The sequence below is a fragment of the Lithobates pipiens genome, unplaced genomic scaffold (genome assembly GCF_037356315.1).
Source record: "Lithobates pipiens isolate NorthernLeopardFrog02 unplaced genomic scaffold, aLitPip1_a1.2 Scaffold_19, whole genome shotgun sequence".
Lineage (NCBI taxonomy): Eukaryota > Metazoa > Chordata > Amphibia > Anura > Ranidae > Lithobates > Lithobates pipiens.
Genome location: NW_027507764.1, coordinates 427938632 through 428010720, shown reverse-complemented (window position 1 = coordinate 428010720; position 72089 = coordinate 427938632).

Here is a 72089-nt window from a genome sequence, read left to right as displayed (position 1 = left end):
TTCTAGCAAACACACAGATGCAGAAGCTGACCTTGCAGCCAAGATAGAACAGGCAAAGGCGACACAAAAAAAAGTAGATTCTGGTCCCTTAAAGCAGATTACACAGCACAGCGCTTGTGCCATGTAATCTGCCTTCCTCTGAACTGTAAAAAAAACACCCCTAAACCTACCACTTCCTGTATGCCCTTTCTAAACAGACGATGATAACCAGGGCTGTGATATCCCTCTGTGATAGGCTTCCTGCTCTCCCCCCCCCCCTCCTGCCTGTCATCGGCCCAGCCCTGCCCCCCCCCCCCCCCCGCTATTATTGTAAAATAAATTTCCAAATATTTCACTGCCAGCCTCTCTATTAGAGGGTAGCATAGCACACTATGTCCTTTTTAAAAAAAAAAATTGCGCTGTAAATACCTAATTTAAGTTGTCTTCAGGCCGGTCACATGGCTCGAGGCCGCTACGATACACGACTTCTGCAGAGGAGACAAGTGACCATGTGATCTACCTGGCTGATGTCAGAGGAAGATCATGGTCCCTCCCTTAGAAGCAATGTATCGGAGCTGGAAATTGGTTGAACCAGCCTGAAGATAGCTCAAATTAGGTATTTACATCACTTGTTTTTTTTTTTTTTTTTAAACAAATGACATAGCGTGCTATGCCAGCCTCTAATAGAGGGGCTGGAATAGACTTGTATAGATGGGTTAAAGTGGTTGTAAACCCTTACAAACGCTTAGCAGCTAATGTAGGAAGAAGTGTATGCCTTAGGCTCCGCTGGACATCCGTGCTTACATCCTTCCAGGCTTGTCCACAGAGCTGCTTTTGGAGCCATTACATCCTGGACCACCGCGGTGTGCACAGAGAATCTCGCCGATATGTCTAGATGCAATACCGGAGGGAAGGGACAGACGGACCCCCCAGGCCAAGATGGCGCTGGCACGAGGCGTGCAGCCAGAGATCAATATAAGGAGGCCGCACAGAAGCTCCTGTATGGTGGAAAAACATATAAGGATGCCTTGGCTGCCCAGCCCTCACCCTGGGTTACCCATGGAAGTTCCCCAGAGGCAGATGATACGGTCCCCTTGGAGGATGAAGATGGATTGTCAGCAGCATGGCACGCAGTGAGTACCCCTAGAGATAATAATATGCCTGAGACACAGATCATCATCTCTAATGCATCTGAAGGAGAGCCTACACTGAGGGACATATTTACTGCTGTTACATCTTGTAATCAGTCCATTGCTGCTCTCTCAGAGGATATCAAGGGGGTTAAAGCTGAAATCACTTTTGTTCGCCATGATATGCAAAAACTCAGAGAGAGGATATCTGCTCTGGAAGGCAGGCTGAGTACAATAGAGGATGATATGGCACCCATGCAAAGGGACCTAAAATATAATTGCCATCTTACTGAACAACACGCTATGCGACTTGATGAGATGGAAAATCGCATGAGACGAAACAATGTACGCGCATTGGGAATTCCAGAACGTGCGGAGGGTAAAAACCCTATTGATTGGTAAAAACTTTATTGAAAACTGGTTAATCACCACATTTTGGTAGAGACTCCCTCTCACCACTTTTTGCCGTGGAACGTGCCCACAGGGTGCCCTCTCATCCCTTACCTCCGGGCAAACGCCCCAGACCCTTTTTGTTTAAACTGCTAAATTACAGAGGCAGAGACACCATCCTTTCTAAAGCAAGGGGGCTGTCCGACAATATGGAAATTGCGAATTCTAAAATCTTGCTGTTTCCGGACTTTTCGGCGGAGCTTCAGAAAAAGCGAGCAACATTTATTGATGTCAAGCAGAGACTCCGCGACCTTAACGTTCAATATGGTATGCTATACCCAGCCCGACTCCGTGTTACTGCTCTGGGCTCGACGCACTTTTTTTACCTCCCCGCGGCGGCAGCACAATGGCTAGACCAAGAAAATAACGCACTCAAGGCTGCGAAACAGCAAAGGTCTCCTTCATCGTAATGGAACGTAAAGGCGAGTCAACTGGACTTACCTGTACACAGGCCTGGCGGAGGGCAAAGGACTTTATTTCCGTGACCGAACCACCAGTGCTACATGTTGCCTGCGCATGCGAAACCCTATCTGTCATCTAGAAACTTTTTCTATGGGTGTTTCCATGGCCCCCCCCCCCCAGAGTTCCTGTTGGGGGCTATTTCTATTTTGTTTCTCATGGTTGAGAGCCCTGTTGGCTCTGTGGTGGAAACTACTACAGTTTTATATTGGTTGACTGTTTTTTTTTTCTTTTTTCCTATTTTTTTCTCCCTCAGATCCACACAGGACACTGACTTTCTACCCGAACATCTGCAACTGCATATACAACTTCTTTATGGCATTACTGTTCTTATTTTTTTGGGGGAACCTCAGGTACTGCGACTTGTAAGTCGCTAATAGATACTGTATACAAGTTAAGTGTGTTTTCCTGCCCTAATTTACTCAGGTCGGTAGTCAAACTGCCTCTGTTTACATTTGTACTCTCTACCAATGTTGGCGAAGGTTAGATTCCGTTCCTGGAATGTTAGGGGGCTAGGCAGCCCGGTAAAGAGATTGGCAGTGTTGGGTCACCTCAGGGATATGAAGGCTGGAATTGTATGCTTGCAGGAGACTAATTTTGCTCCTGATGGTATGCCTAGTTTTGGGCCTAGAGTATATACCACTCAATTCCACTCTACATACTCAGCATATGCCAGGGGAGTGAGCATCCTGATCAGGCAGAATACCAAATTTTTGTGCTCCCAACAAGTTATTGACCCCGGAGGAAGGTACATTTTCTTGCTGTGTAAGGTTGCTAATGTGACTTGTATTATCGCCAACATATATATACCACCACCGTACTCAGCTGAGGTTCTTAGGCGCCTGTCTGGGTTTATGGCACAGTTCCCTAGTGTACCTCTGCTGGCAATGGGAGACTTAAGAGAATAATTATGCAAATGGTATTTGGGATAAGGTTCCCGTGCCCCCCTTGGTGCCCCCCCGGCCAGGTGGTGATACTCCCTTTGCTGCACTACTCACTGAGCTCGGTCTGACGGATGTGTGGCGGAGAGCTCACCCCCGCACCAGACTATACTCCTGTTGCTCCACTGCATTTGGGAGCTTGTCTAGGATTGACCTGGGGTTGGGGAACTCCACCATACTCCGCTAATAGGAGATTCTGGATATGGGGATAGGCACATATCTGATCATTCTTCTCTGTGGATTGAGATGACCCTACCCACTGACGTTAAACCCAGGAGCTGGAAGCTTAATCCTTTCTGGCTCACACTCTTCCCGCAGCCTGACCCCATAACAAATGACCTTACATTTTTTCTACAAGATAATATAGACTCGGCCCCAATAGGCACAGTATGGGATGCGACTAGGGCATTCCATAGGGGACAATTTATCACTGCCATTAACGGTATTAAAATGAACACTAAGGCCTGGGAAGTCGAGGTCTGCAGAGCACTTAGAGAATCGGAGTTGGCCTATATCACCAACCCCTCGGAGGATACTAAAAGGGCATTGTTGGGGGTGCAGTCTATGTCTAGACAAGTAGCATTACAACTAGCAGAGAATAAGAGTTTTTTTTTTACAACAAACGCAATTTGAGGAGGGAGAATCGACAGGCCATAGGCTGGCTCTGCTGGCAAAGGCTCAGGGATCTGCCCCTATGGTCTCTTCCTTATGCGATTCGCAGGGGATGGCCCATACGGACAAGTCCAAGATTCTACAGATTTTTTGGTCCTTTTATGCAGACTTATACTCATCTAAGGTACAACCAAGTGATGGGGATATTGTAAACTTCCTGGACGGGTGTGAACTTCCATGCCTGTCTGCCTCGGATAGGGAGATGCTGAATGCCCCCATAACAGAGGACGAATTGGCCTCAGCACTGGAACACACTCATAACAACAAAGCCCCAGGGCCTGATGGTTTTCCATCCGAGGTATACAGGCGATATACTGCCGTGTTATTGCCCACTCTTTTAAAAGTATTTAATAATGCCTTGGAGACAGGTGCCCTTCCTGACTCCATGAATGAAGCAGTTATAATAGTACTTCTAAAACCAGGCAAAGTAGCGACATCCCCTGACTCCTATAGGCCCATTTCTCTACTTATGACGGATGTTAAGCTGCTTGCATGAGTATTGGCAACAAGACTGTCCCAGGTAATACAAAAATTGATTCACAGAGATCAATCTAGGTTTATTCCCACACGCTCTACTGCTCAAAACATTTGGCGTCTATTTCTAAATATCCAGGTTCCTGTGGATAACCCAGGTAATCAGGCAATCCTTTCACTGGATGCAGCTAAGGCCTTCGACAGTGTTGAATGGCCTTACCTGTGGAAGGTCATGGAGAGAATGGGGCTAGGCTCTACATTTCTCCGTTGGGTTAAACTGCTATACGCTAAACCAACAGCCCGAATCCGGGCCAATGCCGAACTGTCCGAGTCATTCCTGCTGTTTAGGGGCACGAGGCAGGGGTGCCCTTTGTCGCCCCTGCTTTTTGCCTTGGCCCTAGAACCATTCTCAGCCCCCCAGAACTATTTGACAAACAAAAGCTAGGTACTCTGTTCAGAGGTATAAGGCAGGTAAATTATTGGCACACTACATAAAAAAGAGACAGCAACACTCCAAACTGAACTGCATTAAGGACACCCACAGTGGAGTTTTAGAACACCACCCTGCCTCCTTAGCAAATGCCTTCATGAAATACTATAGCGATCTATACAATCTTAAACTAGACAAAGAGACACCTCAACCATCCCCCCAAACTATTAAATCTTTTCTTGACTCAGTGACTTTACCCACCTTGACTGTAGATAACCTGGAAACACTTATTGCCCCAATTTCAGACAAAGAAATTGCGGATACTATTCAGGCCCTACCAGCAAACAAAGCTCCAGGTAATGACGGCTTCACATCAGAATACTATAAAGCCTTTTCTCAAACGTTAGTCCCCGACATGGCAGCTTTGTGTCAGCAGCCAATTTACCTGAGGAAATCTTAAAGGCCACTATTATTACTCTGCCAAAGCCAGGGAAGAAGCCAGACACCCCAGAAAATGTTACCCCTATCTCATGGTTGACCACAGACCTCAAAATTTATGATAACATTTTGGCCAATAGGCTAGCTAAAATAACTCCATCACTAGTGAAAACTGACCAGGTGGGCTTTGTCAAGAGAAGACAAGCCCCTGATGGCACCAGGAGATTATTTAATCTCCTCAAAATAGTAGAAACAAGGCATATAACCCACTGTAATTTTGGCATTGGACACTAAAAAAGCTTTTGATAGAGTGCACTGTGTCTACCTTACCATGACTCTTCAGAAGTTTGGCCTTCATGGACCCATACGCTCAGCAATCTCAGCTTTGTATACTAAACCCTCAACCACAATTTTCACATCCAATGCCAACTCTGAAATTTTTTATATTACAAATGGAACTCGCCAGGGCTGTCCCTTATCACTGATCATATTCACTCTGATGATGGAACCCCTGGTGGAGCCCATCAGAAATTACAGTACAATTTTGGGAGTTACTGTTGCAGGTCACACCCATAAGACAGGCCTTTTTGCAGATGATGTGATTCTCACACTCACCATTCCGGCTTCTTCCCTGACTAAAGTATACTCTTTACGGCAAGAATACTGTGCAGTGTTGTACTACAAACTCACTTTTACTAAATCTTGTATTCTCCCTGCAAATGTCTCTAAGCGTCACATAACCCAGCTAAAACAGAAATTCCCATCTCAATCCATCCCTTATTTGGAAATTTGGAAATTAAAGTAACAACTCCTACATTCTCCACATATGAAAAAAAAATCCCAGCCTTGTTGGAAACCATAAAAAAGGGCCTGAACCGTATTTCTAAAGGTAGTATTATCCATATACTTTGGGATTGCAAAAACATACGGAGCATTTGGTATGCAATCTTTAAACTAATAACCAAGGTAACGGGATTAATTATTAAACCTTCTCCTCAATTAGCTCTTGTTAATCTTTCTATAGACACTTTACCATCCAAACTTAGAAGTATTGTAACACATATACTAATAGCGGCCTGATTAACTGATACGGCCAAATGGAAAACCACCCTATCCCCTAATACTGAAGAAGTGATACGCAGGGTAAAAATTCAACACTCCTATGAAAAATACTTTGCCATCCAAACAAATAGCCTAAGTTCCTTCAATAACCAATGGCCGCCATGGACATCATGATTTCTTGATATTGATTGACCCCATTAGTAAAACCCTCACCAATAGGTATTAAAAGAACTACTCATAGTTTCCGGTACAGTGTTTATATTTTCTTTTTTTTAAATGTTTGTTGTACTTTTATACTTGTGTTTTCTGTTAACTTTTACAATTATCACAGATAATGCAATGGTAGTCTGCTAACCTGGGACTAGTGCATTCATGGGGATGTGACATCCACATTGTGTAGTAGGATGTAAGTATCCTCGTACTAGAAGATAATACTCAGACAATATGAATGTATACTTACTACTACTATCTCTAAGCATATGCAATGCTACTGTTGTGCTTTATGTGACAATGATATATTCTAATAAAAAACTATTGAAAATAAAATTTGGACTTTTGGCACATTGAAGTATATGTAAATGCCCCTACAATGCATAGTTATCACGAGCAATGGTTTAATCTGTCACATTGCTGCTGTCAGGACATGTATCACCTGCCTGGGTTGATGTATTAAAAAATGGAGCAAGAAATACAGAGAAAATTGGACTACAAGCCCAGAGCAGCAAGTCAGGTTGCTTCTTTCATTTCTTGTTATGAAAAAGATGAAACTTAACTAATCTTGATGAGTAAGTGTTCCACTTTACTGCAGATTTCCCTGCTATAGTTTTTATACATCAGACCCTAGGGACCCTAGGGGATTGGCATGCTGATCTAGGTGAGAAATACTTGTTGTACAATATTAGTCATTTACTCCTACTTCTCCCAAGATAATCTGACTTTGAAGGTGTCATGCTTTGATTTTTATTCTCCCTTTATAGGCACAAAAACATGTTTGGGTGATACCAATGTACATGTTTGGATTGTGTAAAAATATCCTTAGGCAGTCAAATATACAGACATGCCTCTAGAGTCTATGGCCATCATTCAGCTATAATTCACTGTAGGTCTATAGACCCCAAACTGCACATTAAGAGAGCTATAACTGCAGGATGTGCATATTGTTCAATGTTTCTTAGCCTCGTGAGCTTCCCTTTATTTATAGCTCTGAGCTTACTTTTCATTTTGTACATTATAGAATAAAATGTTTTTTCCCTGTGCACCACCATTTGTTATTTTATGGTTAAGCTCTTATAGGATTTATACATCTATACTAAAATGTACCCAGTGCATCATGTGAGGTGATGTTTAGTTTTGCCCCAGCATGTTCACTGTTAATGAAACATATTGGGGTTGATTTACAAAAAGGCAAATAGTCTGTTCACTTTGGAGAGGAATTTTCACTTTGAATGGGAATTTTCCTTTAGCCCAGTGAATGAGGTGAAAGTCTACTAACTTCCATTATCCAATCAGGTGCAATCAAAATACTTTTGCACATGATAGGGTGTGCTTTGCAAATTGAATTTCCTCCATATTCAGTTTAGAGGAAAAGTGAACAACTTAAATTTGCCCAACTTATTGAGAAAGTGGTGTTCTGCATAACATTTGATTGCATCTCTATAATAATGTATATATTGAAGACTCATTTGGGGCAAAACATCTGAATAACCTAAAGAACAACTGCTTTACATTGTAATTTTTGAAGAGCTAATTGGGTAGTAGTGGACAGAGATTAGTTCCTATTTGGTGGATTTTCCTTGCTTGGATTGTTCACAGCTCAGCTTTATTTAGATCAGCTTTCATTTATTTGGATGAACTTTTTGAGACATTTATTTTATTGTTTCATATTTATTTGCTTTGAGTGTTACATTTTTTACCCATATCATGTACATTGTATCCAGCAATACTGTGTGAGCAGCTTTTTATATTTTATTTTTATTAAGCCCAACAAATTGTTTGTTCATTTCAGTATACTTTGATGAACCTGCAATTCAGAACAAACAGAGATCAGGCCTAACATAAGTTTTGAAACAATTAGACTTCCAACCACCCAGGCCCTTTATTGCAGTGGCAAGCAAACGAAGCCTAAACGCTTCAGTAGCCGAACCAATCCTGAATGAATGTGTTGTAATCTTCAAATAGCCAAGTTGTAACTTGACTAAACACTTTTTTTAATACTGCAGAAAACTGATACTGGGTAAGCAGAAGTCTATTATTATGTATAAACAAATGAGACTTTGACTGTGGATACATAAGCAAATATTCATAAATAAAATGGCAAGCACAAATCGAACTGATATTTAGAAATAAAAATCCATCAACCTTTACCCAGTTGATCAGTTTTACTCTGCTTCAAAAAAAAATCAGAAATTCGGAAAGCACCAAACACACACACACTAAAGGAAACCTTAAAGAGAAGCGCCTCAAAAGCCAAAGAACAGACAGCATCTGTCACATCAATCAAAGCTCGTAGCATATTAATAGTGACAGGAACCCTCAAATCAACAGAATGAGTACCTCTCTGATATCCTTTGAGGGCTTGTTGTACTGAAAAAAAAACTAGGGCAAGAAGGTAATTTACTCCATTTAACAAACAATGAAACTCCAGCCATAACCTTAACAATGTGAGAATAAGAATATTCAGAATACATCAAATAATCAATGAAGGAAAGAATCAAGTATTCATTATACTCAGATAGTTGATGACCCACTGAACTCAAGAACGAGCTCCAACATGCCCACACGGCTTTATAGTTTGCCCACGTGGCAGGAGCCAAAGAATTCTGGATTGCAGAGCGAACATTCACTAGAGGAGAGATAAAAGTCGGACCGGGCACTGATGACTTTGAAGATCTGCATCTGGCACCAATGTTCTGAAACGGTCCAGCTGCAATCGAGACAACGAGTCAGCAATATCATTAAAATGACCTGGAACATATTTTCTCCAAATATTTAAACAAAGACATTTGAAAACCAGTTGTCGAAGAACAGCAATGACAGGAGGCGACCTAGAAGACATAGAATTAATGGCGAACACAACCCCTTTATTATCAGAATGAAAAAGTAATCTGGAGTTTTATTATTATTATTATTATTATTGTTAATAATAATAATAATTATAATCTGTAGTTAATAAATTCATCATCCCATAATTCAAGGGCAACCAAAATAGAATACATTTCCAGAAAATACAAAGTTCAAATGTAAACCTCTTTCTTTTCTTTTACTTTATATCTTTATTTGCTTTTCCATAATTACAGAACAAACCTAATTCTCATTCATTTTACATTAATAAGGGAAAATTATGAAGGGGGACACCTAACCTCCCCCTACCCGGGCGACTGTATTAATTGATGTTGTTCTTCCCCTTTGTCATTACTAATCTTCTAATCTCTCATACAACACTTCCATACATCCTCTACCACCATCACTCAACACTTCTTTCATCCCTCTGCAAAATTCTTTGTTCCTCCACTTTACTATTTCTCATTCCACATCTTCCAAATCTTAAATCTTGTTTGATATATGACGTCCTTTCCTTAAGAATCCTCACTTCCATACTCTGTTCCCATTCCATACTAGCTGGGGGGAGGTGGGCTGCCACCTCTGGGCAGTAAGTTTCCTGGCCTAGAAAAGGCATCTCAAAATTGCCACCTGAGTATCTTTAGGTCTACCCTCTCCCTCTATCCATCCCAGGATGCAAAGAATGGGATCCATGCCAATACAAGTTTTAAACACCTGGAAAATAGTGTCCACCACCTCCCTCCAATATCAAAATTGTTTAGAACATCTCCAAAACATATGAATATGGTCCCCCCCCCTGTTCTACCACATCTTGGACAAGTATCGTCCGATCTCCGACCAAACCAAAACAGTTTTTGTGGGGTATAGTAAACTCTATATAACAAAAAAAGATGAGACATCTTCTGGGATGGGGAAAATGATACCCATGGGTCAAGTTCAATAATCCTTTCCCATTGTGATTCCGATATATTTCCCACATCTTCTTCCCATTTCTTCCTGTAGGGCCTTATTTGCAGCCCTTCCTGGCTCCCCTTGTGTATACTTAAATATATTTTAGATATTAGACCCTTACGTGATTTGGCCTTAATGATGTTCTGTAGTACCGGCATGGAACTCAATTCTATTATCCTCCCTTTGAACTGTTCTGTGAGAATGTGTCTCACCTGTAAATACCTAAAAAAAGGATTTCTTAGGGAGTGCAAATTGGTCTCTTAAATCCTGAAAAGATCTCAACTTTCCATCATGGTAGATCTGAAAAATAAACTTTAAACCTCGTCTTTCCCATTCTCTAATTAGACCCAGTTTCTGCACCTCACCCAACTTGCTGTTTCCCCACAAAACGTAGTATTCTGAGAATCCTCTATAGCCCAAGATTTTTTTTGCAACTTCCCAAACTCTTACCATCAAATCAAGAGTAGGAAACCCCTTCAAGAAGGTCCCCGCCTCCAAAATTTCAGTCAGAGACTTGTGGATCACGTTACCAAGAACAGTCTTTCCTACTCTCCCTTCACTCTCAGTTTCACAACCTCCCATATGTTGCAGTTGAGCCACCAAAAAGTAACTAAAAAAATGTGGGAGGGCTACCCCTCCCTCATTGTTTGGGAGTTGCAATGTACTAAGGCTAATATGCGGTGAGCCCCCTTTCCAGATTAGTTCCCTCAATATAATGTCTATCTTGTGGAACCACTTTTTATAAATCCATACTGGAGAGTTGTGAATAACATACAACAATTGTGGCAGGAAAATAATTGTTATTAGGTTGCAACGACCTGCCGCTGATAATGGAAGCTTTTTCCAAACTTTTTATTTATTTATTTAACAATGGGACTAAGTTGTTTATAATAATTTTTTGGGGTCTCTAGAAATGTTTATGCCAAGATACTTTATTTGGTTCGCTATTTGTAATGGTTCTGCTTCTTGGGGAATGGAGTGGTCTAATGTATCTATGGGCAACAGAATGGACTTTTCCCAATTTATCCTCAGTCCTGAGATATGTCCAAAATAGTTAATCTTACACATGGTCTCCCTTAGTGAGTTCTGAGTGTCGCTAAGCAATAGGAGGAGATCATCCACAAATAATATTACTTTCTCTTCTTCCTCTCCTCGTTTGAATCCTTTTATCCCTGAAGTAGATCTCAGAGTCAAAGCCAAAGGCTCGATGGCGAGGGGGCGAAGAGGAGGGGGGACAATGGGCACCCCTGTCAAGTCCCCCTCAGCAATCAAAACCTGGCAGAATGTTCATTATTTACTTTTACCCTTGCCCCAGGAGACCCATACAATGGCTTCACCCAATTAATAAACTTCGGTCCTATCTGGAATTCTGCCAGAGTTCTCCAAAGAAACATCCACTCAAGGGTATCAAAGGCCTTGGTGGCTTCCAAGGAGAGAAAGGCCCTATGACCATCCTCATCCGTGGGAATTTGAAGATTTAAAAATAATCCTCTTATGTTAATACTAGTAGACCTGCCGGGTATAAATCCCAATTGGTCAGAATGTACCAATTTCTGTATAACTCTATTTAATCTAGCCGCCAAGACTTTTGATAAAACCTTGATGTCTGAGTTAAGTAAGGAAATAGGTCTATATGAGGCAGGGCTAAGCAGATCTTTATTTTCCTTAGGGATCACAATTATAGTGGATTCCATCATGGACAGAGGGAGCTCTCCCTTTTCTGTCGAGGAGTTGAATACCTTCAGCAGTTCAGGGAGAAGGACCTCACCATAATGTCGGTAAATTTCAATGGGAAGGCCATCTGGCCCCAGGGAACTTATGTCCCACCATTTCCTGAACCATCTGCCGTAGCTCCTCCAGAGTGACCGGGCTATCAAGAGCAGCGCTGTCCTCCTCGGAAAAGCAGGGGACCGACAAGTTTTGAAAAAATATGTCCATTTCTTCCTTATTATTCTCCTGGTTGGACCTGTATAGATCCTCGTAATAGTCTCTGAATCTGTCCACTATCTCTGGCATGTATGTGGATGTCCTACTCTCGTTAATAGTAATCATCGGTATAAATGATGATGGTGAATTAATTCTAACTAAGTGAGCCAACATCCTACCAACACTTTCCCATTGGCTTGTAACTGGGGTTATTAATCATGGTAATCGCCTCGTCATTGCCAAGCATCATATCGATCCTCGATAATGTGGAGTGCGTGCTGGAAAAGCAAGGATAGCTCCGGGATCTTGGGTTTATTATGCGCTAAATGTCTTTCAGGCCCATCTCGCTCATGAACCGAGATAGTCTACCATCCGTCAGCCCTCCCCGCTGAGTCCCACGGGGAAGCTTATCTAATGTTTGATCAATGACCGTATTGAAGTCTCCTACTACCAGAACAGGAAGTCCCGGCCTGTCCAGCACAAACTCCACTAAATCAAGGAGGATCTCTATGTCAAAAGGAGGGGGTACATTAGCCAATAAAAATATTCTATTCTCTATCAATGTAAGAAAATATACCACCCCTGATCATCAATCCTACTTTGCATACAATTAAACGTAATCCCTGATCTAATGAGGATACTCACTCCTCTAGAAAAAGATGTGTGAGTCGAATGAAACTGTGAAGCAAACTCTCCCCGCCCCAACCGAGGAATAGAAACTTTGGTAAGATGTGTCTCTTGTAGACATAAGATTGTGGCCCCATACATTTTTGCTATTGACAATACTGCAGATTTTTTCCCTGGGTCTCCCAACCCCCTAATATTCCAAGAACATAAAGTAATGCTCTTTTTATTAACCAGTGTTTCTCTATTCATTAATGGGAATGAATTTTTATAGAATCTGTGATTTTATACTCTATTCCTATATACATTAATATGTGCCCTTTTTTAATTCAAAATTTTAACTAGTTTGTGAAGGTCATTTTTATCGTAAGTGAAAAACTACCATTCCTTCCTGCACCTTACATATGTATTATACCCTACATTTCATACAAACCATACACTACCAACACTTACTCCACTTCTCATACAACCATATCTCAATACCTCACGCGGTTTCACTATGACCTACCCATACACATCTTATTTGAGACATTGTCATTGTGTTTTTGTTTACTGTTGTACCCTTCCCCTCCCTAATCCTCCCCCCTCAAAAACATTACCTCCCCTCCTAAAGAAACCCCCCCCAAAAAAAGAAAAAGGACAAACAAGACACATAATCGAAGAGAACACTTTGCTGCACCCCCTTTGGGTAAAGGGGATACCTTGCCTAGGTTCTCCTCCTACCATACACCTCCCTCCGCCCCGCTCCCCCCTCCACCTCCTTCTTGAGAGAGAGAGGGGAGGAGAAGAATGCAGAAAGGAAAAAATAAAAAGAAAAAAGAGAAAAAAAAGAAAAAAAAAAACATTTTACTTCCCCAAATTTGGCTCTCTTCTGTAGGTCTGGCGAATAATCAGGTTAGATAGATACCCTACTACCATTGTAAGATATGTTACTCATTTCCCTTGCTTTCCGAATTATAGTCACTTTGTCCTTGTAGTATAATATTTTGCCAAAAGAGGTCTTGGGGGAGCTCCGGAATGGGAAGGCCTGAAGAGAACTCTATGGGCTCTTTCTATTGCAAGGAATGGAGAAAAAGAATCCTGACCAAATGTCTCACAGAGCCATTTTTCTAGGAAAGCAGTAGGATCTGCACCTTCACACTGTTCTGGGAGGCCTACTATGCGGACATTTTTCCTTCTCATCCTATTCTCCATTTCGTCCATTTTGTTTACTTGTTTAGCCAGCTGTTCTTTTATAACGCTCATATCATGTTTATCAAGTCCTCCTCCACCAAGCTCACTCTGCCCTCCAGAGCCGTAGTCCTCTCTTGAATTTTTTGTAAGTCATGCTGAACAAAAGACAGATCTTCTTGGATTGTTTTCAGTTGAGTGTTCATATCAAACAAGGATATTCTGCAGGAGTTAACCACCTCAAACACCTCCTTTAAAGTAGGCTCTGGGTCCACTTCTACACCAGGACCTGTCGCTAATCCCAGGCCCCCATCCAGGGCCTGGCAGTGGAGCCTCCCCGCTAGGTCATTCCCTTCCAACTGCACTGGTGCTTGACTCTGCCCTTGGCTTTTTCTACTCCCTGCAGCCCCCACCTGTCGGTTAGGCTGGACCTGTTGATACTGTGGTATAGTTTTAGGGGGAGTCTGGCCTAGCACCTGACCTGAAGTGTGGGCGTATTTCTCCAACTTTTCTGCTGCTTGGCTTGCTTGACTTGTTGCTTGGCTTGCCTTGCTATTGTGTTGTGATGGCATACTGCTAAATTTTTAATTTTAGTGTAGCAACAAAAAAGGAGAAAAGACACAGCATGCAGTGGTTCCTTCCAATATGTGACCTGGCCCTGGGAAGAGGGTTGTTGATATGTAGATATATAGGACTTGTGTGGAGTTAGTAACTTAGTAACATAGAAGCTCTTTTAATGGGGTTAAAAGGACAATTGAGATAGCAGCACAATCCATTAAGCCCTCTTTTTTTCCCTTTTATATATCCCCAAGCAAGGAAAAAATAAGGAAAAAACACAGTTCTCCTTTAACGTTTAAAGCGGTTCTTCACCCTAAAGGGGAAGTTCCGCTAATCTGATCCCTCCCCCCCCCCCGTCTGCCACAATCGGCACCTTTCAGGGGGGAGGGGGGTGCAGTTACCTGGATAATCCAGGTATCGGCACCCACTTCCGGGCAGACCGCCGCAGACCCCTGCAGACGCCCCCCCCCCCGTTGTGTTCTGGGAAACACACAGTTCCCAGGACACAGCGGGGGACCAGAAGAGATGCCCAGCGCGACTCGTGCATGCGCAGTAGGGAACCGGGCAGTGAAGCCGCAATGCTTAATTTCCCAATTCCCTGACAGAGGATGGCGGCGGGGGCAGCAGCGAGACGAGTGATCGTTCGGCGGGGGCAGCAGCGAGACGAGCGGTCGCTCGTCATCTGCCGCCGACATGGCTGGACCCTGGGACAGGTAAGTGTGATTTTATTAAAAGTCAGCAGCTGCAATATTAGTAGCTGCTGGCTTTTAATATTTTTTTTGAGGTGCCGAACCACTTTAAATATAGAAAGATTTGGATGTTTCTCACCAATCCTGTGTGGTGGATGAATTCTCAGTGAAAAAAGTGGTCAATTCCTGATCCTCTGTGCTGTGTTGGAACCGAGTACCATCTGGATGAGGTATGGAAGCTCGTATACCTCTGGCAGTGGCAAGGGGGGACCTCTCACACTTCCCCCTAGATGTTAGTTTCCATCAGCGAGGCACCTGGCACCTGTACCTTCTTTCCGCTGGCTGCTGTCAGCTGTGCCTTGATCAGGAGAAGAAAAGGAGGAGCAGTCTCTTACTCTCTCCCTGCAACCTCCAAGCAGCCTCACAGCCCCACAGCCCGGTCAGCATCCGACTGCGTGTGTTCTTCACGCCACACACGTCCCGCCGATCCCACCTGTCAGGCTGCTCTGGGTCGCCAGGAGCCCGATACACTCGCAGTGGCTCTACCAAGCGTGTCCCGAGCCCTGGATCTCACGGGCACCAACAGAGGGATGCAGGAAGGAAGCAGGGAGCGAGCAGACACCTGACTCAGCATCCAGTCACGCCCCCATAAACCTCTTTCAATCCAAGATGAAGGGCAGGGAGAAGCAGACCAATGCCCATTCCAATAAATGCCATAACCACAGGATCCTGAAGCATCAGTAAAAAGAGAAATGGCAGATGAGTCAAAAAAAGGAGACCGCCAATCGGAACGACCATTAAAAGAAGCCAAAAAACAGTCCCAAACTCTCAAGTCTTCCCTTAAATCTGAAGAAATCTGAACAAAATGTCTAGGATTCTTCAATCCTGACAATGCTTTATACAACCCTTTTGAAAAAACCCTACCAACAGCAATAACCCGGGTCGCAAAAGCCAACAATCCTAAGGATTGCAAAGTGCGCAGTGTAACTTTCTTCTTATTAATAACAAAAGAGACTAAAAAACATAAACAATTCACCTTATCAGGAGGAATTCCATATTCAAAGTATCAATGGTGATACCAAGGAATTCAATCGATGTAGTAGGCCAAACAGACTTCTACTCAGCTAAAGGCATTCCAAACTTTCTACAAAGTCCTAAATATAGTAAACAAATACAAACACTCATGAGATGATGCTGGACCAATAAATAGAAAATCATCTAGATAGTGTATTAAATTATCAGAACCAGTGACATGAGAAACCGACCATTCCAAAAAGGAGGAAAAAACTTCAAAATAACAGCAAGAAACAGAACATCCCATTGAGAGACAATGATTGAAATAAAAACAATCATTAAAATAAAAACAAGCAAATTAAAAGCGGATGGGTGAATAGGTAACAAATGAAAAGCAGATTTTATGTCAGCCTTAGCCAACAAAGCTGACTGACCAACTTCACCTACTTTAGATATCGCATCATCGAAAGAACTGTAAGTAACCGAACAAAACACAGGATCGATATCATCATTCAAAGAACCCCAGCCGGAAAGGATAAATGATGAATTCTTTGAAAACTCTGAGGTTCCTTCTTAGGAATAATAACCAAAGGGGATATACTGAAATTCTTAAAAGGTGGAAACGAGAATGGACCCGCAAGCCTCCCCACAATTACTTGTTTTTCAATTTTTTGTGCAACAACACCCTCATTTCTACCAACAGAAGGCAAATTCTCAACAACCAACAACCCTCTCCTGAATATGAGGGTAACAAGAAACCAGACTGAAAACCATTCATTAAAAATTCCGCTGCCGGATGCTGAGGCTGAATGTGGAGAAATGGCAGCATTAATTTCACTGGTGTTACTGCTTTTACAAAAATTATCTTTTTGTGGAGGAATGCACGTTTAAAGCCATCTTTTTAAAACATTTTGTAGCCGGGTGAGCCCCAGCACCAGAAGCACATTCATGCTTAAATCGAAAAGTTTGTGGCTATTTACATTGGCCTTCATTAAAACTAAAACAAACACCCTTATGTGAAGACCCAGACTGAACAGAAAGCAGCTTAGGAAAAGGTTTTTGCAGCAACAATAAATTGAGCCATAACCCAACATCTTTAGTGCCCCATTTCAAAGAAATATGAACTGCCAATTTTTGGCAAAAAGATTTGTCATAGTAGAACCAAGATACACCTGAGAAATTCTTATATGCTTCAAGAATGATTTCTACATGGTGAAACATTCTGCTACACAGTTCTGGGCGACGTTCACCCATCACTCTAATATATATACAAAATGCTTGTAGCCAATTATTAAAAGTGCGAGGCATAAATTTACACCTATCATCACTAATATTCTCTGTGTCCTTTTTAAACGATTTATCATCCACAAAAGGTAAAAGAGACAAGATATCAATATAATCACTCTTCCAAATCCTATATTTAACAGCAGCGGGCAAATGAAAACCTAAAGGGGACAGCTCACATGCCCTAGCTTCTTTAAAACGACAGTCAGGTAGTACAGCAAGCTCAGACCAGACCAAGCATTAGACACATCTGCATGTGGTAAAGTAACGCTAGATAAAATTAATTTAAACTGATCGGCAATCACAGAGAAGTTGTTAATTAAACTAACCAAAGCATTATGATCCTGAGACTCACCTCCAGGATTTTTTGAGAAGCTGCTTCCAATTGCACTACTGGTACTGGATCCTGCACTGCTGGTACAGATACATTCAAAGGCAATTCAGCACGATCTGGATAACAAAAAACATCAGAGGCTGCAAAGAAATCACAGATGTCAGAATTAATCATAGGCATGCAATCAGTTTCAGAGTTATGTACATTTTGAAAGCATAATTTCTTCTTTTCTTTATTAACCAGGGAAGGAGCCTTTTTAACACCCTAACCCTTTTTATTTTTAGCAGGCAACGATGGGGATTCAAATCTGCGACACTTCACCAGTCTTTTAGACACAAGCCGTCCTGGTCTTTCTTTGCCTGAGCCAGTAGCGATTACATCATCAGTCAGAGTGTCATCAAGAAGGGGAACCGAAGACACAGAAGGGCAGGCCGATGAACGAGCAGGAGGCAGAGTGAGCAGGAGGCAGAGGAATCAGCCCAGAATCCATCGTCAGAGAGGGAAGAGAATCTCCATGAACCGGAGGCGGAGCAGCTGCAAGAAGGGACAGTAAAGCTAAGGGCACAGTTAAATCAACATCCTGCCCGGCCACAGAAAATGGAGGTGAAAGGGATAGGCAGTGTTGAATCCACTTGTCCCCGCCGGGTGCTGCCGCTCTTTACATCATCTGATGCAGGTAAAATTAAATTTTGAGCGCAGAGAGTGTCTTCTTACTTGTTACCACCGCTCTGATGAATAACTGACTTCTCCACTCATATTTATAGATAATCTGGGATCCAACTGACAGCGTGCTTGTGCATATAGGTAAGTAACCAATCATTTTAAACAGCTTAAATTTTTTTTAAATTATTATTTAAATATTTAATCCTCATACCTCACTCCTATTCTGTCTCATTCCCATTTCATGGGCAACTTATTGTTCCCCCACTTTTATTCTTTCTCTATAGTGTGGAAGGGTCCAATTTGTAATGCCTACATTGCTTTTAGTGGCCCATTGCCTGTCAAAGGGGCCCATTACCAGGTCCAAACTGGGTCCTGCAACATTAAGCAATAATGTCATGCAAGGGGTTGGTAGAAGATCAGTCAGCAGGAAAGATTCTGACCTGCAGTCACTGCTGAAAGAATCTCTCTAGAGATCACGTGAAACTGGATTTAGGTAAATTTTTATAGGTGTTTAAAAACAAAGATTATGTAGGTATGGGGGGCATAGGTTAAGGAACTGATTTTTATTTGAAAAAAGAGTCGTATCATTATAGAACCTGGCAGATTGGCACATACACCCAGTGGCCACAATGCTGCAGGCAGATGAACATGTGGACATGACAGAACAGCCTTTATGAATTTGGCGAGTCTCTGGCAGATTAAATTATTGATATATTGCTCATCTCTATATCTGAGTTTTCTTACCTTCCCCTGTGAAAGATCTGTGCACATGAGACTTTAGAACAAATTGTCTGGTACAAGTTTTTATCAAGCAGAGTTCTCAGAGTGTTTAATGTTATCATCAGTACATAACAATTCTCTAATAGTACCTTTTTAATGATGTTTGCATTTTTTTTTATAATTCATTCACTAGCTGTATAAATCTTTGAAGATGAAGGAAATTAATGCATGTCTCTTCAAAATTGAATAACATGAAATAAACTTTCTTGAAAGCAAATAAAGGGAAAATAGTGTAGAAGAGAACCTAGTTTAAAACAGTCCCCCTAGCCATGTCCATAAATGTAGAAATTAATGTTGCCACTGCTTTGCTTACAACTCCCAAGATGGCTGCCTCAATTTCTCTGTCTGCTATAATGATCTTTCAGCCCCTCAGAAAAAGACTTTATATTAAATTACTTTTTTATTAAGGTTTTCAAGTTTGATAGAACTGAATGTGTCTTTTTCTCTGTTAACTACACATGTCTTATCTATTTCCAAAGCTATTTTCTCCAACACTATTTTCAAAGATGTTTATACATTCTTGGAGGAAAATGTATACTGTTATTGTATTGCTTACTGAAATTCAAGATATAGTAAACATGTCACATACCTCACCAATTCAAACCAAGTACAAGATTAAAAAAAAATGTATAAGTCAAAATTATCTTCAGTGAAAACTGCTATTTAAATGGATCTGTAGATACAGAGATGTAGGCAGCTGATTTTATGTGCGAATCTTGACTTTTTCTCTAAAATGCAAACACAGTCCCACCCACATGTAGCGAGAGGTAGTTGAAGCCATGCTACACTATTTGTGTATTTTCTAGTGGACACTAATGCCGCGTACACACGATCAAACAATCCGGTGAAAACAATCCCCCCGTATGTAGCCTCCGGCGGACTTTTTTTACCCAAAAGTACGGCAGACTTAGAAAGTAGTTTTGCACTCCAATCTTTCCGTCGGATTCGCATTTCGGCAGACAATCCGGCCGTTGGTATGCCAGTCCACCGTACTTTTGAAATGAACGGACTTTTCCTGCGCTTTCTTCTTCGCTGCCGCCCTCTTCTTCCGACTTCGGGGGTCTTGTCCCCCTCTTCGGTTCTCCCAGAGGATGCTGGGACTGTGACATCATACTGGGCGGGGACATCATCCGGCGATGTCCCTAAATAAGTCGCCGCGCGCCGTGTCCCAGTCATTGTGAGCAGAGAGAGCGACGAGGCAACATCTGAAGAGAAGAACAGAAGAACAGAAGACGGTGACAGCGGCGACAACGGCAACAGAAGACCGGACCACCGCCTGTAAAAGAGCTAGAAGAAGGCGCGGTGGCCCGGCAAGAAGAACCGAAGAGGGGGTCAAGACCCCCGAAGTCGGAAGAAGAGGTCGGCGGCGAAGAAGAAAGCCGGGCTCCTCCGCTAGCAAAAGAGCTAGCAGAAGATAGCGGAGGAGTCCGGCGAGAAGACCTCCGAAGGCGGAAGACGATTTTTTCGGCGTTGGGGGTTCCCCTTTAAGTCCATACCAGGTGACGGGCCAGCGACACCTCCTTCGCTGGCCCCGTCTACCTGGAGACGCGCGCAAAATGAGCGGACTTTTCTCCACGTGTGTAGGCGAGTCAGTTCATTTCAAAAGTACGGCGGATAGTCCGGCGGACTTAGTACGCCGTATTAGTCCACTGAAAAAGTGCCGTGTGTGGGCAAGTAGCCCGTTCGGAAAGTCTGGCGGACAGTCCGGCGAGAAGTCCGCTGGACTAAGTCCGCCGGATAGTCGGTTACGTGTGTACGCGGCATAAGATGTGGCATTAGTATTTCATTCATGCAGCCCTCCTCAGAAGTATCTCCTACTTTAGTACATGAGATGATCATTGTCTAGTTAAAATGTCTGGTAGGGATGAGCTTCAAGTTCGAGTCAAACTCATGTTCGACTCGAACATTGCCTGTTCGCCTGTTCAGCGAACAGTGAACAATTTGGGCTGTTCGCGGCAGATTCGAAAAGCCTGAACACCGTGTACAAGTCTATGGGAGAAATCTAAAATGCTAATTTTAAAGGCTAATATGCAAGTTACTGTCCTAAAAAGTGTTTGGGGACCTGGGTCCTGCCCCAGGGGACATGGATCAATGCAAAAAGAAGTTTTAAAAACTGACGTTTTTTCAGGAGCAGTGATTTTAATATTGATTAAAGTGAAACAATAAAAGTGTAATATTCCTTTAAATTTCGTACCTGGGGGGTGTCTATAGTATGCCCGTGAAGGGGCGCATGTTTCCCGTGCTTAGAACTGTCCCTGCACAAAGTGTCATTTCGCAAGGAAAAAAAGTCTTTTAAAATCGCTTTGAATTGTCGGCTCCCGTAATACAGAGAACACTCAATGAGTGTTCTCTGTATTACGGAGCCAACAATGCATTCATTGATACAAAAAAATACAAAAAAGCATGGGGTTCCCCTAAATTCAATTACCAGACCCTTCAGGTCTGGTATTGATATTAAGGGGAACCCCGCGTCAAATGTGAAAATTTTTTTTTTACGTGGGGGTCCCCCTAAAAATCCATACCAGACCCTTTATCCGAGCATGCAACCTGGCAGGCCGCAGGAAAAGAGGGGGGGCGAGAGAGCACTCCCCCTCCTGAACCATACCAGGCCACATGCCCTCAACAGTAGGAGGATGCTTTGGAGGTCTGTGACTTCTCAAAGCACCATGTCCCCATGTTGATGGGGACAAGGGCCTCATCCCCACAACCCTGGCCGGTGGTTGTGGGGGTCTGCGGGCGGGGGGGCTTATCAGAATCTGGAAGCCCCCTTTAACAAGGGGACCCCCAGATCCTGGCCCTCCCTGTTTGAAATGGTAAGGGGGTACAAAAGCACCCCTACCATTTCACAAAGAATGTGTAAAAAATGGTTAAATAAGACAAACACACTTTAAAAAAAAAAAAATAATATTCCGGCATTGCTAATCCACTCTTGCTATCCAGCGACAGATGATCATCACTCCGGGGTCCAGCAATGGCTGATCTGATCCAGCGATGGGTGATTTTCAGTCCAGCGCAGTCCATGCATCCATCTTCTGTTTTCACTGAGGAGACTGCGGGGATCCCAGTGCTGACGTTTTTTATATTAGGAGGGTGGGGCCACCCGTCACCTGACCCGCCCTCTCTGACGCTGGTGAGGAAAGCCAGGGGTTCCCCCGTGACGTATGGGTAACCCCGCCCCCCTCTGATGTAAAGCAGGTTTCCATTAAAAAATAATTTTTTTCCTTGCGAAATGACATTTTGTGCAGGGACAGTTCTAAGCACGGGAAACATGTGCCCCTTCACAGGCATACTATAGACAACCCCCAGGTACGAAATTTAAAGGAATATTACACTTTTATTGTTTCACTTTAATCATTATTAAAATCACTGCTCCTGAAAAAACGGCTGTTTTTAAGACTTTTTTTTGCATTGATCCATGTTCCCTGGGGCAGGGCCCAGGTCCCCAAACACTTTTTAGGACAGTAACTTGCATATTAGCCTTTAAAATTAGCACTTTAGATTTTGAACGTTCAAGTCCCATAGACTTTAATAGGGCTCTAAAGTTCACACGAAGTTTAGGTCTGTTCGCAGGTTCTGGTATGAACCGAACAGGGGGGTGTTCGGCTCATCCTTAATGGCTGGTATAAACCATATACATTGGGTAGCAATTAGAAAGTGACAAAAAGGTAAAGGTGGTACATGCAGTACTGTGCAAAAGTTTTAGGCAGGTATGAAGAAATGCTGTAAACAAAGAATGCTTTCAAAAATATATATTAGAATTGTTTATTTTGATCAATTTACAAGATGCAAAGTGAGCAAACAGAAAAAAAATTGTCAAAGTTAAATCAGAATTTGGTGTGACTTCCCTTTGACTTCAAACCAGCATTTAATTTTACACTTATACAAAATCTGTGATTCTGTAAGATTTGAGTCAAGAGTTAGATTATCCAATTATACATATAGGCGCTAACGATCATCAATTTCATATATAAGTTGAATCACAGTCATCGACTGAAACAGAAACAGCTGTGTAGAAGGCTTAAAACTGAGAGAGGTAAAACCAAACTATGCTGAGGTTGTGGAAGACAGTTTCATGTCTCAGGTCATACACTATGGCAAGACTGAGCACAGCAATAAGACACAAGGTATTTATACTGTATCAGAAAGTTATCTCCCAGGCAAAGATTTCAAAGCAGACTAGGGTTTCAAGATGTGCTGTTCAAGCTCCTTTGAAAGCCATGTTAAGGACATGTGGCCTGATATGGTTTAGAAGGGGTTGGGGGGCCATGAAAACTATTCTGTGACTGGAGGAAGGGATCTTGTCATGTATCTGCCTCTCCTTCATTTACGAAATGCTTTTAACACATGCAGAACCAGAAGTTCCTAACTATGAGGGGGATATCTAGCATCAATAAACCAAGAAGTTAAACTTTAATGATGCTTTAAAGATAAAATCGAACTATAGGCAAAACTTTTTTCTTCATTCTGGATAGGGTAAGAACCCCTGTATGGTTTATTTTTTTCAATCTCTGTCCCATGGGGGATATGCCTCTAACTTTCCAAAAGTGGAAGTGAGAGAAAATCCCTCTAAAGTGAAGGAATCCCTGGTTGTCACCAGGGTCACCAGAGCTAGGGTTCCAATTGGAAGATATCCCCATTTGGGTTTTCTTTTACTTTCACTTTCAGTGATAATGGTAAACAGGATAAATAGAGAGGGTGAATCTCCCTTACAAGTGCACAGGCGAAAATGAAAACCTGACAGATGTTCTAATCCAGTGATGGCGAACCTTGGTACTCCAGATGTTTTGGAAATTTCCCATGATTCTCATACACTCTGTAGTGTAGTTGAGCATCATGGGAAATGTAGTTCCAAAACATTTGGAGTGCCAAGGTTCATAAACATCCTGTATTTTTTTCAATTTCTCCTCTCTTGTTGTCCTTTATTAGTGCCACTGGGATAGACAGTCAAGGCAAATCCAAAAATGTAAAAATTCCTCTAACAGGAGGAAATTTCTTTAGAAAGTATTAATATTTTACTGAAAGGGTAGTTGATGTTTGGAATAGACTTCCAGCAGAGGTAGTGAGTCAGTCAACAGTAAATGATTTCAAACATTATTAGGAGAAAACTTAGATCCATACAAAAAAAAATCTTCCTATAGGTACACAAATTCTGGTGACCTGGGGGTCCCCAAGGGATTCCCTTAATTTGCAGAGATTTCCTCTCACTTCCTATTTTGGCTATTGGACAGGAAGTGAAGGAAAATCCCTCCAACGAGATACAAATTGCAAAAAATACACTGGCAGTGGTTATGACCCTCCCTTACTCTACTCTACTTACTCTACTAAAATGAAAAAAAAAAAGTTTTGCCATTAGTTCTGCCATTAGTTCTACTTTAAGTTGGGAACTGTAGAAACCACACTCATCCTTGGTGTGAATTCCACATATCTTTGTGGGCCCTCCAAAATCCATACCAGAACCTTATCCGAGTATGAAGCCTGGAGGTCAGGATGAGCGCCCCCCCCCCCCTCCTGAACAATATCAGCCACATGCCCTCAACATGGGGAGGGTACTTTGGGGTCAACCCAAAGCAGCTTATCCCCATGTTGATGGGGGCAAGAGCCTCTTTAGGATGACCCTGGCCATTGGTCTGCGGGTGGGGTCTGAGGAAACATTGCTGGAAGAAGCAGCAGAGGAGACGTTGGCATCCCATTTCCAGAGTTCCAGTGATGGTCTGTTGGAATTACACCTTCCATGTCGGATCATCTGAGCCTGATGATGTTTCCGTTGATTCCCCACTTCTATGTGTGTTTGACTGTCTGCCACTGGCATTAGAGTCCACACATTCTGGTAAGAGTACCTACCTTCCTTCTTTGGTGGTGGATGCACAACTTTGGTGACCCTTACAACCAGCAATGATCCTTCATTGTCATCTTATAGACTTTTTATTGTAGACATCATTTCACCCTAGTTTGGGGAAGTCTACATTTGGATTTGGATGAACTTTCATTATTCACTTGTTTTAAATAGTTTTTTCTATACCGTGTATCATTAGTGATTTTTCATGTATGAAAATTGCACAATTTTCACATTCACACCAGCATGCTGGCACTTTATTGTGATCCAGAATTATTCATTTTATTTGCATTTTTATGTTAGCACATTGTCACTTTATTCATTGGCATTAAGGGAGTCATCTTCATTGTATGACTGTTATTATTATTATTTTTTATTTTTTTTTCCAAAAAAAGATTTTATTTAAGAAACGTAAGTCAATCACAGTAACAGAGTTGTCATACATATGTCCAATTATCACACAATAGCCATATAGTTAAACCAAAGCCAGTACATACTGTAGTGGAGGGACATCAATCTATTAATTTATCGCGACATGGAGTTTCTCAAGCGTACAATGGAAGATTGTAGCAAAGAGTAGGTGTTAGATAAACTGTACAAGCTATACTGAGGTAGTCCTAAGGTAAGTATTTCCAAAGAGTAATGCGTCTGTGTCCGTGTAATGGTGTAGATTAGTGATGGACGAACTTCCGATGGGACGTTTCGCGAACGCGGACCGCGAACGCAGCCGATAGTTTGCGAACGGTAACGTTCGCGGCGGGCCCCATTGACTTCAACGGGAGGCGAACTTTGCAAACCTACAGGTCAAATTTGCAGCCACAAAATAATTACTATCTGTGCAAACATAGCCCCACCACATGGCCAATGACATAACACATGTATGAGGTGAATCTGGGATCGACAACTACAAGCATTCTTTTTTTATATGTGAAATTGTTGTGACAATTCAGGACTGTGGAGCGCATGAAGGCAATGGAGGAGAGGGAAGGTCAGGGTAGGCAAAGAAGAGGGTGCAGGAGATGATCACCAGCAGCGTGACATACAGCAATGACACCTGCACAGTGATAGAGTGATCTGACACCAGCACCGTGATAGAGAGCACTGACATAAGCAGCGTGACATAAAGCAATGACACCTGCACCCTGATAGAGTGATCTGACACCAGCACCGTGATAGAGAGCACTGACATCAGCAGCGTGACATAAAGCACTGACACCAGCAGCGTGAAATACAGCACTGACACCAGCACCGTGATAGAGAGCACTGACATCAGCAGCGTGACATACAGCAATGACACCTGTACTGTGATAGAGTGATCTGACACCAGCACCGTGATAGAGAGCACTGACATCAGCAGCGTGACATAAAGCACTGACACCAGCACCATGATATACAGCACTGACACCAGCACTGTGATAGAGAGCACTGACATCAGCAGCGTGACATACAGCAATGACACCTGCACCGTGATAGAGTGATCTGACACCAGCACCGTGATAGAGAGCACTGACATCAGCAGAGTGACATAAAACACTGACACCAGCACCGTGATATACGGCACTGACACCAGCACCGTGATATACAGCACTGGCACCTGCACCGAAAGCAGCCCCAGGAGGAAGTCAGCATAGCACAGGGATGGTGGGAGCCCCTCATAATAAGCAGCCCCAGGAGGATGTCAGCATAGCACAGGGATGGTGGGAGCCCCTCATAATAAGCAGCCCCAGGAGGAAGTCAGCACAGCACAGGGATGTTGGGAGCCCCTCATAATATGCACAGCAGAGGTACAGCCCCAGGAGGAAGTCAGCACAGCACAGGGATGGTGGGAGCCCCTCATAATAAGCAGTCCCAGGAGGAAGTCAGCACATCACAGGGATGGTGGGAGCCCCTCATAATGAGCATATCACAGGGATGGTGGGAGCCCCTCATAATGAGCATAGCACAGGGATGGTGGGAGCCCCTCATAATATGCACAGCAGAGGTACAGCCCTAGGAGGAAGTCAGCACAGCACAGGGATGGTGGGAGCCCCTCATAATAAGCAGCCCCAGGAGGAAGTCAAGTATGTGCAAGTATTTTATACGTGTATTACACAACTATATACTGCACACCAAATAGTACACCTATACCAGTCCTTAAGGACCTTTGTGGAACTAGTAGCTAGGGATTAGCAGACTGTACCTCAGTCCCTATACTGATAAAGGACTGCTGCAGCAGAAGGGCAGCAGTCAGCAGTAGTGCACCTCAACCCTATATATTGTGGACCTATACCAGTCCTTAAGGAATAGCAGACTGTGCCTCACTCAACCCTATGTACTGTAGTACCCTATACCTTACCAGTCCTTATAAGGACCTTTGTGGAACTAGTAGGTTGTGAATGATTAGCAGACTGTACCTCAGTCCCTATACTGATAAAGGACTGCTGCAGTATAGGGCAGCAGTCAGCAGTAGTGCACCTCAACCCTATATATTGTGGACCTATACCAGTTCTTAAGGAATAGCAGACTGTACCTCACTCAACCCTATGTACTGTAGTACCCTATACCTTACCAGTCCTTATAAGGACCTTTGTGGAACTAGTAGGTTGTGAATGATTAGCAGACTGTACCTCAGTCCCTATACTGATAAAGGACTGCTGCAGTATAGGGCAGCAGTCAGCAGTAGTGCACCTCAATCCTATATATTGTGGACCTATACCAGTCCTTTAGGAATAGCAGACTGTACCTCACTCAACCCTATGTACTGTAGTACCCTATACCTTACCAGTCCTTATAAGGACCTTTGTGGAACTAGTAGGTTGTGAATGATTAGCAGACTGTACCTCAGTCCCTATACTGATAAAGGACTGCTGCAGTATAGGGCAGCAGTCAGCAGTAGTGCACCTCAACCCTATATATTTTGGACCTATACCAGTCCTTAAGGAATAGCAGACTGTACCTCACTCAACCCTATGTACTGTAGTACCCTATACCTTACCAGTCCTTATAAGGACCTTTGTGGAACTAGTAGGTTGTGAATGATTAGCAGACTGTACCTCAGTCCCTATACTGATAAAGGACTGCTGCAGTATAGGGCAGCAGTCAGCAGTAGTGCACCTCAACCCTATATATTGTGGACCTATACCAGTCCTTAAGGAATAGCAGACTGTACCTCACTCAACCCTATGTACTGTAGTACCCTATACCTTACCAGTCCTTATAATGACCTTTGTGGAACTAGTAGGTTGTGAATGATTAGCAGACTGTACCTCAGTCCCTATACTGATAAAGGACTGCTGCAGTATAGGGCAACAGTCAGCAGTAGTGCACCTCAACCCTATATATTGTGAACCTATATCAGTCCTTAAGGAATAGCAGACTGTACCTCACTCAACCCTATGTACTGTAGTACCCTATACCTTACCAGTCCTTATAAGGACCTTTGTGGAACTAGTAGGTTGTGAATGATTAGCAGACTGTACCTCAGTCCCTATACTGATAAAGGTCTACTGAGGTAGAAGGGCAGCAGTCAGCAGTAGTGCACCTCAACCCTATATATTGTGGACCTATACCAGTCCTTAAGGAATAGCAGACTGTACCTCACTCAACCCTATGTACTGTAGTACCCTATACCTTACCAGTCCTTATAAGGACCTTTGTGGAACTAGTAGGTTGTGAATGATTAGCAGACTGTACCTCAGTCCCTATACTGATAAAAGACTGCTGCCGTATAGGGCAGCAGTCAGCAGTAGTGCACCTCAACCCTATATATTGTGGACCCATACCAGTCCTTAAGGAATAGCAGACTGTACCTCACTCAACCCTATGTATTGTAGTACCCTATACCTTACCAGTCCTTATAAGGACCTTTGTGGAACTAGTAGGTTGTGAATGATTAGCAGAATGTACCTTAGTCCCTATACTGATAAAGGACTACTGCAGCAGAAGGGAAGCAGTCAAGTATAATATTCTTTCTATATTTGGAAGAAAGAATATTATACGTGTACAAGCCTATTACCATACCAGTCCTGAAAAGAACCTTTGTGGACCTAATAGTAACAGCTACTGATTGAACTGACTGTCCCTCACTGCCACACACAGCTTCCTGCCTGTCCCTATTTAAACTGACAAAACACAGGCTGCTGGAACAATAACTTGAATAGCACTCAAAACTATATCCTGTATTACTTTACCATACTAGTCCTGAAAAGGACTTTTGTGGACCTAATAGTAACAGCTGATGATTAAACTGACTTTCCCTGCTGCACACAATGTCCTGTCCCTGTCTCTACACTGAAAAAAGACAGGCTGCTGCAACAATCACTAGCACAGCAGTGCCTCAAACCTATATCCTGAACTACACCTAACACCTATACCAGTCCTGAAAATAACTTTTGTGGACCTAATAGCTAGCTATTTGGGTCATTGCAGTCTCTCCCTGCTCCACACAGCAACCTCTCCCTATAGTGACATACGAAAGAATGTAAAATGGCTGCCGGATCGGGTCTATTTATAAGTTAGGGGGAATGTCCAAGTGTCAATGTGCTGTAATGTCTCAATTGGCTGTCCTGTACCCCATGATGGATGTGTCTTCATAGGTCAAAGTTATTTTACACAGTAAACACGGAAGTCCGCCGGGAGAATGGCGGCAATAGTCCGCCGATCGGCCGGACCGCGAAGAGCCGAAATTCGCTGCGAAACGACCGCCGGGCGAACCGTTCGGCCATCCCTAGTGTAGATGTCCGAGTCGGTTCCTACTCATCAGAGCAGTCGGATGAGTACCTGTACAACAAGTCTGCATGCTTATGCATTAGAGAAGACCCGGATGCCTGGTTTAGGGCATCCAAGAAGTAGCTGGTGAAAGTGAATTCTGGTGTATATAGAGATCGGGGGGGGGGGGTAGGGGGTTGGGTTGGTAGGTTGGGGGGGGGAATAAGGAAGTGGAATTCAGGAGGGGATCTTAGAAGGGATAGGGGAATGGAAGATGCCTCCTCGGTCTCCGCTGTGCGTTATGAGAGTTTGGCCTATTGTTGCTTCTGAAAAGGGGGGGTTGGAAGCGGGGTAAAGGTATTTTTGCAGTCATATGGTGAGTGATGGGGAGCGGCGTGAGGTCTCCCATACTTGTCCCGTGGTTAGGGGTGGGAGCACCTCGCCACCTAGGAATTAAGGGTGAATACAGGGTTTGTTCCACAGGCCTACACCCGGAGGGTGTGGTGTTAAATCGTGTGTTAGTGTATCAGAGCCCTATATCTATTGGTGGTTTGGAAATGTCTCCAGCAGGCCCAAGTTCTGTAAAATTTAACTGTGGAGTCTAGGGGGATTGCAATAAGTTCTTCCATATCAGCTATTCTGTTGACTTGCCTGAGCCACTCTGATATTGTTGGGGTAATATGTGAACCTCAGTGTCTGGGAATGCATATTTTGGCTGCATTGAGGAGGGGCAGGACCAGGGTCCTTCGGTAGTGATGATTTGGAATGTCTGAGAGATGAAATAGGCAGTGGGCTGGAGTGTGGTTTATTGTATATGTAGATATCATTTCTGTGAGTTCTATGACCTGCATCCAAAATGATTGTAATACGGGGCAAGCCCACAATACGTGTAACAACGCTCCTGGTGCTTCAGCACATCTCCAGCATGTGTTGGGATAGGAAGGATTATACTTATTTAGGATTACTGGGGTTCTGTACCACCTCGTCTGGGTTTTATAATTGTTTTCTTGAATGGAAACATTTAGGGAGCCCTTGTGCGTAATTGTATACACATGCTCCCATTGTTCTTCTGTGAGTTCTAATTGTATCTCTCTTTCTCATGTCTTAGAGGTCTTCCCTTCTTTAATTATTTTTTATAGCACTACACCTTTTATTTTTATCACATATTTAACTGAAAATGCACTTCGGTTTCTTTCTTTTAAAAATATGCCTGCTTTAGAGGACATCTGTTTAGATTTTGTGCTAGAGAACCTCATTTATTTTCTCATTCAATTTACAAATTGATGTATTCTGTTGCATTTAAGTATATTTCTATTTATCTTAACATATCACATGTGATCCATACAAACATTCATAACAAAATATAATTAGCCATTTCTTTTTAACAAATATTGTTTACTATCTAAGTTTTCCAGTTGCCAAACAAAAGTATTGTTCCTTTTATTAAAACAGAGCTGTACACAACAAGGTCTCCGGAGAATTTCCTTGATTGATCTGCAGTGTGCAGAGAACTTTTGGACAGTCTTTGCCATAGGAAAGCTCCTTTCTGTTGTCAAATTTGCTGCTTACTATCTGTATGAACAATTTTGTTTGATAATTCTATTGTAGTACTTACTTCAAAACTCTAAAGTTTTGTTCTTGAAGGAGAAGTCATGGAAAATGGAAACTCTACCATGAAAGTGGTCCTATTATTAACGTTTATTGTTCATATGGATAAATACCCCATTTCACAACAATAATAAACTAGTTTATTATTTTGCTTCCTCGTGTAACCTGAAGCCTAGACAAATGTCACATAGTCTCTGCCAAGAGTGTTTCATGTCATTAGAATCTGCAGATTGTTTGGATGACTGACAGTTTTGTCATTAAAAAAAAATAAAAGATTATTCTGTCACCTAACTGAATGACTGAACTGAACACAACTCCACCTTATGCATGTCACAAAGTGGACATTTTCGACTCCTTTACCAACCCCAAAGTGTTTGTACAATATTTCAAATGTTTCTATAAGACAATCCAACCTATTTAACCATGCAATGTGAACTTCCAGAACTAACCTCGAATGCAAAATCTAATAGATCTAATATAAGTTTTTGCATTTTACACAGTTATTACACTTTGTCTTGCCTTTGGCACAAGCTTGGCTTTAGTAGCAATGTGTATAAGCCTTGTTCTAGTACTGATATCATACAACATGTAAAGTTCTTCAACATTACAGTGTGACAGGGCCAGAAAACCTGCCTTTTATTTAGAGTTCTGTACGGAAGGAATTTTATGGCTGAAATATGTGGGGGTTTATTTACCAAAGATGTAGCACTTATCAAAGTGAATACTCACATTGCAAAGTGAATTTTTACTTTGTGTAGCGCTGTGATTCTTTACCAAGCAATATTATCAAGCAAAACCATGCTGTTAGATTGGTATTTGGCTCCCTCTACCTCTTCCTCTGGTATGCAATGAAAAAAAAGACTTGTTTAACTTTCACATAACAGCTATGCAGGAAGTGACTTAATTGTTTACTTTGTGAAAGGACTCACATACCCACAATGCCCACTCACCTACCCATGAACACTGAGTGGCTGAACTGCATGCTGGGTAGGTCATAAAAGGCCTGGCGTGGCCATTTTCTGTCTCTTCTTGCTGGGACGTGTGGTCTGCCTACAGGGATCTGTGGGTGCGTGTTTGAAGAGCCACAGCCTGCATTGTGCGGAGTGGAACAGCAACTACTGAGAACATCTTACCACAGTGTGCTGGAGCAATGGTGTGATCTGACCAGAGGATCTGGAACGTCTGACAGAGCCAAACGAGGGTCCCAGTCATCTTGCGGAGCGGTGCAGTGGGACGGAGCTGTCTGGCAGCAGGACTGAGACCACCGGAGCGGAGGCATCCCTTTATCCAGGCCTGGTGTGGTGAGAGGGCTGTTGTCCAGAAGTTATATACAACACTTCACACACTTAGACTGATCTCATAATATTGCTGAGACTTGTAGTTCCACAGAACAGTCCCTTTCAATTAGACTATGCTCAAATTATTTTATAGTTTAATTTGGAGGACCATGGTGAGTGGATTATCCATTTACTTTTACATAATGTACAGTTACTGTATATACAGAATAAGGACACTCCTAAAAGTAGAAATGTTTTATTCTTTTTAAAGCTGATGTGTATATGTTTGACAAACTGATAATTAAAACTAAGGAGAGATAGGTGCACCATACAACTACTTATTCAAAGACCTAATTTTAAAATAATCATATTAACAACAATTTCAAATCTGTGAGAAATATAACAGTGAAAAGGTGACATCTCTACTGAAGAGTCAATAGAATTTGCCTTGAGGTATAATCTTTACTTTGTGTTTATGTATGGGGCTTTTTCAAAACTGTGCAATGAAAAATACAGGCTGTTTTCTAAATGTGAATTGAATGCAGTGACGTTTTCCTAGAAAGTATATTTATAATTGCACTGTATTTAAAACAGTATTACTGCTAGCATTGCTCCACATTTGATAGTTGGTGCCCTGGACCCCGAGGCTGCACACGACCCACCATTTAATGTAACTGTATACATTCTATACAATAATAACAATAACTGCTTTTTAATTTGCACAATGCCCATCTATATTGCTACCCCCACCTATCATAATGACTGTAAACAAATCTCTGGAGAAGATCGGGTTTTTGGGGAGGGCAGTGCTCCTGTTTCCATGACCTCTCATATGTTTGTCATCAAGTGGAATATGTGCCCAACAAACAGGAAGCACAATTACACGTAGTCTCAACATTAGAGCTGGTCAGATGACATCCGTGTGACGAAGCGCGTAGGGCGTGGCCAGGCAACGTACACCTCGAGCTCAGGCCGAGAAAGCAGAGCGGGACTTTTAAAGCTGTATGCATAACCGCAATTTGAAACCTTTGGTTTGTAAGTAGTTTTAATCTATTTTGTGAATAAAAGCAATGTTTTAAACGGTATCACACTATGGATGTGCCTCTTCTTTACCATATATAACGTGGCACACCGCACTCACGGAAAAACGAGGGATCCCCAGTATCACATCTGAAGGAAGCCAGAGAGCGACACAATAGCTGATATTGTGAAGGCTGATCCACCCCGGACGGGGTCTTTTTTCCGGTGAGAGCATAATAATATATACGTAGCCACTGAACACGAGGAACACAACTGGAAACCATCACCTCCCCCCTTCACCTACGGAAGATTCCGTCACTTATTAGAGACTTTTTCACAATTTCAACCGTACACGGTTCACTTGCAACTTTGCACATTTTTTATTCAATTTTTATTCAATTTTTTATTCTATTTTTCATATTTTATTTTTATTATTTTTTAATTTTATTTTTATTTTTATTTCTCATCTTATATTGTGCTATTTATTATACTGTGTTAGCTATTACATTGTGCTACTATCGTGATACTCACCTTAAATATATTTTTAGAGCACTAATATTGATCAATCATTAATATCACACCCACGGGTAATTCACCGATATCACATCTAGTCTTTTTTATTTTTTTATTTATCTTATTTTATCGTACACCTTTACTTTTTATGGCACATGTGGATTTATTTGCACTTGCACTTTATCAATAACAACATATTGCCATAGCTGTTTATGGTATAGGGATAAGCATTCCATATATTATGGTCTCTATTTTTTACTATTTTTGTGTTTAATTAACCAGCACGCTGAGAATTATATGCAATAAGCGCCTCCACTCACAGGTGTTCATTAGTAAATAGCATAGCGTATGTGGTTGCACATTTGATGTTTGTATCTTGCTATCCCCATCCAATTGCCAGCACACTGTGAATTATATACAATAGAGCCCTCACCTAGAGGTCCGCAATAATAATAGGTACAGCGCCATATCTATTCCTCTTTTTTCCTTTCATTCAGACAGGGAGCCCCACCTCCTTTCTCTCCTCATTGGCTGAATGACTTTGACAGCAGCGGGAGTCAATAGCACACACTGCTGTCTCAGCCAATGAGAGGGGAGTCCCGGGCAGACTAGACATTCCTGCAACATCGCTGGATTGAAATGGGGCTCCGGGAAGCATTAGAGGGCTGGGGGGATACTGCTGCACACAGAAGATTTTATTATCTTAATACATAGAATGCATTAAAATAAAAAAACTTCTGCCTTTACAACCCCTTTAACCACTTGCTTACTGGGCACTTAAACCCCCCTCAGTCCCAGACCAATTTTCAGCTTCCAGCGCTGATGCACTTTGAGTGACAATTGCGCGGTCATACAACACTGTACCCAAATGAAATTTTTATCATTTTTTTCCCACAAATAGAGCTTTCTTTTGGTGGTATTTAGTTACAGCTCGGAGTTTTATTTTTTGCTAAACAAACAAAAAAAGATGCAAAAAAAAAAAAAAAAAAAATCATGTTTTAATAGTTTGTTATAAAATTTTGCAAACGGGTCATTTTTCTCCTTCATTGAAGTGCGCTGATTAGGCGGCACTGATAGGCTGCATTGGTGGGCACTGATGGGCTGCATTGGTGGGCACTGATAGGCTGCACTGGTGGGCACTGATAGGCATAGTTAAGGCGGCACTAATAGGCACAGATAAGGCGGCACCGATGGGCACAGATAAGGCGGCACTGATGGGCAAAGATGGGCACAGATAAGATGGCACGGATGGGTGGCACGGATAAGTGGCACGGATGGGTGGCACGGATGGGCACTGATAGGTACCACAGATAGATGGGACTGATGGGCACTGATAGGTGGCACTGATAGGTGGCTCTGATAGGTGGCACTGCTGGGCACTGATGGGCGGCACTGCTGGGCACTGATGGGCGGCACTGCTGGGCACTGATGGGCGGCACTGGGGTGCAGCACCTTTGAGGCAGATTTTGGGTGGCACTGTGGGTGGCACTGTGGGTGGCACTGTGGGCACTGCTGGGTGGCACTGTGGGCACTGCTGGGTGGCACTGTGGGCACTATGGGCACTGCTGGGTGGCACTGACAGGGGGGCACTTACTTTATTTCAGGATGGCACTGCGGGTGGCAGGTGGGCACTGGCAGGGGGCAGGTGTCCGCTGGATATGCTGGCCGTGATCGGGACTGATGTCCCGAACACGGCCGCCGGCGATCGGCTCTTTTTTTTTCTCCTCGCGCTGTCAGCGCGAGGAGGAATACTAGCCGATTACCGGCTCCGTTTTATCACATGATCAGCTGTCATTGGCTGACAGCTGATCACGTGATAAGGGGTCGGGATCGACCCCTTACACGGATCGGTGATCAGGCGAGTCTCACAGACTCGCCGATCACAGAGCGCGCCGCGCGCGCCCCTCAGGCGCTGTACCCAAGTGGTTAAGCCACCCCCCTTGCAGGTGCAATCTGGCTATGCCCACTGTTCAGTGTTCTATGAACTTCTGATTTTCCTCACTGTGGCTATTGGTGCCTCTGGTCTTTTAGGAAATCCCTTTATTTAAGTCACCACTGCTGGTGTATTGAGAGTGCATCCAAAGTTTTCCTTTTTTTCCAAAAAATGGAACAAAGTGCATTCTAATAGCATCAACAATTTATGTTTTCAGAAAGCAACTTTTCAGTTAAATTTCAGTAGAGCCTGAAATTGTTTCCAGTGTCAAGAATTATAATTAGAAGGTTCAAGGTCAGAGCTGTGTGGTGTCAACAAATCTAGACACGACAATGGACTTACATAACCAGTAAACCACTGATAAAAGGCTTTTTCCATAGGGTAACCAAGAATGTATTGATTAGATGCTGAGTGCAGTAACCCACAGCAAGCAGAGTTCACATTTTTCCTTTCCTAATAGCAAACTGTAAACTGAAATCTGGTTGCATTTGTCTGTGGAGGATGCATACTGTCATTATATTTTACAGTACCTTGTTAAATAATGATCTGAGACATCCTAAATGTCTAGGTGTCTGGAGAAAGTCTTTCCATTTTACTGTTCTTTTTTTTTCTCAATAAATATTGTAGTTCTGTGGATTTTGTGCTTCATCAGCCTTTTGAAGGTATTTTTCAGATCCAAAATGAGTGTGGAAGATCATAGGATGTTAAATGAAAAAACAATCAGTTGATTATTTAAAACCTAAAAACTGGCAAAGGTGGGCCATGTATATACCCATGCTCCTAAATGACATGTTTTAGTGACATTCTGCACATATTCTGTGTGATATAAAAAAGATGCGTTGTCTAGTGGAAAACAAATGATTCTGAAACAATTCTAAAACAAAATTGTGTAACTAATACCATCCATACCAAAAACGATAATTATAGTAAAAAATAAATAAATGTCTTCATATGTGAATGTGCAAATGAAGCAATTAAATACATTTCATAAAGTAAAGTTCATAAAAAATACAGTCATAAAAAAAATTAAGTCAAAGGCACCCTCCAATCCCAGAGGGTGGGTGCTATGGGGAAAAGCATTGGGTGGAGTTAGAGTTGAGATATCATCATGCCCAAGCTGACAAGAGTGTACCAGGGCTGGCTACTGCTCTGTTTTTACTGCTGATTAGTATCCTAAAGATTGTAAGCGTAACTTTTTATATTAAACTGGTATTTTTACATTATTGTGCTCTAGGCCCTCTTCTATTTTACATTTTTACATTCTGTACAATCACTGGAGATGATATGGTCACTAGTGAACGGCATTTTGGTGGAGTGCTTGGTGTGAAGACATGGCCACTGAAAATCAAGGTTTTCCGATGGAGAGAGCATCAGCTCAGTGACTTGGAAAGTAAAAGTGCTATATATGTCTTATCATTTAGAGATCAACTGTGTCTGGTATGAGACTGTCATTTGAGAAGCATTTTGGAGCACTGGAGCACTTTGTGTGATACAAGCACTTAGCACTTTTAGCCCTTGTACATACGATCGGAGAATCCGTCGGAATGTGTCCTATCGGACCATGTTGTCTGATAATCCGACTGTGTGTGGTATGCATCGGACTGATTCCATCGGAATATCCGTCGGACCCAATTTTCCAACTTGTTGGAAATATTTTCCGACCAACTGGTTTCGATCGGACATACTCTGATCATGTGTAGAGAATTTTGATCGGACCAAGTGCCACGCATGCTCAGATCAAATTCCTACATCAAAGCTATTGGCTACTAGCCTGAATGTAGTCCCATTGTAACGAAATTACGTCATCACGTTCTGAAAGATCGGATTTTTCGACAACTTAGTCCGACCATGTGTATGCAACAGTTTCGGACAAAATCCGACGGACAAAATCCAACGGACAAAATCCGACGAATTTGGTTGTCGAAATCTCCGACGGTATGTACAGGGGCTTAGAAGAGCACCATTGACTTAATTTTATTTTATGAATTAATTTTTTATGAAATGTAATTGATGAACTTTATTAAATTGCATAATTTGCACATTTGCTTATGAATAAGTTTATTTATTCTTTATTATAATTATGTTTTTTTGGTATGGATTGTATTAGTTTTTTCAGAATCATTGGGGTTTTCCACTAGACAGCACATCTTTTTTGTATCACAGTGTTTTTGAATCCAGTATTCGGGAATTAGGTTGATCCAGCAGTCTGATATACATGTTCTAGATTGTAAGCTCTAATGAGCAGGGCCCTCTAGTCCCTCCTGTATTGATTTGTATTGTAAGTGTACTGTCTGCCCTCATGTTGTAAAGCGCTGCGCAAACTGTTGGCGCTATATAAATCCTGAATAATAATAATAATAATACATGATTTTATTTATTTTTTCAGCATGAAGTTTTTATACTGGGTATATATATTATACCCTGTCAGAAAAGGCTATAACTTTGCAGATGGACCTGTAAATGGACTATTTAAAGGTAAAGCATAAAAAAAAATATGTATTACTGTAGCTGTATGAAGCCTTTGACTGATATCAATTCATTTTTTATAAGGTTCATTTATTTATGTTTTCAACCCATAAAACACTTTTAATCACTTTTTAAATCATGAATGTACTATGTTTAAAAATAAAAAAGGTCATGAAAAAAAACATGCTAAAGTGCCTGATTTAATTTTTACTTCATCTTTAAGTGTTTTTGAACTAGATGTACGGATGCACCAGCACAAATGCAGAAATGTTCTGGACAGCGCACCAAACACCTGACATGCATTTGATTAGACTCCTTTTAGTTACCTAGGAACGGAGGAAAAAATATTATTTTTTTCTTTCACGCTGGTCGTAACCTTTTGATTGCTCTTGATTTAATGTTGTTTGCGTAAAAAAGCTTTTCACTCTTGACACTTATTCTATGCAGCAATAAATGTTTCATCACACATTTGTTCCTGTCTTGACATACCCAACAGCTATTTCTATGCACCATGCATAGAAATACTATCCCACTTTTTATTTGAGATGGACCGATAAAACTTAGAAGGGCTTACTAGCAGGCCAGAGCCTGTTAAAATGATGTCATGAAGTATCGCTAAATTGACATGGTAAAATAGGATTGGGGGCTGTTTTTAGGATCAACAATATGGAAGGCTTACTGAACATAAAATAAATTACTTTTATAAACTTGCTTATATTAATGTTCATAGGTGAAATGTTGCATTTTTTTTAAGCAAAATATATTTAAAGTGAAGATATTTGAAAACTGCATTTGAACAAGCCAATGACTGTCTAATCCTATGGAAGAAAGCTACAGGCTATCGATTTACTAAATCTCAGATTTACTAAATGTAAACTAAAATGTGAGGTACAGGTAAGTAAACCAATGTTCACATTCAACATCCTTTATGTGAAGGATAAGCTCTATCTTTCAGACCCTGAATAAATATGCTGCAAATAAGCAAACCTAGACTCTGGAAGGCTTATTCTTTTTAAAATAATGATTGCTGCCTCTAGAACCCAAGAGACAAATTGTTACATCATCTCCAGATGGTAGTGGATGCTTTGCTTCATCAAAGTTTGTGATCGTTGTGGGAGATGTGAGGATTAGACTATCACTATTAATGTTTAATAGGACTATGGAGATGAAACTGTCCAGAGAGCCCCTAGTCTTTTACATGGCCTGCCAGAGGGTTTACTACAAATCGCCTGGCCATGCAGCTGCTTATAGACAGAAAAGTAGCCATACCACTCATGCAAAATAAATCAGAGAATTATATCAAAGTGGAGGTAGAAAGCATCCTGAACTTTCCATTCCACCTATGGCTGCATTTGTATATTTAGATGGGCCATAATTAAACTGACATTTGTCAGAGCAATGTTGATCAAGACCAATTAGAAGGCTTGAAGTCTAGCTGAAACAAACTTGCAAACAAAAAAATAATAATTCACCAACGAGTCCAGTCTATGCCAGATATGTCTTTTCAGGGCTTGTAGGCCCATGTTTGTTGAATACAAGGAAACAAGTTAACAGCAATCAGCTTACCTTGCAAGGGGTTTCAACCATCAATACAAAATGAACAATATTCAGACTTATGGCTCTCTTTGTCAGCCCTGTTGCTCAAGCCTTGGGCCTTGGTCCTCCTGATCATCTAAAATAGCATCCCAGTGCTCGTGCACAAATGCTGTACCTCTGTCAGCTTTCTTGGACTGATTTAGCAAAACTGGAGTGTGCAAAATCTGGTGAAGCTCTGCACAGCAACCGTTTTTTTTCAAAGCATAATTGAACAAGCTGACGTTAGCAGCTGATTGGCTACCATGTACAGCTGCACAAGATTTTACATTCTCCAATTTCAGTAAATCAACCCCTCAGTCTCTGTCCTGCAGCATCTCTGAGACACTGGCCTCTGTCTTGTCCCAGACAGCACCGTTCAGACATGTACACTTCTCTGGCGGCTCTCTAGTTCTGATTACCCTAAGCCCTTGTACACACGGTCGGAGAATCTGTCGGAATGAGTCTTATCGGACCGCGTCGTCAGATAATCCGACTGTGTGTGGTATGCATCGGACTGATTCCGTCCGAATCTCCGTCCGATCCAAAGTTCCAACATGTTGAAAAGATTTCCCGACCAACTGGGCCGGACGGACCTAATCCGATCATGTGTAGAGCATTTTCATCGGACCAAGTGCCACGCATGCTCACATTCAAATTCCGACACGGAAGTGCTCGTTCAGGTAAAACTACTGCTCGTAAGCAATATAGCACATTCGTCACGAACTTCTTTTGATGCTCATAGTCACACACACTTCTCCCAAACGGATTTCATTACTCTTTTTTAACCATTTCAGCAATACAATTTTAGTTTAAGTCACATCTACACAATGTTTGTTATTTATTTATTTTTTTTTGGATGTTTTTTTGGGGGGGGATTCCCTAAAAAACTCCTTTAAAGACACTGGTCATTTCTCCTTTTTTGAACTTTTTATTTTTGTGTGTAAACTTATAACAACAACATTATTGTATTTTTTAGATTGTATTTTTGAATCTACAGGAGGTTGTTTAGTGTTGGTACCCCTTGTTATTTATTTTACTTTGTATTTTGGAAATGTACCTGCCTGCTCACAAATAAACTCTACTTTTTGAAGGAAAACACATTACACAAGTATTTCATCAAACAAAAATAAAATTTATTTTTTTTGCTTGAAAAGAAAACTAGGAACGCAGCACTGGAGAAACTTCTTAACTTTGCTGCAGCCTTTGGCCCCCAGGGCAGACATGACAAAATGAGATATAAAAAAATTGGTGGCCTGAGGAGTAGATATCTCAGGGAGAGAAGTCCGCTCCTGAAGTCCTCGAGAGCAGGAAATTCAGATGCCCAGGATAGTGATCTTGAAGAGGCTGCATCTTCTGGCACACCAGACTCATCCCAGGCCATCACTCTCTGGTCTTCCTTTGGGACTTCCCACCAGGCATCCTTCCAGGCTGTGGCTGGGCTCCTCTAGCTGGGGCAGGAGGAGGAGGGCGTTGTTGGACCTCCTGGCTGCCACTTGCCACAGCCTCCCCCCGACTGAGGTCTTCCTGTGTATGAAAAGGGGACATAGTTTTAGTTTTTTTGATCATCAATCACAACATTTTGTGCTCCTGGCTTTTGCTATTTGACTGTTACCAAATAGAACAGACTATCATTCTGACACCAGCATTTTTCTTTCCCGCCCCAATCATTTTTGGTCACTACTGTCTATTGAGATGTAAACCACTTGGAGAAATCTCAACTTACTGATCAATAAGAACATCTAATCTAGTTAACATCATTAAATGTAACACAAGAAATATGTTCAACAATGCAATACCTGTCTCAAGCTGGGCCCCACCACATGGTGCTGCCTGGATGGCCCAGGTTGGTCATCAGAAGCCTCAGCTGGGGGTGAAGGATGCCTTGGAGGAAGCATGGAGAGTGGTGGCCTTAGTGGTGGCCTGGGTACCCCCTGGTCTAACAGAAAATGCAGCCTGTCAAAGTGCACCATCCTGGGGTAGTAAACAGCATCTGGATCTCCTGCTCTCAAGGACTCCAGGTGCTTCTTCCTCTCCCTGAAATATGTAAGCCTTATGGTCACAATTTTGCGATTCAGATATGCCATGTCTGCCGTGGGGACCCTGATCTGCACCAAAGCAAGCAGTTTATCCAGTGCTGCGTTCCTCTTGGATCTGTCATAATAAAATTTGTGTGGAACTGCCACAGGCAGGGCATCTCCTTGTATAGCTCAAGGAAGAGCCCCATAAAGTTGGGATTGGTGAATGGGTCCATTTTCTCTGCAAGACACAACACAAGACAAACCCTCAAATACTAATAATGCAATTAAAATCCCTCCTAATCTTGTCCCAACAGCGGCCTAGATACAAGCAGTCTAGTTTAGTGAAGCACAAATTTAAAAATTTTACCTTCGTTTCCACGTTCGCCGCGTTCGTGCCTCACACTCTCCTCCCAGATCGTACAGACAATACACGTGTGGCGTTTTATATACAGTGTGCATGCGTAAAACTCCGCCCGCCCCTGACGTTCTTTCCAGACTATTCCCCGCCCCTTCGCTTCCCACGCAGTGGGGAGAGCACATGGCGGAGAGAACGCAGGTGCGCAATAATAGTTTCACTAACGAGGAGGAGGGTGAGGAAAGCCCGGAGCCAGAAACGTCCCGATTCAGGAAGACAAGATTTAAGGCCTCAAATATGTCTTTTTGAGAGATGTTGGAAATGGTCGACATATTGAACAGGACCGACTATGATGGGAAGTATGGACCTTACCCAAACCCAAATATCAGAAAGGCCAAGATCATGAATAAAGTTGTGAAGAGTCTTCTGAAGAATTTTGGGGTACTCCGATCCAAGGATCAACTGAGAAAACGCTGGTCAGACCTGAAACTGAGAGAGCACGAGCAGTACGTAAGGATCAAGCGTGTTCTTAAAAAAAGTAAGTAGTTGTCGTGTGTTCGTATCATTATTCTTGCTTGCATACATGCTCCATGTGCTTGGATTTCATGTTGTGCATTTTTAAATGGCCACTTTCAAGGTCATGGTTTTGTTCGTTCGTCTGAAACATCGTTCTGCAGGGAAGTATTCCAGCTTAACAAAGTGGCAGCAATAATGTTCTCACCTTGTAACTCAGCCCAAAAAAACAATTGAACAACACTTCCAAGCAATGTTTCATATTCCTATTTATGCCCTCTGTGTGCTAATTAATCTTTGTTTACATTCTCATAGGGGAGAGAAGACTCGGCAAGTATGAGGACACCAGGGACCATGAGGACACCAGGGACCACACCCCTCCCAAAGAAGGGCAACTTCCAAAATAAGAAACAGAGGAGCAGGAGCAGGAGGAGGAGGAAGAAGGAGAGATTGTGGAGGTTGGCCAAATTGTCACCACAACAGGTGAGTGTCAGAGAACACAGCTTCCGGTAAGCTCATCAATGTATATCACCATATTTGGATTACATGGTTGTTTGTTTGTTTTTTTTCTAGGTCATGTGGAGGAAGATTCCCGTTTTTACCAGTGAAAGTGCCCAGATCTTGATCGGGGAGATAATGGTGTGCAATAGGGATTTGGAAATTGTACAACAAAACATTAATGATGTTAAAAATAAAATGAAGAACATCATTGATGTTTTGGGGAGAGTGTGAAAATGAAAAAACTAGATAGGTTTTTATTTTTGTTTTAGAAAAAAAAAAGGTGGATTTAGCATAATTCCAAATTTGGAAGATGCACACATGCGCTATCTCCCATCATGGCGGATCAATGTACATGTTTTGTGTAAAGTGTCTGAGATGAAGGGGTTGCAGCCCCAAAGCATGTACATTGATCCCCCATGATGGGAGATAGCACATGTTGACACACTGTGTGCATCTTCCAAATTTGTAGTTTTCAGGGGTCACACCCCATGTGATGAAGGCAATATCAGCCCAGTTTGTACATACTCAGGTCTCATATTGTCTTCACTTTTCCAAGTTGAACTTTGTAAGTTCCTGTGTTCTGTATTTTACGCTTTGATACATGCCTGTTTACACAAAAAAACAACTCAAAAATAAATATTATTAAACTGGGTTTTGGATACCCAAAATATCTTGGTTGTGTTGTAAAAACCTTTACTAAACGCACATATGAATGTGCTTGTATTAAAAAGTTTCATTCTCAACAATGTGTGGCTTCCTTTTTCACTGGAATTACAATGTATTTGTAGTAAAATTTGAGTTTGTGCTGAGGAGTGTGATTTACTAAAGGCAACTCCACTTTTCACTCCAAGTGCAGTTTCAGGTGTACTTTTGCAGTGCACTTGTAGTGCATAGTGGATGTGCCTTTAGTAAAAAGCACCCACAGTGAGGTGTAAATTTGGACAATCATGCCATTTTCCTGCCAGGGTGCTGAAAATGAGCATGATTTAGATCAGTCATGCACTACACATTAGTTAACAAAAAGAAGGTGTGTGTGTAGCAGACCAACAACATAATAAGATTATCTGAAGAAGAGACTGTCCCCTCATCTCACTCTGAACTTGGGTTTGCACTGTTGCTGAAAAAAGCACAACTTGACAAAAAATGGCAAAGTGGGAGGCCACAGTCTGCCATTCCTGTTGCGTTGAAGGACACTGTGTATTGACACAAGAAAACAAACTAGTAATTTGACAAATCAACATTGCATGCAGATTAGACACCCACATTTTTGAAGACAATTAGTATAACATTTTTTAAAATGAGTATTTAAAGCCTAAAGTATAAGGTCCCCTTATTAGAGTCCTAACCCCCCCCCCCCCCATCTGATGGGCCCTTGTTAAAAAATGAGGGGGGATGTTTAGGAGAGGTAACCCTCTACACTTGATTGAGAGCTGAATGCCTAAATAATGTGTGATACTTTGTGAAGCCCCTCCTTAGTTACACTATTGGCAGCCCACCGGACAGGTAAGAAGTGTCATAATAACAAAATGGAAGGACATTTTGACATTCTGCTATTACATAGCAATAAAATTATAATGTTGAAAAAATAAAACTAGCATTTGAAAGTATTGAGGCAGGCCCTTACACTACATGCTTTGGTGAATTTGTCCATAAATGTGATCATGAAAAAGGTATTTAGAGTGTGTATTGGGTTGGGTCCAGTCATGAGATAGAAGATTGCTACCAGCTGAGGTAACAGTTGGGGAGAGGGGGGTTACTAATGAGTTTGGCACAACTCCAAAAAACAATAAAAAGGTCACTTTGCATGAATTGAAGCACACACATCACATTTGTAGAGATTTTAGGGGGTGTTTAGGGAAAAGCAATACTATGGAGCTGCCAAAAGACATTGTCAAGTGACTAGACTCTAGTTTTAGGGGCCAAGAAGAGCATGGTGGGGAAGTTAGTGAGGCAAATCCGCATGAGGACAAAGGGGCAGAGTATATGAATTAGAGCGTATTGCAATGATGGTAATTAGGGAATGAGGAAAGAAATGCAAGACATAAGCAATCATGAAATACATAGAATGTGATGTTTACGGTTAAAAATTTGCATAATATAGTCCTTCAGCAGGAGCTGAATGATGGCAGAACAGGTCTCTGGAATAATGATCCCCAGAGCCTGGGGGGAGATGCCTGTAGAGAACTTGAGGTCCTGAAGGTTCGTCTACGTACTCATCGTATAGTTTGTGCTGTGCAGGGGTTCTTACTTTGACTTTGACACAAGCCCTTTGGCTTGTGTCAAAGTCAAAGTAAGAACCCCTGCACAGCACAAGCTGTACGATGAGGACATAGACGAAACATGTTTGGAAAACGGTCAGGTGGTCAGAACGGACACCAGAAAGCAACGCTAAACAGCAAGGCCTGAAAGGACGACCTGAATAGCAGAAGCAAGCAGACACTAAAAAATGCCTTTCAAAGCGTACTTTACCAAGATAGAGTCCACAATGAGAAGCAAATACTTAATGACTGCACGCACTGACTATCAGATACGCAAAGACAAGCAGAAACTGAAGAGCAGTAGCGATCTGAATCACTAATCTGAAAAGCGCAAATCATCTTTCACCAAACTTCTACTAAAACACGAGATCAGCAGAAGGAGCACAAAGGGTGCCGGACGTGGTGCTGAACTTCCTTTTTCTAGTCCCGCCGTACACGGCTTACGTCACTGCGTTCTTGGCAACTGCGAAATCAGACAACTTGGCCCGACCGTGTGTATGCAACAGTTTCGGGCACAATCCGTCGGACTCAATCCGACGGGCAAAATCCGACGGATTTGGTTGCCGAAATCTCCGACCGTGTGTACGTGGGCTAAGAACCCAGAAAACACGTACATCATCAGTGCGCCGCTTCTCTACAAAATCTGGCTCAGACTGCCTTTTAACACCGTGACAGGGCACTACACTAAATTGGTGCACTGTTCTTGTGTAGTTTGGGCAGATGATGAAAGACCGGGACCACTGGGTTGTAGACAAGAAAATATTCAACCATTTTAGGTGCCATGATTCTCATATCTTGTCCTGTATCCAAGAAATGAGAGAGCTGTTGTTTTAAATCAGAGGTAGGATTATCTTTTAGTATAAGATATGTTGACATAGTGTTGAGTTGGCGTAAAGCCTCAAGTTTATAGTCCCCAGAGTTCAAAAGGACCGCTCCTCCCTTGTCTGCTTGTCTGATCACTAAATTGGCTTGTGATTTTAAAGTTTTCATTGCTGCTCTTTCTGCTTTAGGTAAATTGTCATTGGAAAATTTAGGAGTTTTTTCTACCTTATTGTTAAGTTTGACAAAATCTTGCTTGACTAACATTTTAAACATCTCCACAGCTGCACTCCGTGTGTGTACAGGATAAGAATATTTATTACTACTAATTAGGTTACTGTCCTCTATACCATATATTCCACCCACTGATCCCAACTGCAAGTTCTCCAGAGCTGACCGTATAACCAGGTCCTGAAAGTCCAATGTTTGAGAAATAAATGAAATATCACTGAGGAGATGCAGACGGAAGCTTGGTGGTTTCAGACTCCAGACTCAGTATCAAAATGTTTTCTGAATACCACATGGGGAAAAAGATAAACCTTTCGATAGGAGAGACAATTCAGAGCTAGATAGCTTGACATGCGATAAATTAACTACTTTAGCTACATTGCCAAATTTCAGATCTGTTGTCACCTGTGTTAAGTCTTCTTGCTCCTCTCTTTGTGAGGGTAGCTTTGTCTTATTTTGTCATCCTTGTCATGTTTTTCTTTTTTCTTTTTCTTTGCTTTGTTGTTTGACATTGCTGGACAGTTTTTTGAAGAGGAGGAAACTCCATGACTTGTGTCTCTAGAGAATACAGGTGATGATGTAACAGACAACCCCCCAACTGCAGTGTCCAAGACTTCTGACTGTGAATCCAATTGCTCCGGTGAGCTAGAGTTCACATTCCTCTGTGTCTTGTTTCTATGGCGTTTTCTGTTTCTAAGGATTGATTGAGGTCTGTCTGATCATTTACGTGTGTAGACTAAACCATTCTTATAGTCTTGTAAATCTCTTAAGAATTTTTGTCTTTTTCTGTCCATTATACTCTGCTCAAACTTGTTGAGGGAGTTGACAAGATCCATGTTAAGCTCTGAATATGTTCCTGTGGCTTAGTATGCTCTGAGAGATTCATGAATGGACTCGATTTCCTTGTTAATGGAACCAAGTAGTTTCTCCTCCTGTATGATGATTAACCCCATCATGTCAAGGAAACATTTGAATAAAACATAATTCCATTCCACCATAAAATCCTCGGAATAGGATGTACAGGGAAATGTTTTTATTCTCAATCCCCTTGGGAACATAGACTGCCCAACATATTGCTTAAGACCCTCTGCATCCCACCATATCCTGGTTTCTTTATTTAAAGCTGTCTTCAGTTGTTTGAAGAGAGAAATACACTTAGATTCTTGCAATATGGGGATTGGGTCCTTAGTGTAGACTTGACTATACATATGACGATCCATGTTGTATTTCCAGTATATATTAGTGATCATACAAATACTGTAACATGGTCCAAATCAGATGGTTGAAGTGAAACAAACAGATGGTGGGTCCATATTGAAGTCCTCTATATGAGCAGTTTTCATGGAGCGTGGTGTAATTAAGGTAATCCAAGATAGCAAGCACAAGGAAAAACACCGCTCTGAACTGTGAAGCCCAACTGTGAAACATTGTGACCTGGCACACTCAAATCCAGATGCTCCTAGGCTCAGGATGTCCTTCCTACATCCAAAAGCAGTATCTTGAACAATGAAATGAAAGAGCCGGCACTTCTGGAAGTTCCATCTGTGATCTTTATTTAAACATGACCGGTTAAAATAACAAGCTTTGTTCAAGGTATTATCAAAAAGTAACAGATACAACATATATACACATGAATAAAATGATAACGTAGTCCACTACAACCAATTATGTGATGTTATTAATTGCAATCATCAAAAAACACCACTACAAGTGTATGGTTTCTAGGAAGTGCAATACATATTGTAACTTTTTTCCTCTTTATATATACTGGAAAAACAAAAATAGATCTAAAAAGAAGAAACATAATAAATTTGTAATTAATACAAAAATCAGATGTATATTTAAAAGTGCAAAATATCACTTTGAATATTTATATCGTTTTTGTCCAACTGTCATGGGCGCTGCAACTGGTCACAGGCACACAGATTCACAGATATGCGGTCCAACTAACAGGCATCCAGCGGTGAACAGTCGTACACCAGTGCACATGCATATGTGCAGATCACAGAGATCATGCACGCATGCAGAGCGACGCTGCCTGTGTGCCCAGTGACCTTTAAAAGGGGCTCCTGCTGCATGGATCCTTGCTGTTTGATCAGCAGCTTATCCTGTGACCTGATCCTGAACCCGCACCTGATCCACTACTTACCTGTTTTTTTGACCTTGCTGCTGTCTCAAGTCCTGACCTTTGGTTTGCCTTGACCTTGCTTTTTTTACCTGTCTGCCTGATTTTCTGTTGCCAACCCTGCCTGAACTTTGACCATTTGCTGCCTGCTGCTTCTGCCTGTCTGATCCACTGTGTATTACCTGGCTAGTCTGACCTTGCTCCTGCCTGCTGTCTTGCATCTGTGTGCATCTGCATCTGCTGCCCCTCAGCGTACCTGCATCAGCTTACCTGCATCCACAGCAATCAAGTCTGTTCTTGTCTCTGTCAGCTGTCAGCTGTCAGCTGTCATCATCTCCAGCCAAGTAAACCCTCATATCTCACTGCGCTCTGATGGTCACTGTCCCAACTCCAGTGATCCCGGAATCAGGGCTGTATGAGAGCTCTCCCTCTGCACATCAGGCTCGCCTCCAAGGTACGTGTCAGTATCAAACAGCCAGGCCTCAGCCTGCAAGATGAAGTTTGCCAACACCTCTCAGCCCTTACTCAAGCGGTGAAATTTCTCCAGGACAGTTATGTGTGTTTGGAGGAACAAGTGCAACTCCTGGTCAATCCTGCAAATCCTCCTACCAGCTGGACTGGCGAGACTACCACCACACCTGCAGCAATGATGTTTTCTTCATAACCAAGGGTCCCCATCCCAGAGAAATTTTCTGGGAACCAAAATAAGTTTCCGGCATTCCGCAATGCCTGCAAACTATACTTTTCAATACAACCCCTGACTTTTTCCCTAGAGACTACCAAGGTGGGGTTCATTATTTCTCTGCTGCAGAGAGGACCACAGACCTGGGCCCATCTGTTGCTAGAGGATCACCATATTATGCTGGACTCTCTGCCATCCTTCTTCAATTCACTGTCAGTACTATATGATGACCCACAATGGACTTCCACTGCAGAGGCTGCTCTCAATGCGCTCCAGCAAGGCCACCGAGCGGTGGAGGACTACATTATGGACTTCGAAGCTGGAGCGCAGATACCCAGTGGAAATAATGCAGCCCTGCGGCATCAGTTTCGTCTTGGCCCATCTGAAGGATTAATCGGTTCCCGACCAGCGCACGACGATGTACGTCGACAAAATGGCACGGGCAGGCATATTAGCGTACAGGTACATCCAATCTTCAATGCCGCCCTGCCATCGGGAGCGCGCCGCTGCCGGCGTGCCCCCGCGCTGCTCGGGACCCCCGTGAGTCCGGTCGCGGGACCCGCGGACTCGATCGCCGCGGGCATACCCGCGATTGTCTCACGGGACGGCTGAATGGAGGAAATGCCGTGTAAACAGCATTTCTCCATTCTGCCTAGCAACTAGTGACGCTGATCTCTGCTCCATGTGATTGGAGCAGAGATCAGTGTTCCCTAAATGAAAGCCCAACCCCCCCACAGTTAGTAACACACCCCTAGGAACACTTAACCCCTACACTGCCACTCACTGGTTAACCCCCCTCATTTACACAGGAATCACTGCATTTATATAGCAGTGATTACTGTATAAATGACAATGGTCCCAAAAATGTGTCAAAAATGTCCGATGGGTCCCTCATAATGTCGCAGTCACAATAAAAATCGCTGATCGCCGCCATTACTAGTAAAAAAATAATAATAAAAAATTATTAATAAAAATGCAATAAAACTATCCCTATTTTGTAAACGCTATAACTTTTGCGCAAACCAATCAATAATCGCTTATTGCGATATTTTTTACCAAAAATATGTAGAAGAATACGTATCGGCCTAAACTGAGGGAAAAAAAAGTTTTTTTTATATATTTTTGGGGGATATTTATTATAACAAAAAGTAAAAAATAATGCATTTTTTTCAAAATTGTCGCTCTATTTTTGTTTATAGCGCAAAAAATAAAAAACGCAGGGGTGATCAAATACCACCAAAAGAAAGCTCTATTTGTGGGAAAAAAAGGACGTCAATTTTGTTTGGGAGCCACGTCGCACGACCACGCAATTGTCAGTTAAAGCGACACAGTGCCGAATCGCAAAAAGGTGTCTGGTCTTTGACCAGCAAAATGGTCCGGTCTGTAAGTGGTTAAAGGATGAACTGGCCCGAGTCGGTATACCAAACTCCCTGGAGGCTTTCATTTCCCTGACCATTCAGATAAACCAATGCCTTTCCTAAGTGCAAGGCAGAGAAAGTGATCCAGCAGATCCGTCCAACTTGGATGCTACCCAGAGTACCTGCTCCCGCTCACCAGTCCCGCTTCAGTCAGATCTGTACCAATTGAATGGACTTCAGACATTCCTGGGTCTATGCAGCTTGGGTTAATGAGAACCTCTCTATCCACTAAGGAACGATTACACCTGCAGCAGAATAACCTTTGCCTGTACTGTGCCCTCTTGCTGGTGGGGATTTGAGGAGGTAAAGTTTTGGCAAATGCGCTTTTGTGTTTTTCCTATGTCTTTGTAATTTTGATGAGTCTATCTGTGATGCATTTTCTCCAGTAATCCTTTTTTGTTTTTGTATAGTTTGTTTGTTAATTCGGTGGTTGACGCATTTTTCCCTGATGAAGCCATAAGACGAAACATGTGGGGATAACATATGACTATTCAACCTTTGTTCAACTGAAAAACCTATATGCTTAACCACCATAATGGTGATATTCTATAAAATCCAATGACTTACCATGTCCTGTTATTTGTTATAGTATTTATCTATAATAAAAACATTTTATATTCTTTTATATATATATTTGTCTGGTTTCCATTATTATCTGTAAAACACCATTATAATCCCTTCCCAAAAAAATCACTTTATGTTTCTACCAAAGAAAAAGGTCAACATCATATCTATAATTCATACCTGATGGTATTCTAGTATGAAGATTAAAAATCCACCAGATCTCTCATTGAGAAGCCTGTGGCGTAAATCTTTGCCCCGGGGTGGGTTTTAACCATTTTTAACCCATAAAAAACAAAAGTTGAAACTGTGCCTGAAATTTGGTATTTAAAATGTTTATATACATTGGATAGGCCCTTATCAGAAGATTAGGATGCTCCATGATAGTGCTCACTGATTCTGGTTCTCAATGGTCTCATGGTGTATTGCACATACTGTAGATTGCAGAAGGTACATTCCACTGAGTATACTACATTATTAGTTCCACAATTAATGTAATTGTGTATGGCTAATTATTTGATGGTGGAGCAAGATTGCACTCCATTGTTTTTTTTTTTTTTTGAGTGCTTACAGCAAAAAAAGCAAGTATTTGCTCCACAGGCATAGAATCCTGTGGTGGGTAAAGTGGGTAGATACATTCAGCTTGATTACAATGGATGTAAAAACCTTGTACTCCTGTATCCCTCACAAATTAGCATTAGAAGTGCATACATTTCATTTACACCACTACAGCTCGTATAATATGGGACTAAAAGAGTTTATTTAACAACCGTTGATTTTCTGCTCAAACATAATTATTTCACTTTTGACAATGTTTTTTTATTTGCAAAGTAAAGGAGCTTCTACAGGAGTCAAGTTTTCTCTCTCTCTAGCAAATCTTTTTACATGGGAGGGTGAGAGGAGAAGTTTCCTTTCTCCCCCCTAAATTCCTTTATGGGCTGCATCAAAGGGTATGGACGTTATATAGATGACCTACTCCTTATATGGGAAGGTCTGCCTTACTGACATCATGCTTTTTGTTATTTACACTAATAATAACTCCTTTAACCTTGAGTTTAGTTTTGATAACTATCAAAAAGTATTAACTTCTTAGATATTACCTTAGAAGTTCGTAGCTCTACAGGAATTGTCCATACTCGGACCTACTGTAAAAATTGTGCCAATAATTCCCTTCTTTTGAACACCAGTTGGTATCTGGTGCATGCGGTACAGTCGGTCCCAGTGGGAGAATGTATAAGAGTGAATTGTTACACAATATATAGTTTCTCAGAAGAATGCAATGTGGTGACTCCCAGACTGCGGGAACATAAATACAAACAAAAGGATATCAACAGAGCCATAAAAATTGTCAGGGACAGAGGCAGAACCTCTCTTTTCAGGCACTCACATAAGAAGAGAAACAAAGTGGAAAGAGGTAATACTGTTAATCCTGTTACTTTTGTTACAGCCTATTCTTGGGAATTTAATTTCGTTAAAAGTATTATACTCAAACATCTCCCCATTTTATCAACAGACAAGGACCTGACATCTGTTATTACAACAGGTTGCAGGTTCTCAAAGCCAATGAGCAATGTCCACTTGGATAGTGGGGATAGAACCTGGACTCACGGCGCAGGCGCCGTTCATCCTCGGCAATTTTCAGAATCTGTGTTGCACAGTACACAGCGGACACTATCCGATGGAGGACGTTATTAGACAAGACACCGGCACCCTGGGTGCATGCAGGCTATGTTTTGGCATCTGCATTTCGCCTCAAGTTGCATGCAGACAGTCTAGAGAAGTGGATACAGAAACATCAGCTGCCCGTACACAGCCACATCTCAACATTTGACAGTTGTGCATAAGCTCCATGTCCCTGAGCACAGACAGTGTGCATTTGGGGCTATGTAGTCACTCCTGCATGGCTGTCAAATGTTGACATGCAGCTGTAAATCATATTAAGGTCTGATCTTTGGTGTTAGTGGTAGGAATTATGTCCTATTACTCTTGTCAGTGGGACTAATTTTATACGATTGTTGGTGTCAGTAGGACAAAATATTGCCTTAACTGTAGTGAAAGGAGGGGAGGGAAATAGTGCCCAATCATATCACTGGATGAAATAGTGCTCAAATGGCCAAACAAAGACATGCATCTGGGCTGCAGGCTGTGGTTTGGGGATCATTGATATAAAGAACCCTTACCAGACAGTTTACCAGACTCCATCCATGAGATGTTCAGGACTTGCAGTATGTTGTGGTTGGAGACGGGTCTGGTTTTGTCAAATAAACCTTGCACTCTGCTTTCTTTGATTTTAATTTCACATTAATGTGTAGGATTTTATAGGCTCTGGCAGAGATACTAAAGCATACTGCATCTTGACCAGATATGGCAACAGATGAAGAGATGCAGTGCTAATAATTTTCTACTACACTGGTGCTGATTGAATTTGGGTTTAGAATCTCTGCCCCCCCCCCCCCCGCCTGTGTTTTTCCTACATTGAAGCACTACTGTACACTGTACTGTACTCCTTTAAACCTTTTTAACAGTTGTCCTCCTTTGTCCTCCTTGTCCTCCTCCTTGCAGCATTCTCTTTTAAACCCAGGGCAGGAAAGGCAATCACAAACAACTGGCATTTTTATGATAGGGGCAGTTTTTTTATGACAGCATACAGAGTGTACTGCAAAGACTGATGGCCAATGTGAAGTGGAAGATGAGTTTAAGAACATTATATATTTTAACACTACTATACAAAAGGGCGCTGGTATGAAATTGGTACCGGTTGTGTCTCAGTCCCAATTAGTACATACACCACAACTATTTATAGCCCATGGGAGTTTTATCCAATCACAACACCAAGGTAAACTATAAGAACATTTATTACATGAAAAAATACATATATTATAAAACACATATCATTATACATGTATACCAGCAGTGAAAAAACATCATGAAATGGAATTCAAAAACCTCCACGTTTCGCAAGAAAAAAACCTTGCTTCCTAACAAGAAGCCCACGGGGATATCTGAAGATAGAAAGCACATGAGAGGTATATATATATATATATATATATATATATATATATATATATATATAAAAATCCCCATCCGGCTTGATGTTAGAAACTTAAATAATTATGAAATCTGTCCAAAAGCCTTCATGTAGATAAAATAATATAATTAACTTATATTTAAAGTCCAATAACTAAAACTTCCAAATGCGTAACAGGCTAGGAGGGGGCCATCCCAAAAGTACATCAGACTCTACCTGGGAGTTGTAGAGAGGCGGGGAAGATGTAAAGAACATATATTTTAACACACCTTTTCAATCAGGATGCATTTAGTGATTGCACTGAACATTCGCTGTGCGGCTGTTTGGCTTAACTTTTAGGACTTGCTCGGACAAACATGCCATAATGCTTTGTGAAGAGTCTTATTGGCCAAGATTTTGTAAGACTTTGGTCAATAATTATTTGCAGCTAAATTGTAGTCCACAATCTATAAATGGCTATTTTTCCAACAGCTTTTTGCCAGCATGTTTTAGTTTAGAGTGAGGAACAGCTGAGGGTGCCTGAAGGAGAGAGAGTTTAACTAATTTAGTGTGCTACTAAAGTTATAGCGTGCTACATACAGTACATGGCTTCCCACTCAGTGAAACTCTACCTTGGATATTTTTTAACAACTGCACATGCATGATTGGGCTATAAGCATGATCTTAAGGACATGCTCAAGGGAGCTGGGGTTCTTTTCCCAGCATCAGTTGCTCTCCATACAGAATGCATGTGCCATATTGTTACCACCTGAAGAGGCAACAACAATGGCAAGCCTAATGGTTGTATCAGCGACACCATTCCTGTAGTGTTCCTGCTGGATCACACACTGTATAGTATTATAGACAGGTCACTCTAGGCAAAGCAGCAAGAGGAAAACTTTCTGGGGTCTAAGGTCAATGATACCCACTTTCAGGCATTAAAGTCTGTTCCAACTTATTGAATAAGTGACAGAAAAATTACAAGTCCAATTCTCAGATGCTGTGAAGTAACCACTTGGAGAAGTGGAGCAAGTAAAAACATTTGACAGCAAGAAGCACTTGGGATAATGGCCTACCAGATATTGCCAGTGTGCCAGTAGTGACCTAGTGTACTGGCCCAAACATATATAATAGATATGTATCCAGAAGACATATATTCAGAATCCACAGTCTAAAAAATGTATAAAAATAAATAAATAATGGTGCGCTTATTCGGCAAGTGTGATCAGTGTTTTATCCACCAATAGCGATGTACCTAAAATAAAATAAAAAACACTCCCAAAGTACCTTGCATATCCACTTATCTAAAATGAATCTAATCTACATAATAATGATTATGGATATAATACCAAACAATGTGTAACCACACACAGTAAAAAAATTTAATAAAATATAATACAAACACATTTAAATAATAAAGTGTAATATCTTAAAAAGTGCAAGAGATAATATACATGTGAAAAAATCTTGAGATTTGAGTAGGTAATCTCTTCCACACAAGAGACCCGCAGTGATTACACATTGTTTGGTATTATATCCATAAGCATTATTATGTAGATTTGATTCATTTTAGATAAGTGAATATGCGGAAGTGTTTTTTTATTTTATTTTAGGTACATTACTATTGGTGGATAAAATACTGATTACACTTGCTGAATGAGCACACCATTATTTATTTATTTGTATACATTTTCTGGTGTGAGATCACTATCCAATGGTTTCAGCTTTTCTAGATTTTAGTTAAAGCAGAAAGTAAAATACTTTTACACACATAGCAGTGCACAAGTATTTTATACACATCCAAAAAAATGTTGCTGGTAAGTGTCTATAAAAAAGTCACCACACGGCATACACATCGACAGGCACAAGCTAAAGATAGGCAGTGGCAAAGGTGGAGAAAATTCTCATACCAGCCCAGTTGTTTATGCATTTTCTGAATATATGCCTTCTAGATACATACCTAATATATATGTTTGCTCCAATGCACTAGGTCACTGGTAAATTGTCACCATCTCGTGGCCCATTGTCACAAGCACTTTTGGGGTCTAATGGCCTGCTTTATTCAGGCAGTGTCCTTTCAAGGCCACAGCAGGCACAGACAAAGCACAAGGACAATTGAGGAGGGGAAAGACATGGGCAGGCCTCCAGGGGTGAGTTTCATCCCTCAAAAACCCTGGAAGCTGTACGTAACTTGAGGGAGATATCTGGGAACAGTGTCATCCTCAGTGACTCAGAAGACTTGGGTCTTTTTGCCTCTGGTAACTTGTGACTGATGTGCTCTTTCATGCTCCAGAGCTTGCAAAAAGATACTAGGACTTGTGTTATCAAGAGAGGGACAATTACTTGTTAGAAAATCTCCTGAATTTCTGTTACTGAGGTAAATGTAAAAACCTTACCTTGCCCTGGAAGAGGGGCAAAGGATGAAACAATTGGAGGACATGCTGCAGGGGACCTATAAGCCTCCTTTCCAGAGGCTTTCAGTATACTGTTGCATGGGCAATGTGGCTTGCAGACTCCTATAGTTTGAAGCAGTGGTGAGGGTGGCTGCCTAGGCAAGGCCTTTAGAAGATATTTCAGTACCCAGAGTCCAGGATTATCTGCTACTATTAGAAAAAAATACCTAAAGTGCAATCAGTAAAAAAACTAAAGTTATTAAGATTATCTGCTACCAGAAACTCTTGCCAGCAGCATATGATGCGAAATTACATGGGCTCAAGGACGGATTTGGATACCCCCAGACACAGTTGATCTAGGTGATCTAAAAGGGGTGGTGAGGGTAGTGCATGAGGGCCTTGGATTAATAGGGGATTCTATAATCAGAAGGACTGATAGAATAATTTATCATCAGGATCACCTCAACCAAATGGTTTGCTGTCTAGCTGGTGCCATGGCTCAGTATATGATGGACCAGGTCAATAAATTACTGTGAAGGGCTGGGCATGACCCAGCTGAGCTCCTCCCAGACACACCCGCTTTTAACCTATCAATTTGGGTGGCACAGTGGTGTAGTGGTTAGTACTCTCACCTAGCAGTAAAAAGGGTTGCTGGTTCGAATCCCACGACACTACCTGCCTGGAGTTTGCATGTTCTCCCTGTGCCTGCATGGGTTTCCTCCGGTTACTCCGGTTTCCTACCACAATCCAAAGACATGCAGGTAGGTTAATTGGTTTCTGTCCAAAATTGGCCCTAGTATATGAATGGGGACCTTGGATTGTGGGCTCCTTGAGGGTAGGGACCAATGTGAGTGTGCAATGGACAATTGTAGACACTCACAGGTTGAACTGGATGGACTGTTCTCTTTATTCAACCTTACTAACAATGAAACTATGAAACTATGAATTGTTATATGTGCTTCTACTATGGAGACTCTGGAAATTTTAGAGTTAGGACCACAGTATATACAGAGGTCATGCGCACTGTGGCTTATGCAAATGTGTGCAAACAAAACCCTCTGTTTTTAATGTAAGCTGGAAGACAGGGCCAATTTGGTTGTTTTGCAGACTGGCTGGTAAGTGTGCTGGAAAATCTTTTGTTTGTTTACGATGTGTGTTGCCTATCCTTATGCACCTTTTGTTTGTTTACGATGTGTGTTGCCTATCCTTATGCACCTTACTGTAAAGGCTAGTTATAGGTTGCAGTGGTTGCCATTTTTTTGTACAGCTGATTACACTGGGTGCAGGGACACACTGGATGCCTATGTGGCCATTGGGGTTTTTGCTGGGCAGGGTCAAGTCAGTTGTTTTGCAGGCTGGATGGCAAGTGTGCTGGGAAATCTTTTGTTTGTTCGTGAAGTACTTTTGGCAAATTTGGCTACCATTGATTTCAATGGGGTTCAGGTTTGGCATCTGAACTTCTTAGAACCAAACCAAGGTCAACCCGGCTAATCCCTATTCCTGGAAAATGTATTCTTCTATAAAAATCTAGAAAATTGCCATTACTGAAATCAAACATTTGGCTCCAATTGATTTGAGTAGAGTTGGGTTCTGTATCTGAACTTGGATGACATTTGGTGAACATTTGCTGAACCGAACTTGGGTACAATTGGCTAATTTTTCCAAGTTGTACGCTACAAATCCAGCTGAATAATATGATTGCTGCTCTTGAAAAATTATATTGATTCACTTCATTAAAATAATGAATAAAATACCATGCCACCATCATAAATAATTCATATTATTTAGCTTCCTTTAACAAATAACAAGCAATAGATTTCTCAGTTTTATATTCTTGTAGCACTGACCAACTGTGCAGCTTTTGCTATTTAGTTATATAATGTTTCATGCAATGGAAGTTGATGATGCATGACTTCCTCTGGCAGGTACTGTGTTCACATGTCTGAACATGGAGCTGAAAGCTATCATTCGCAACAGTTGTCACTGACTTTGGGTCCTGTACTACGTGATGTCTGATTTGGAAAGCATCACCATTCAAGGTCACAAGGCTAACATATATTATTTGTACTGGCCCAGAGAGTGAGGGGTCACTAGTCCCCAGATCCCCCTTCTCCTTGTCTTGTCTTCACTGCAATCAGCAATGCTTGTTCTCCTTAGCAAACATTACTCATCATGGGATAGCACAAAGAAGCCATATAAAACATTAAAATGATAACAGAACATATTGGATATTTTACTGGCCACAGTGTTCAAAGGGTAACCTTAATTGATTAATAAATAACATATCAAGGAAAATATCTAGCATCCTGGCTGAAACCAAAATATTAATTATCTATACAGTCACGTTGTACTTCCAGATATACTGGATGACTAAACCCTACCAGCTGAAGCCCAACGGGAACTGGATGGCTGAGGTCTCACAAACATAAAAAAAAAATAAAAAAATTAAATAAAAGAACAGTTACCATTTTGCTGCATCCTCATTTTCTTTTTAGAATTTGGGTTGAAATGTCAATCGTGCTTCAAAATTCTGCTATAAAAGATAAGGGGGGGGGGGTCAATAAAGCTGCTGCACCTCTTTTCTGACATTGATTGCTCTTGTAAATGTGTTGTACCTAATTAAAATAAACCTCTGAAACCGTTTTGGTTCTGACAGCAACTTGTGCACCAAATTTAGGTAGCTCTAGTTTGCTCCACTTATTATATTTTTGTGCAACACCTATGCCAAATTCTAATTAAAATGCCACAGTTTGTATCTCATGAAAATGGAGCTAAGTAAGACCAACTTTCTTTTGGTATACAGAGAAAAATTTTGCAGGTCTTGCATGTGTTCTAAAAGTGGTGCTGTATGCTCTTTTAGAATGCAAGTGAGACAGTTTTGCAAAAATCTATTTGTGTCAGTATTTATGGATTAAAGGGAATTTTTTTTCTGTTATTTTCTTTTGTTGCACAGTAACTTTTAGCTAATTAAAGTTAATTGTGCTGAAATTAATGAATTATTGATTCATTTTGAACATCTTCATTTGACATATTTTCTATACACGTAATAAAGCAACAATTTTGAAAAATCTCATACTACTAAAGATTTTGTCTTTAATAAAACAAAGCAACTTACTGCAGCATGCTGTGTTTTTAGACTGGTTGCCAGTCTTTTGTAGGAAAATACTGCAGCAGATATGCATAGCTACCAATCAGCTGCTATCTTCAGCTTGTTCAGTTAAGCTTTGAAAATAAAAGATAGAAGCTGATTGGTTGTTATGCACATCAGCTCCAGATTCTTGCTGCTTCAATTTTAATAAGCTCCCCTCTGATAAGGGGCTCTGATAAGGGGCTCTTTGCTCTAATAAGCTTCTGAAACATTCTGCAAATGCATAAGTTCATTTTAATAAAGCTAAAGACACAAACAGAATTGAAGCACTATTTATTGTTATGCCGCGTACACACGAGCAGACTGTATGGCGTACTTAGTCTGTCGAAACACATTTCAGCGGACAATCCACTCGTGTGTGGGCTTCAGCTGACTTTTTCAGCGTGCAGTCCGGCGTACTAAGTATTTCGGTTTTTTCGAAATTCTGTCCGTCGTACTTTGGTTTCAGCGGACAATACGGTCGTCAGTATGCTAGTTCGACGGACTAAGAATGGCGCATGCCCAGAAAGGATTTACACGGCGGAAGGGTGCTTTGCTGTGTCTTGGACTTCCTATTTCTAGTCCCGTCGTACGTGCTGTACACGTCATCGCGCGAGCTTTCGACGGACTGTTTGTGCATCCGTGTGTGGTCAAGTCCGTTCAGTGGAAAGTACGACGGACTGTCCGTCGGATTGTATGACGAACTAAGTACGCCATACAGTCCGCTCGTGTGTACGCGGCATTAGGCGGACAAGGTGTAGGACCTCAATCAGGTCTTAATCATGGCCTGTTTACCTACGTGTTACACCGGGACAGAACACATACATTACCTTTCCCAGGTTTGCTATCTTCCCCATTTTGTCCAAAAATCAAAAACAGGTTTTAACTAGAGTTGCACTTTAAAAGCATATTTAAATATGTAACTGTATAAGTAGTCTGGCTCTTTAAAGTTAAAATGATATATATTTCTTTAAAAAATAATAAGAAATTGAGGTTCATTCCGAAAGGCTAATTTCATAATGTGTGTGCTGGAAGACAAACTATGAATCCAAAGGATGTACTGCAGGGAGCCTGCATATTTTCAGATGCTCTATTTATATTCTTAGAAGTACAGTGCACAAAATGAGAGCATTATTCTGCCAGTTCTCTGTAATGCCAGCAAATCTGTGCTTTAGGAAATCCTGCAGTGGTTTTGCAGTCATGCAGCATAGAAACTGCTGGCAGCTGTCCATGAAAGCAAATGAACACATGGGGAAGCATAATAAGGAAGGAGGGAGAGAGGTTATCCAATAGATGCAGTGTTTTTGGAATGACATTTTGCAGTATTACTTAAATGTATATCTTCTATGCTTTTATTATTCATAAACCATCTTGTGCTCAGTGCTTCTCTCCTGTTGTTTTGTTTGTTTATTGCTACCATAAAGTATATATTTTCAGCTAATGCACCCATTGAATATACTATTTTTTATTTTGAAAATGGAAACTGGCTGCCTCTGAGCACATATCACCCTAAGAAATATATTGTAATCAATAGGTTTAAGTAATTTCACACTACGGTTTGCAAAGCTAGATTTGTTCAAATGTGCTGTCTGAATAACAATGACATTGTGAGACTTGAGGGAGTCAGATGTTCAAACAATCTTCTGTCAGTATACAATTGTTCACAATCCAGTTGTCAGAAAAAGAGTGCAATTCATGTGTACCTTCATCGTTCTCTATGGGTAAAGTGTTGGATTATTTGGCTCTTGAGTGTTTTTTTTTTAAAGCATTTATACATCACAGCCACAGGAATAGATTTATGCATTTTGTTGTAATGTTCAGTTGTTTTGCTTTGTGCTTGGTGTCTGGAGACAGTCAGGACATAGGAGGCATGCATGGTATATATAATTGTGTATCTAACAAAAAACTATGATAGCTCCCGTTACACTGAGAATAATAGAGTAACCTTATTATGGCGCATGATTATAAATCAAGGCATTGTGGTAGTTTCATTTTTTAGCCATGTTACACGGTGCTGTTTTTATTTTTTTTTAGAGTTGAGGTTCGGGTTCACCTCTATTATGGGTTTGCGGTGGGTCCAGAACATTAAAGTTGTGTGGTTCTGCTAAATTCATGTGGAAATTAGTCCCTTGAAATTAGGTCATCTGGCTTAGAAGGGCCAATATAGGGGACTTTTGGATAAGCCAGTCCCCTCACTGAGATCACACTAGTGATTTTGACAATGTGCTATATATGTGATAGGGAAAACATAAGGAGAGCTGCTGACAAACTGCATTGGGAGAGATTAGTGTGGGGTGAGTAGGCACAGGCCAGTCAGTTAAAGTAGATGTAAACGTTCACTGAATGTCATGCAGGTAGTAAAATGCTGTATATGTTAGAGAATTGGGAGTTGGGGAAGGGTTTTTACATTTTCTTTAATCCTCTGTTACATGTTTCTGTTGTCCTGTAGGCTTTTTACAGCATGTCCAAGTCCACATGCACTTACAGTGATAACAGGCTGCATGTATGTTTTTCACGGGGCATATTTCTTAATTTTTGCTGTCTGCATTTTTTTTTTCATTTTTTTTTTTAAATGGTGAGAATGTGCCTGGGAAATATGTATCAGCACAGAAGCTATGGTTCATTCAAGAGAGCATGTAACTGGGTGATTTAAACACTTTAATACTGCAAACTTTCACCCCCTTCCTAAACAGTCTAATTTTCAGCTTTCAGTGCTCTCACAATTTGAATATGAATTACTCATGCAACACTGTACCCAAATTAACCTTTCATCATTTTTGTTCACACAAATAGTTTTCTTTTGTTGGTATTTAATTACCACTGGGATTTTTATTTTTTGTACTACAAATGAACAAAGACCGAAAATTTTGAAAAAGAATGTGTTTTTCTTAGTTTCTGTTAAAAAAATGTAATTTCTTAAGGCCCTAACTTTTCAAGACAGTACAAATACCCCTATATCACCCCTTTTTGGAAAGTAGAGAGTCCAAGGTATTTAGTAGACAAGTTTTTTGAATATGTAATTTTTCCCCACAATTCTTTGGAAAATAAGATTTTTTTTTCCACAAAAATCTCATATTAACAAGTTTCTTCTCACACACAGCATAGGCATATTTGCAACTGCACCCCAAAACACATTCTGCTACTTGTCCTTAGTATAATGATACCACATATGTGAGACTTTTTGATAGCCTGGCCACATAGAGAAGAGCAACATCCAAGGAGTACTTTGAGAAAGAAAAAAGTTTTGGGACTTTAAATGAGGTATAAAACCAGTATAGTCAATTGTCTCCATCCCTATTAATGTAGCGAAAAGAGAAAGGTTGGGACTTAAAATGAAGAATGCAGCAGGAAAGCAACAAGGACACTATGTACTGATAACAGTATATTTATTCCATGTTACAATGCAAATACTATTGGCACACAAGCAATTCTAAAATGTATAATAACAAATATAGGATATTCACAAGTGAACAAACATGGTTAGGGTGTAGCACGGGCTCCTGAAGAGCACGTGCTATGTGTTTTGTCATTTAATATTTCTGGAACCGAAGTTTGGTTTTGGGTTCAGAGACTTTATTCAAGTGTCCTATAGCAAGTCTGTGGCAGAGACTTCACTTTATTTGAGCACTCTATCAGCTACTAGGCCTGGTGAGAGAAGGACTATCCCATAAGGGTGAGGATCCAGTTGTGAATAGCTATTCTCTGGATTTTCCTAATGTGAGAGACTCTTTTCTATTTGACTTAGTTCCAAGAGTACCTGAACTTTTCTACCTAAACCCTCTAACCCTCTAACCCTACTTTGAGAGACTGTGTTTTGTTTACTCTTCTTTGCAAATAAAAATCCCTTAAGCGGATCTGGTGTCAGTCTCTGCAGTTCTTGGGCCATCTACCTCGGGAATCTCCTAGACATACACAAGGTCAAGAAGGTAACGGTAAGCCCAATTAAATCAGCCGCTCCTACGGGAGTCAGTTCTACACTTGCAATATGCGAAACTCATCAATTCATATTCTCATATAAAATATAACCCAACACGATTAATATAGGCAGAAACCGTCCAAACATTGGTAAGAAAAGATTTACCACTTAACCACTTAAATACCAAGCCTCTTTCTGAGATTTTTAATGAAAAAATGTGTATCACCACAGAGTGGTACTATGGATACTGCTATGGTATAAAGTGCCACGTTCCAATTATATGAATACAGAAACAAGGGGAAACAATAACCTAAGAAAGCGGGCTTGGACTTTATAGGCACGGAACACATACATATTTTTTAAAAAAGTTCATTTATTTTATACAAAAAAGCATATTAAAAACATTCCAACATAATCATGTCTCAAAATCAGGTAATATATCATCAGTATGCAAGACCTATGTAACAGTAAATTGTACACTTCATGTGATTAACAACATGATAACCATACCAACTGTATACAGTACAATAATGCATCAGATCAATAAAATTACTGCTTGCAACTGAATATTTCAACTGTTAGAGCTCTACATGTTACGTGACTTGCGCTTCTTCAGGAGCTTCAAAGAGACGGATTTGCAGGTAATAGAGTGTGTTGCTATGGCCATTTGTATAGGGACTTTATTGCACTAATATAGAGTTAGATTTAGTAACAGCATATGTTTACAGAGGCCCTTCCATTGATATGTAAGTAAACCAGATGGATAGGTTTTGGAGCTGAGTAGAGGAAGTTGATGTGTGCAGGAAATGGGTGGGAGGGTCTTGGAGAGTGTTTGGGGAAACGTGTTGTGGACAGAGAAAGGTGGTGTTTGGAAGGACAAAGAGGAAACATGGCTGCCAAAAGCTGGAGAACTTTGTGAGTTAGACTGAGCAAAGGGACCTTGGAGGACATCTTGACCCCTAAGTTGAGTAATTAATTAGTTTACTTAATGTGTACAAATTGTATATGCTTATATGTGTAGGCATATATTTTGTAAGCTATAAGTTGTGTTATATTGTTCATCCTACAGTTTGTATGTGCAGAAGCATTGATACACTTCAGAAGTCTAAGCTTTCTTGGTTTTACCACAAGAACTACAATGGGGGCTCATGGCCTGGATTTGTGCTAAAATTTCAACTGAAGCAGATCTGTTTTCTGTGGTGTGTTTTGTTGCTTGTGCTGGGAGAAAAATGCTGCATACACTGTTTAGGAAGAGTAAGGCTGCAAAGGTTTCTCGTGTCCAGGAGGACTTGAAGGCGTACACCCTTCCTATCTGGGCCAGAAAAGGTCAGTGGATGTCTGTTGCAAAGGAACTGGCTGGATATGCTTCTCTTTTGAACAGAGCTTGGGGAGATGGAGTTTCTGATCCTTCCTCGGATTTTAGTCTCAAAAAATTTGGGTTCAATAAGGGAGAGATGCGGTCAGTTTCTGTGTTTGCTTTGCACTTCCTGCATGCTCTACATATTGAATGTGAAAAGAGGGAAAAGGTGGAATTAGAAAGAGATTTACTGAAGAAGCAGCTTGCAGTGGCATCCAAGTGTTTGGAAGTAACTGCAAGCAAGGCAAAAGATTTAGAAAGTAGGGTAATCAAAGTTAAACCTGCAGTGGCTTCGAAGTGTGTTCAAACCCCTGTAGGCCAAGCTGAAGATTTGAATGAGCAGTGTGCAGCCCTCATGACCAAGTCTAATGATGCCTTAACAAAGGACAAAGGCCCGAAGCCTGTAAGCAGAAGAAGGACATGTACCACTGTTACTTCTCATAACTGGGAAGCAGAGGATTTGATCAGCTCAAATGACAGAGTTGAGTGAGAAACAAGGAAGGCAAGGCCTATGATCTCCAGGAGACACATGTGGATTGATTTACTTAAGGTGGGGGTCCCTAGAGAGGAAATATATGGGATTCCTACACCAGCATTGTTTAACCACTTCAATACCGGGCCATAGTCAAATGACGGCCACGGATGGGATATCCCATCCTGGGTGGACGTCATATGACGGCCTCGGTATTGCACCGCTCCTGCGGGCCCCCGGGGGCCCCACAGCGTGGCGATCGTGGATAAACTGTGTCCCTCCGACACAGCCCATCCCGATCTGTGGGATTTTCCTCCCCATCGACCCCCCCGATACACGTGACCGGCTGTGTCCAATCACAGCCGGTCACATGTTGTCAGGAATCCGCCCATTCCGTGCGATCGGCTCTCCGTACGCGCACGCGCGTTCGTGCCGCAGGTCGTCGTGGGCACAAGCGCCTTCCGACGCGCGCGGGTGCACGTCGTTCGTATGTGCGCGCGGTACACGCACGCACGGGCGAGCGTTAGCACGATTGGCGCCAGTGGCCCTTTTTAAAGGCACAGCTGCAGGGGTTCTGTGCTGTCTCGTCTGCAGCTTGTGCCCGAAGTTACCTGCTATTCTGCTTGAACCTTATCCGATACCTGACCCGGCTCTGTCTGACCTTGCTGATCTCTCCTGCTCCGACCCCGGCTTGTTTGACCCTTCTTGGACTGATTCTTGTTGCCGAACCTCTGCTTGTAACTGATTCCTCTGCTGGCTCCTGCTTGTTCCTGTGCCTGCTATTTCCTCATCCTGAGATCCAGCCATCCTGATTCCACGGTCCGTGGTCTTCTCCCAGCTGCCTTCTTGCTACAGAGAGCTCCCGCTCCAAGAGGATCCTCATCTACCTGGCATCTGCTGCTGCACCTGGCTGGACTCTCCTACCCCGCTGCGCTCCGGTCTCCCTGTTCCCATTCCAGTGAGACCAGAACCAGAGCCGTAAGAGAGGTCCCCTTCCACTAAGTCAGACTCACTATCTGAAGATCATAACAGTACGAGACAGCCATGTCTGAGTCTGCGGAAGGGGCCTCCGCCATGAAGGAGATCTGCTCCCACCTTGCGGCCCTTACCCAGGCCGTGAAGTCTCTGCAGGAAGGCTACACCAGGTTGGAGGAGCGTGTCCAGCATCTTTCTACCCCGGGTTCACCAGACACCACACCTCAGCCTTCTCCTGTTCAGCCAGCCGCCCATTCGGCGATCATGATGCTTCCACCTGAGCCTAGGGTTCCCATTCCGGAGAGGTTTTCGGGGGACCGCTCCAAGTTCCGGGCTTTCCGCAACGCCTGCCAGCTATACTTTGCCCTCCAGCCCAGGACTTTCTCTCTGGAGGCAACTAAGGTGGGGTTCGTTGTCTCTCTCCTGCAAGAGGAACCTCAATCCTGGGCCCACCACCTTCTGGAGAATGACAGTCCCCTTACTCAGACTCTCTCCACCTTCTTCGAAGGGATGGCGCAACTCTACGACGATCCCCAGCAGGCTGCCACCGCCGAATCCGCATTAACTGCGCTCCAGCAAGGCCGTAGGACGGCCGAGGACTATGTCTCGGACTTTAGACGCTGGAGCGCAGATACCCAGTGGAACGAGTCGGCCCTAAGACACCAATTCCGCATGGGCCTGTCTGAGGCCCTCAAGGACGAGTTGGCCCGTGTTGGAACCCCTGACGCCTTAGGCCGCGTACACACGCGGGGACTGTTCGCTCAACTTTGTCCGCTGAACAGTGTTTCGGCCGACAGTGCGCTCGTGTGTGGGCTTTCAGCGGACAGTTTCAGCGGACAGTCTGCTGAACAAAGTTTTTCGGAAATTCCGAAAAACTGTCCGCTGAAACTCTGTTTCAGCGAACAGTCCCCTCGTGTGTAGGCTTGTTCGTCAAACTAAGTTCCGCGCATGCTCAGAAAGGATTTACACGCCGAAGTTTGCATTGCAGTGTATAGGACGTCGTATTTTTCGTCCCGTCGTACGTGCCGTTCACGTCATCGCGCACGGTTTCAGCGGACTGTTCGTTCGTCGTGTGTGGGCAAGTCCGTCCATGCTAATTTTGAGCGGACTGTCCGCGGAAACTGTTTGACGGACAAAGTTGAGCGAACAGTCCCCGCGTGTGTACGCGGCCTCAGAGGACTTAATTGCTCTGGCCATTCAAATCGACCGAAGGCTTCGCGAGCGCAGGGCCGAACGCTCTTCCCAACCTCTGAGACCTGCCTGGATGACCGCCAGAACCCCGTCTTCCACACCTTTCATCTCTCCTCCCCCTCAAAGGGGGCCTGCCAGTGTTTCTCCTGCTCCCGAGGAACCCATGCAGCTTGGATTACTCCGACCTACCCTGTCTCCGGAAGAGCGAGCCCGCCGCCGACAGATGAACTTGTGTCTATACTGTGGCGGCTCCGGACATTATGTGGCCAACTGTCCCGTTAAGTCACGTAAGTGCCTCTCTTCAGTGTCTCGCAGTTCCTTAAACCTGCCTTCCAACTCTCTCCATGTTGCCCTTCTGCTCTCGTTTCAGCTTCCGGAAAGAACGATCCGCGTCAACGCCATCCTTGACTCCGGAGCCTGCGGTTGCTTCATTGACGCTGCCTTCACCAACCAACATTCCATTCCACTCCAGAAAAAGTCTCATGGACTCTCTATCTTTTTGGCCGATGGTTCCCAGATTAAGTCCGGTCGAGTCACCCAGGAGACCCTTCCACTACCCACCTCCACCTCCTGCTGACATACGGAGCTGTTAATTCTTGATGTCATTTCATCCCCACTCTTTCCTGTGATTCTGGGCATCCCATGGCTGCAGGCCCACAATCCCTCCATTGACTGGACTTCTGGGGAGGTGAGGTTCCTCTCCCCTTACTGCCAGGACCACTGCCTTCCTGGGTCTTCTGTACAATCCGGAACACTTCTCTGCCTAGACCCAGACCTGGACTTATGTCAATCAGTCCCCGAGCCTTACCATGAGTTTCTGGATGTTTTCAGTAAACGGGGGGCTGATTCCTTACCCCCGCATCGCCCCTACGACTGTCCCATTGAGCTCCTTCCTGGGGCTGAAATCCCGTTTGGACGTGTCTACCCTTTATCCGAGAAGGAACAAGAGGCTCTGAAGGCGTACATCTCCGAGAACCTCAAGAAGGGGTTCATCCGTCACTCCACGTCTCCTGCCGGGGCTGGAATATTTTTCGTCACTAAAAAAGACCAGACCCTTCGACCTTGTGTGGACTATCGGGAGCTGAACAGAGTCACGATTAAAAACCGCTATCCCCTACCCCTGATTCCAGAACTCTTCCAAAAACTGAGGTCGGCTACTATTTTTACTAAGTTAGATTTGAGAGGAGCCTATAATTTGGTCCGCATACGAGCAGGTGACGAGTGGAAAACTGCGTTCCGAACTCGCTTTGGGCACTACGAGTACCTGGTGATGCCTTTCGGGTTGTGTAACGCCCCAGCCACCTTCCAGCACTTAATTAATGATGTCTTCCGGGACTTCTTGGATATCTTCGTCATAGTATATCTTGATGACATCCTGATCTTCTCCAGGTCCCTGGAACAGCACCGGGGACACGTCGGCAGAGTACTGCTTCGGCTCCGGCAACATGGACTCTACGCCAAAGCCGAGAAATGTAAATTCGAGCAACAGGAGATCCAATTCCTCGGCCTTGAAATCTCTCCAGCAGGCATCAGGATGGACCCGCAAAAAGTCGCTGCTGTCCTTGAATGGCCAGCCCCCACTGACAAGAAAGGCATCCAACGCTTTGTGGGCTTCGCCAACTTTTATAGAAAATTCATTAAAGGATTCTCAGCCATTATCTCTCCCATTACCCAGCTCACCAAGCAAAATACGCGCTTCCTTTGGGGTCCTGAAGCCCAGGCCGCCTTCAGGAGACTCAAGGACTTGTTCACCTCTGCTCCTATCCTCAGTCACCCGGATCCATCTAGACCTTATATTCTGGAGGTAGATGCCTCTGAGATAGCAGTAGGGGCGGTGGTCTCCCAGCGCTTAGGTAAAGACGACCTGATGCACCCCGTGGGGTTCTTTTCCCGAAAACTCTCTCCGGCGGAGAGGAATTATGATGTGGGCGACTGGGAATTACTTGCCATTAAGTCTGCTTTGGAGGAGTGGAGATACTTACTCGAGGGGGCGGTACACCCCGTGCTCATCTACACGGATCACAAAAACCTCGAGTACCTCCGTACCGCTAAACGCCTAAAACCTCGGCAGGCTCGCTGGGCCCTCTTTTTCTCCCGGTTCTGTTTTCACATAACCTACCGCCCTGGATCAAGAAACGTTAAGCCAGATGCTCTCTCCCGTATGTTTGACAGCCCCAAGGACACCACACCCCCGGATACCATCCTCCCTGCTAACACCTTCCTACTCATCCAACCAGACCTAGTGTCTCTGCTTAAGAATGCTTCCTCCACATCTTCCTGTCCCCCGGGAATCTCACTAGCATCCAGGGAAGGCCTGCTTTGGAAGGACAACCTGATCTTCGTCCCTGAAGATGTGAGAGTTAAGGTCTTGGGTCTCCTCCATGACCATCCGCTCGCTGGGCACTTTGGTGTCCGCAAAACTTTGGAACTGGTACAGCGCTCCTTCTGGTGGCCAGGCATGAGGGAGTTCTGCAAGCAGTATGTAAATACTTGCCCCGTATGTAGTCGGAATAAGGTCCCCAGAAATCGGGCTTGGGGGCTGCTTAAACCTCTTCCCACACCTGACCGCCCTTGGCGGATGATTACTATGGATTTTATTGTGAAACTTCCCCCTTCTGAGAACTGCACTGCCATCTTTGTAGTTTGTGACCGTCTGTCTAAGATGGCCCACTTCCTACCCTTAAAGGGAACCCCTTCCGCGACCGAGACTGCCCATATTTTTATCAAAGAAATAATCAGGCTCCACGGGGTACCCACCAATATTGTATCCGATAGAGGGGTGCAGTTCACCTCCCGTTTCTGGCGAGCCCTATGTGAAGCTTTGAAAATAGAATTGGCCCTGTCCTCTGCCTACCACCCACAGACCAATGGGCAAACGGAACGCACCAACCAAACCCTTGAGCAATATATTAGATGTTTTTCTTCCTTTGTCCAAGACGATTGGGTCTCCCTGTTACCGCTGGCGGAATTCGCCTACAACAATGCCAGCCATGCTACCACTGGGCAGTCCCCGTTTTTCGCCAATTACGGTTTTAACCTGTCTTTTCTTCCCGATATCCTTACAGAATCACATGTTCCAGCAGTACAGGACACGGTATCCTTTCTCCAGCAAAATAACCGGACCCTGCAGGAGGTCATAACCAAGGCTCAGGCTAACAGCAAGAGGAGCTTTGATCGAGAAAGAAGGGGAGAATTGATCCTTCAAGTCGGGGACCAGGTATGGCTGTCTTCTTCTAATTTAAAATTAGCATGTCCCTCCAGGAAGTTGGCACCCAAGTTTCTGGGCCCGTTTCCTGTTAAGAGGAAAATTAACGAGGTGTCTTAGGAATTGTCCCTACCTGATTCCATGAGAATACATCCAGTCTTTCATGTAGCTTTACTTAAGCCTGCTGTACCTGATCCCTTCCCTGGTAGAGAAACAAGGCCACCTGACCCTGTGCTGATTGATGGCAGTGAGGAATTTGAAGTGGAAGCCATTCTGGATTTCAGAAGACGACGGGGACAAGGTCAGTTTCTAATTAAATGGAAGGGCTATGGCCCGGAGAATAATTCTTGGGAACCTGCTTCTAACGTACATGCTAATAGACTAATCCAGGCCTTCTTTGCTGCACACCCGGAGAAAAGAGCCACTAGGGGCACCCGGAGGTTGCCCCTTGTGGGGGGGCAATGTCAGGAATCCGCCCGTTCCGTGCGATCGGCTCTCCGTACGCGCACGTGCGTTCGTGCCGCGGGTCGTCGTGGGCACGAGCGTCTTCCGACGCGCGCGGGTGCACGTCGTTCGTATGTGCGCGCGGTACACGCACGCACGGGCGAGCGTTAGCACGATTGGCGCCAGTGGCCCTTTTTAAAGGCACAGCTGCAGGGGTTCTGTGCTGTCTCGTCTGCAGCTTGTGCCCAAAGTTACCTGCTATTCTGCTTGAACCTTATCCGATACCTGACCCGGCTCTGTCTGACCTTGCTGATCTCTCCTGCTCCGACCCCAGCTTGTTTGACCCTTCTTGGACTGATTCTTGTTGCCGAACCTCTGCTTGTACCTGATTCCTCTGCTGGCTCCTGCTTGTTCCTGTGCTTGCTATTTCCTCATCCTGAGATCCAGCCATCCTGATTCCACGGTCCGTGGTCTTCTCCCAGCTGCCTTCTTGCTACAGAGAGCTCCCGCTCCAAGAGGATCCTC